Source organism: Salvelinus alpinus, chromosome 13 (assembly GCF_045679555.1).
Source record: "Salvelinus alpinus chromosome 13, SLU_Salpinus.1, whole genome shotgun sequence".
Taxonomy (NCBI): domain Eukaryota; kingdom Metazoa; phylum Chordata; class Actinopteri; order Salmoniformes; family Salmonidae; genus Salvelinus; species Salvelinus alpinus.
Genome location: NC_092098.1, coordinates 13316980 through 13386776, shown reverse-complemented (window position 1 = coordinate 13386776; position 69797 = coordinate 13316980). Strand labels below are relative to the sequence as shown.

Sequence of the window (69797 nt, the reverse complement as noted above, 5' to 3'; positions counted from 1 at the left end):
ATTTCAATGATAAGAACATATATATTTTAAATTTGAATAAATATAACCAACTCATCATAACTAGCCAACATGACTGAATATTTCGTAAAGAAATGTGGCTGACAACAGGGGCCAACCACCAAAGAGTCGCCTAACCGTTATTCGACGCCTATGGAATAGACTATAGGCGAATGTTGGATGCTATTTAGCCTATGTGTATTGTCAGTAAATGTTCATAAATAAACATCCAACAGTATATCAACACAATTATCCTGTAATTATAGGGTTCTTTAACCCTGACGCACGATTAAAATGCAATAGGCCTATATGCCTTGGAGACAATGGTTCATTTAATTTCCTTTCGAAAATCATTTCTGAACAACAAATAGGCTTGCATTCTGCTACCCACCGACCACGGATAAATAAATACACATAGGCCTAGACATAACAACAGGCACACAAAGAAAATAAACGTCACACAGAGGCAACAGTGTGATACTCACATTTCTTATGGTGGTTTATTAATGCAGGCTACGCAAGTCCGACTGGAATGTATTTGCCTAATAAGTGGCTGTTGAGTGGGTTGCCTTCAGCGCTCTTTTTCCCTCTCGCTCCCTCTCAGTCGATTCACTCTTCTGGCGTTTTCAATAGGAGGGAGTGATAATAATTACCACCAAGTTGATTTTATGCCCCCGTTGTAAATGTTCACTTTTTCTCAGTTCGTGCGCTTATTTTATGCCGCACCTCGCCAATGTATTTGTATAATAACTCAGCTACCGCTGGTCTCCTCTGTGTCACTACTGTAATGAACAAGTAATAAACAGACGCTTGGGTAAGGAGAACAAAGATGGCTTGATGACGTCATTCGCCATCCAGGGAGCCGCAGGTTGAAAGGGTTTTGTCTTTTCGGTTTAGGATAATTTACGCAGCAGGCTAGGCGAATTAACGTAACCGGTTAGGAAAATTAGGTTACATTTAGGAAAAGGGTGAGGGTTAGCTAAAATAAAATAAAAATCTACGTTTGACTTAAATTTGACAAAAACTGTGTCCCATCTAGATATGACCTATTGAAAATGGTGGGAAACCCTAACCTTAACCCCTACCCTTACACTACCTACAACCCTAACACTACGTACAACCCTTACCTAACCTTAACCCTTAGGTTAACCATTTTACATTTCAACTTTAATGGCGGGGTATGGACGTCCCAAGGATCCCGCATCGCACGTCTGTGACATGGCAGTGTGTCCATGTACTGTCAAGTGTTAGCAGGGGTTGATCAGTTTTGAAATCCATATAAATTATAACGGGATTAAACTATGTAATTGAAAACCTATGCGATTAGTTGAAAGGGCACAGTAGCCTACTATCATTTTGTTGGTGGAAGACTCGTTTGAGGTGGATGAAACGTCAACAAAATGGCGTTCCTTGAAAGGGGGTGGGGTGAAACTCCAGCCTCACGTTGAAACTTGCAGGTTATTCCCGATCATTTCGATTTTCCATCTACCCATAGGATATGAACATTCCAAATGGCAACATTTGAAGCCTACCAACCCAACATGGTAACACTATTAATTGGTTGTGCAAGAAAAAATCATGGTAAAGAAAACGCAGAGTGAATTCGGAAAGTGGGACATCATATAAACTGGCACATCTTAATCCTGATGCGTTTATTTCTTATTCTGACAAGAGAATCAAAAATATTGTTCTAATGCCGCGTTCACGCAGTAGTCGGAAATAGAAACTCCGGAATTTCAGCTAGAAATGGTTGTAGTTATACACGTGCCACGTTCAACCAATTGGCAAATTGGACATCTCCGAGTTTCCTAGTTCCAACTAGCACGTGAACTCGGCGTAAACCCAACAGGGAGCACATTGTAAAATCATGGGGGACACAGGGCGTTTGAATGGTAGGCCTAATGTCGCATTCACATTCTAGTCGGAACTAGAAACTTTGACATTTCCGACATGCTAAATGGTTGTAGTTATACACGTACCGTCCTGCATTCAACCAGTCGGACATTTTAGAGTTTCCTAGTTCCAACTAACAAATGAACGCGGCTAATACAACCAACTTTAGACCATTCCAGCCATTACAATGAGCACGCCCTCCTATAGCACCTCCCGCCAGCTTCCTCTGGTGTGTACGTTGTACAATCAATTAGTGAGGGAGAGACTTAAATATTAGGTTCATTCCACTGAATGAATCGCTGCAAAATTGGTTCCTGTTTCAGTCATCTCTTTGGTCACGTTGGCGTGGGTCAAACAAAAGCACCCCAATGATTGGTTGACAATAGAGTCACCCACAATGCAGGCGATAGCTGTTGGTGAAGAGTAACTGCAGTCAAAACCTCATGACCTTTGACCACATGATTTTTGTAAAGTTCATGCAGTAGACATGTAGGCGCAAATCGGACAATTTTTATCTCCATACTTGACAAAAGTGATCTGCTCGAACGCACCCACACTCTTTTCACATCATTTCCATACAAAGTGATTTTAGTAGCAGGTTAGGAGAGTATTTTCCTTAACCGTAACTCTTTTGCTAACCTTAACCTCAGTCTTCTAACCTGCTAAGTTAATTATTCTAACATGCTGCTTAAATTCTCCTAACCTGCTACAAAAAGTCCCTTCGGTATTGAAGTGCATATAAAAGAGGATTTCTTAAAATCAGTGACATGGCTTTTTCCTGTTTTGATGTTAAGGCTGGAAATCTGTCAAAAAGAATTAAGATTGCCAAATTCTGATGTGAATGTGTATACTATACTGGTGCATCAAAACACATAAAAAAAAGTTGGCAATATTATGTTTCAATTCAGTAAATCTTTTTTTTTGTCCCGCTTTACCAACCATAGCTAGCTAAATTAGGACAGCATTGAGTAGCTAAAGTGGGACAATCTTATAGGCTTTCCAAATGGAGGAATGAGATCCAGTTTACATTAGAGACCCCATGCAGTTAGGCAAATCAAATCCAATTTTATTGGTCACATGCACGTGTTTAGCAGATGTTATTGCGTGCGTAGCGAAATGCTTGTGTTTCTAGCTCCAACAGTGCAGTAATATCTAACAAGTAATATCTAATAATTTCACAACAATACACACAATACATACAAATCTAAGTAAAGGAATGTAATTAAGAATATATAAATATATGGATGAGCAGTGTCAGAGCGGCGTAGACTAAGATACAGTAGAATAGAATACAGTATATACAGTTGAAGTCTGAAGTTTACATACACTTAGGTTGGAGTCATTAAAACTTGTTTTCAACCACTCCACAAATCTCTTGTTAACAAACTATAGTTTTGGCAAGTCGGTTAAGACATCTACTTTGTGCATGACACAAGTAATTTTTCCAACAATTGTTTACAGACAGATTATTTCACTTATAACTCACTGTATCACAATTCAAGTGGGTCAGAAGTTTACATACACTAAGTTGACTGTGCCTTTAAACAGCTTGGAAAATTCCAGAAAATGATGTCATGGCTTTAGAAGCTTCTGATAGGCTAATTGACACAATTTGAGTCAATTGGAGGTGGACCTGTGGATGTATTTCAAGGCCAACCTTCAAACTCAGTGCCTCTTTGCTTGACATCATGGAAAAATCAAAAGAAATCAGCCAAGACCTCAGTTCATCCTTGGGAGCAATTTCCAAATGCCTGAAGGTACCATGTTCATCTGTACAAATAATAGTACGCAAGTATAAACACCATGGGACCACGCAGGAAGGAAACCTGTTCTGTCTCCTAGAGATGAACGTACATTGGTGCGAAAAGTGCAAATCAATCCCAGAACAACAGCAAAGGACCTTGTGAAGATGCTGAAGGAAACAGGTACAAAAGTATCTATATCCACAGTAAAACGAGTCCTATATCGACATAACCTGAAAGGCCGCTCAGCAAGGAAGAAGCCACTGCTCCAAACCCGCCATAAAAAAGCCAGACCACGGTTTGCAACTGCACATGGGGACAAAGATTGTACTTTTTGGAGAAATGTCCTCTGGTCTGATGAAACAAAAATAGAACTGTTTGGCCATCATGACCATCGTTGTGTTTGGTGGAAAAAGGGGGATGCTTGCAAGCCGAAGAACACCATCCCAACCTTGAAGCACGGGGGTGGCGGCATCATGTTGTGGGGGTGCTTTGATGCAGGAGGGACTGGTGCACTTCACAAAATAGATGGCATCATGATGCAGGAAAATTATGTGGATATATTGAAGCATCATCTCAAGACATCAGTCTGACATGATGCTCTCAATTGTGCATCTGTAAAAGTTTTAGGTGCCAAGTCAAATTTCATCAGCCTCCTGAGGTTGAAGAGGTGCTGTTGCGCCTTCTTCACCACACTGTCTGTGTGGGTGGACCATTTCAGATTGTCAGTGATGTGTATGCCGAGGAAATTGAAGCGTTCTACATTCTTCATTGCTGTCCCGTCGATGTGGATAGGGGGGTGCTCCCTCTGTTGTTCCCTGAAGTCTTTGTGGGTCTTTGAGGATTAGCGAAGCTGAGGGGTTGTTTCCTACCTTTACCACCTGGGTGCAGCCCGTCAGGAAGTCCAGGACCCACTTGCTCAGGGCGGGGTTCAGACCCAGGGCCTCAAGCTTAATGATGAGCTTGGAGGGTACTATGGTGTTGAATGCTGAGCTACAGTCAACGAACAGCATTTTTACATAGGTAATCCTCTTGTCCAGATGGGATAGGGCAGTGTGTTTTTTGTCTGTGTGATTAGGAACCCTCTTGAGGATTCCAGAAATGTATCATGCGTTGGGCTAATATGTTGGATAGATGTCGAAAGAAGTTACAGAAGACGGAAATGCAAAAATCTCTATCCATATTTGTTTAATTGTGTTGTCGTACCTGTAGATGACTCGCCCACTCCAGTTTGCTCCAATTCCACATCGTTTACACATTACATTGGGCACTTTCGAGCGGATCACTTTTGTCAAGTCGGTGACCATCGTTGGTCAACGACTTTCAAAGTGTGTCGCATTAAAGGGGATAACACTTTTCTGACTTTCGCCTACCTATCGACTGCATGAACTTTTGATTGCAGTCGACTGGAAGTTTCTGCAGTTGCTCTTCACCAACTTCGTCTTGAAGCCATCATCCACATAGTACTGCACAGTAAACACGACATAATACCCATAAACCTAGCGGTAAAACCCAGTAATGGTTTCAATCATTTTGCCACTATTCATTTTTGCGTCTGGGATATTACAACTACTTAATTTAAGGTCTGTGTTTGGTGTAGGCTTACCCTGGCCTGACGTTTTGATAACCATGTGATTCTCTCTCGGACAAGGTGAGATTTATCAATATATTCTCCTCAATTTACTCTCAAAAATTCAAAATGCTAATTAGCAACAGAGAAGACTTCACTCAGCAAGACAAAAAATTATATTCTAATTCTATATCTATGGCTGACACTGTCAGCGACTGTACCCTTCACCAGTGCGTTCAGTGATCTTCTGTGTCCAATCCATGAACTTGTTATGTCCCTCTACACTTTAAGTAGCTAGTTAGCAGAGCAGTAGATCAAAAAAATATTTTGTTTTACTTAAACTAGATAATTGTTTGTACATTGTCTGTATCCAATCCATGAACTTCTTATGTCCCTCTTCTTTGTCTTAGCTAACCACTGACTACAATTTAGCTAGCTAGAGCAGAAGATCAAAAATAATTAGCCTAGATATAATTGTTTGCACAGTATGATGACTTTGGTGTCCATTTCAGACCTTATGGCATTTTTCAAGGGTGAGCATAAGAGCATTTAAAGTGGAGAAGACCACTAACGTTATAAGTCTGGCCAAGTGGAGAAGTGAGGAGCAACTTACCAGTTTGGTCAGGGCCAGCATAAGATAAAGATTATGCTGTGTCGTTGAGTTTAGGTATTGAGTTAAGGTTTGAGCATTTTAGTAATACAATGTGTTCTATACATCTGTCAACATTCTACAAGGAAAGAGACACTTAATCAAATATATCATTATTAATCAGATTACCCCGAATACCAGACTTCGATGAGTGATAACTCAGTTCTGGAATGTTGTCATTGATGAGAATGAATCAAAAAATCTATTTACATTCAGAATGGACTTTGTTTAGACATCCAGCCTGTATTGTAGTTTCATGACCAGAGACAAATCTTCAAAGACACCGTATTTATTTATTCGGAGTAGTACATGCATCACGGTCTTGATTTATGAGATCCATTCCACTATATGATTGAAATGTCAAATGATAAAATCCCAGGTTATCAATTAAAATTGCACTTGTCCTCATGTGAAAATGACAGTTTATTAAATATTCTACAGATGTAATGTCATCAATCAAATCAAACTTTATTCATATAGCACATTTCTTTCAACTAATGCATTTCAAGGTGTTCAAAGTCATTAATTGAAAAGCATATGACACATAACATCCTTCGTCTTGGTAGGTCTCTATAGGTGACCTGCAGTCATAATGGCGGCGGAGGGGATGGCTGCCGTTTTATGGGCTCCTAACCAACTGTGCTATTTTTTCCCCCCGCATTGTTTGTAACTTATTTTGTAACTTATGTTGTTGCTACTGTCTCTTATGAACGAAAAGAGCTTCTGGATATCAGAACAGCGAATACTCACCTTGAAATGAACAAAGATAATTGTTTAATGAGTCCGACTCAAAGGATATACTGTTTCTCCGAGACCAGGCCCAAATCCCTGTCATTCGCGTGAAGGAAAGACGGAGGTACAGGGGGCGGAGATCGAGGTACCTTGTGAGAATTTGTCGGTGAGTGGGTAACCCGTCTCTAGCATCTGTTCTATTGGCCAATGTGCAATCACTGGAGAATAAACTGGATGAGCTTCATTCGAGACTATCCTACCAACAGGACATTCAAAACTGTAATATTTTATGTTTCACCGAGTCGTGGCTAAACGACGACGCTGATAATATACAGTTGGCTGGGTTTTCTGTGCATCGGCAGGACAGAACTGCAACATCCAGTAAGACGAGGTGTGGTGCTGTGTGTCTATATGTAAATAACAGCTGGTGCGCGATGTCTAATATTAAGGAAGTCTCAAGGTACTGTTCGCCTGAGGTAATAAGCTGTAGACCACACTATACACCAAGAGAGTTCATCTATATTTTTCTATATTTTTCGTAGCCGTCTATTTACCACCAGAAACTGATGCTGGCACTAAGACAGCACTCAACGAGCTGTATAAGGCCATAAGCAAACAAGAATATGCTCATCCAGAAGCGGGCTCCTAGTGGCCGGGGACTTTAATGCAGGCAAACCTAAATCCGTTTTACCTCATTTCTACCAGCATGTCACATGTGCAACCAGAAGAAAAAAAACTCTAGACCACCTTTACTCTACACACAGAGACACATACAAAGCTCTCCCTCGCCATCCATTTGGAAAATCTGACCATAATTCTATCCTCCTGATTCCTGCTTACAAGCAAAAACTAAACCAGGAAGTACCAGTGACTCGCTCAATACGGAAGTGGTCAGATGACACGGATGCTACACTACAGGACTGTTTTGCTAGCACAGACTGGAATATGTTCCGGGATTCATCCAATGGCATTGAGGAGTATACCACCTCAGTCACCGGCTTCATCCATAAGTGCATCGACGACATCCGCACTGAGCTAAAGGCTAGAGCTGCTACGTTCAAGGAGCGGGACAATAATCCGGACGCTTATAAGAAATACTGCTATGCCCTTAGACGAACAATCAAACAGGCAAAGTGTCAATACAGGACTAAGATTGAATCCTACTACACCGGCTCTGACATGGCAGGGCTTGCAAACTATTACTGACTATAATGGGAAACCCAGCTGCGAGCTGCCGAGTGACGCGAGCCTACTAGACGGGCTAAATGCTCGCTTTGAGGCAAGCAACACTAAAGCATGCATGAGAGCACCAGCTGTTCTAGACGACTGTGTGAACACACTCTCCATAGCCGATGTGAGCAAGACCTTTAAACAGGTCAACATCCACAAGGCCACAGGTCCAGACGGATTACCAGGACATGTACTCAGAGAATGCATGGACCAACTGGCAAGTGTCTTCACTAACATTTTCAACCTCTCTCGGACCGAGTCTGTAATACCTACATGTTTCAAGCAGACCATCATAGTCCCTGTGCCCAAGAAAGCGAAGGTAACCTGCCAAAATGACTACCGCCCCGTAGCACTCACGTCGGTAGCCATGAAGTGCTTTCAAAGGCTGGTCATGGCTCACATCAACACCATCATCCCGGAAACCCTAGATCCACTCCAATTCGCATACCTTCCCAACAGATCCACAGATGATGCAATCTCAATCGCACTCCACACTGCCCTTTCCCACCTGGACAAAAGGAACACCTATGTGAGAATGCTGCTCATTGGCTACAGCTCAGCGTTCAACACCTTAGTGCCCACAAAGCTCATCACTGAGCTAAGGACCTTGGGGCTAGACATCTCCCTCTGCAACTGGATCCTGGATTTCCTGATGGGCTGCCCCCAGGTGGTAAGGGTAGGCAACAACACATCTGCCACGCTGATCCTCAACACGTGGGCCTCTCAGGGGAGCGTGCTTAGTCCCATCCTGTACTCCCTGTTCACCCACGACTGCGTGGCCTAGCTCGACTCCAACACCATCATTAAGTTTGCTGACGACACAATGGTGGTAGGCCTGATCACCGACAACAATGAGACACCTAATAGGGATGAGGTCAGAGACCTGGCAGTGCGGCGCCAGGACAGCAACCTCTCCCTCAATGTGAGCAAGACAAAATAAATGATCGTGGACTTCAGGAAAAGGAGGGCCGAACACGCCCCCATTCACACCGACAGGGCTGTAGTGGAGCGAGTCGAGAGTTCAAGTTCCTTGATGTCCACATCACCAACAAAGTGTCGGGAGACGAAAAAGATTTGGCATGAATCCCCAGATCCTCAAAAAGTTCTACAGCGGCACCATCGAGAGCATCCTGACTGGTTGCATCACCGCCTGGTATGGCAACTGCTCGGCATCCGAACGTAAGTGCATCAGATGACCTGGCCTCCACAATCACCTGACCTCAACCAAATTGAGATGGTTTGGGATGAGTTGGACCGCAGAGTGAAGGAAAAGCAGCCAACAAGTGCTAAGCATATGTGGGAACTCCTTCAAGACTGTTGGAAAAGCATTCCAGGTGAAGCTGGTTGAGAGAATGCCAAGAGTGTGCAAAGCTGTCATCAAGGCAAAGGGTGCCTACGTTGAAGAATCTCAAATATAAAATATATTTTGATTTGTTTAACACTTTTTTGGTTACTACATGATTCCATGTGTTATTTCATAGTTTTGATGTCTTCACTATTATTCTACAATGTAGAAAATAGTAAAAATAAAGAAATATCCTGGAATGAGTAGGTGTGTTCAAACTTGTACACACAAAAACACAATATATTTATATATATAGTGTGTGTGTGGACTATATGTACACACTAAATGTACACTATATATATAAAAGTATGTGGACACCCCTTCAAATAAGTGGATTCAGCTATTTCAGCAACCCCCTTTGCTGATAGATGTATAAAATCTAGCACACATCGATGGAATCTCCATTGACTAACATTGGCAGTAGAACGGCCTTACTGAAGAGCTCAGTGACTTTCAACGTGGCACCGTCATAGGATGCCACCTTTCCAACAAGTCACTTCGTCAAATATCTGCCCTGTTAGAGCTGCCCCAGTCAACTGTAAGTGCTGTTTTTGTGAAGTGGAAACGTCTAGCAGCAACAACGGCTCAGCCGCGAAGTGGTAGGCCACACAAGCTCACAAAATGTGACCGCCGAGTGCTGAAACGCGTAGCTTGTAAAAATCGTCTATCCTCGGTTGTAACACTCACTTCAGAGTTCCAAACTGCATCTGGAAGCAACGTCAGCACAAGAACTGTTCGTCGGGAGCTTTATGAAATTGGTCACCATGGCCAAGCAGCCGCACAACGTAGAACATAGTAAAAATAAAGAAAACCTCTGGAATGAGTAGGTGTGTCCAAACTTTTGACTGGTAATGTATATACTAGGTGGTGTCAGAGGAAGGCCCCAAAAAATGATCAAAGACTCCAGTTACCCAAGTCATAGACTGTTCTCTCAACTACCGCACGGCAAGCAGTACCGGAGCGCCAAGTCTAGGTCCAAGAGTCTCTTTAACAGCTTCTACCCCCAAGCCATAATACTGCTGAATAACTAATCAAATGTCCACCAAGACTATTTACATTGACACCCCCCTTTGTTTTTACACTGCTGCTACTCACTGTTTATTATCTATGCATAGTCACTTTACCCCTACCTACATGTACAAATTACCTCGACTGTATATAGCCTCGTTATTGTTATTTTATTGTGTTACTTTTTATTAAATTTTTTACTTTAGTTGATTTAGTAAGTATTTTCTTAACTATTTATTGATCTGCATTGTTGGTTAAGGGCTTGTAAGTAAGCATATCACGGAAATGTCTACACCTGTTGTATTCGGCGCATGTGAGAAATAACATTTGATTTGATTCTCTTTACCACATGCAAATGCCACCGTAGAGCCCTTAAGTGTCGCCATGCAGCCTTTTTTGGCGGTTCACAATATCGGCCGTACGGATGTGTAATGCGGGTGGAGGAAGCCAGCCGTGCCCAACCAGGTGACGTCAGTGGAGGACCCGGCTGAGGAACCGTCTCCGGGGCAGGTTCAGTGGAATGGCATCTCTCCTTGAAACTGAGCCAGAACAACCGCTACCCTCCCTGTCATCCCTTTCTGTACTAGACATTGTTAAAAAAAACAAGGGCACCTGGGGCATGCAGGCATCCTGGCTGGCATGGCGCTGTCGATGGAGCAGCAGGAGGCTATACGACAGGAAACAGTTGGCCAGCGCACCAACTGACACATTATGAGGAGAGGGAGGTTGACGGACAGCAATTATGGAGCAGTGGTTAGGGCCAAGCGCGTTTCTCCGTTGCTGCTAAAAAGGGTTCTCAGATCACAGTCGCTTGATAGGATGTCATCTGTAAAGTGGGGCACAGATAATGGGGAGGAGGGCACCAGATCATCCGGTGAGGCATCAAGGCAAATGGCTACAGGGATGGTCAGGGCTTTGGGTCTGGGAACCTGGGTCCCTCACCAGACTGTGGGCACCACAGTAGTGGTGGAGGTCAAGTGTCCCTATGGTGCAAGGGACCTTACCATTGAAGAGGCAGTGAAGTCAAAGAATTTCTATATCAAGGAGGGGAGGTCTTACCACCTCCGTGAATACCGACCTTACTGGCACTAGGTCCAAGATCAGCTCCACATCACTGGACCACCAAAGCCTCCACCATCCCCATCAGCGTGACAACCTCTGACAGACTCATATTGCTCCTCCTGTCAGTACCTGTTTTCAGGGAAGCCAATGATCCAACAATATTCCACATAGATCATACACACACACTAGGCTCCCAGAATAGGTTATATTACATACAAGTTTGCTCAAAGCAGCCAACTTTGTCATGGGCACAGTGGGAATTTATATCTGTGAATCTTACCTTGTGTCTTACTTGCTGAAGGCCCCAGTCATCCCTGCCTGTACCTGACATTGTTGAAATTCAAGTGAACTCTGGATAAAGATCATTCACAAACAATATGCTCCTAGAATAGATTTTTTTATATTAAAGTTTTGCTCAAAGCAGCCAACTAAGGCAATGTAGTCAAAATGACCCCAGTCGGTAGTATGAGGGTTAACTCATCAGAGATCAATTCTGTTGAAAATAGTTTTGCAATGACTTAACTCTGGCTAGATAAAAAATGAAACAGTGATGGAGCGTCATATCCTTCAAACTGGCATGGTGTTCCATTACATTGGATAGAAAGTGATAATAGGCTAGGACCAGATGGGAGATGGTAAATTCATATTGAAATCAACTGGGTCAGCATGGGTTAGCCTACGTACTACAGTCCTGCTGTTGAAATGGTTTTCTGAGTGTTTCTTTCTGTCACGGTCTCAATAATAAGCAAGTGCAATGTTCTTTGGAGCAACACAGTCTTGTAAATTGTTTGGTGTGGTGATGTCGTTTTACTTCTGTGCCGCGTGGAGCAGCAACCACTCGCTGCTAAAGCGGAAAACCTTTGCTGTCACGAGTGCGGTGTAAGTAATGGAGTAGCAGTCACGGTATTTTATTTCCGATCGTTCTCTTTTGTATTTATTCAGCGAAATAACACAGAACATTTGGACAAAGTTCACCACAAAACGTTTGCTTGTAGGTTGTTGTCATTAAGATGATAGCACAAACGTGCCACTTTAAAAGTAAATAAACCAACCAGAGTATGCACCAATGGGAAGACTGTTGGTCTGAGGTTATGCTAATATTTGCCGCAAAGCATTCTCAAATAAGTAAAAGACACTGACTTTCCATGACATGTACGTAAATGTAACGATAAGGATACAAAATACACATTTGTGTAGGGCTGACATGGAATTACGGTTTGAAATGTATCCGCATCGGCTAAAATGTAATATTGTAACCATGACCTAAAATTAGTTGCCACGTGTTCTTGACCATTGCTGCCATTTAATTAAAGTATCGTCAGTGAGGTATATCCTTACCTGTTACTTCAGTAATGAAGTATCAGAAAATGATGAATGGAATTTGATGAGAAATGATTATTCTCACCTGATCTTCGGAGAACTACAACACTCCGATGATCCCGTTCTGATTAGCTGACGATGTAATAACTATTGTGAAAGTAAACCTATGATTCTGTGCGCATGCCCACCGTCTTCAAAGGTATGTTGAGCAAGTCTTCAAAATACTGCTAATTTATTTAATGTGATACTGTATAAATCAAATAAAATGTTAATGGTCACAAACACATGGTTAGCAGATGTTAATGCGAGTGTAGCCAGAAGCTTGTGCTTCTAGTTCCGACAGTGCAGTAATATCTAACAAGTAATCTAATAAATTCACAACAACTACCAGGAGATTTGACCTCTAATGGGAATTGGGAAATATAGTTGACAGCTCAAATTTGATGCTCAGCATTATTTCTGTGTATGATGTATTTTCCATAATATAGTATTGGAACAGTGTTTGTATATGTGACGAGGTGGCCGAGTGGTTAAGGCGATGGACTGCTAATCCATTGTGCTCTGCACGCGTGGGTTCGAATCCCATCCTCGTCGTTAGAAGAGATTTTGTCATTGATGGAAGATTTGTAATAGTAGTTTATTTCGCCGCTTAACGCGTTACAACCGTTGTATTGGTTATGTTACATACAGCTAGAATTCTACTCGAGTATTTAAGAAAATGTGTTTGATATGTTTGAAAATAATATTTGGATGCGGAGCTGTATAGTGAAATGTAATTTAATGTAGGCCTAATCACAAACATACAACCAGGCTTACAAATCCTGTATACATGAATTAAATGTTCTATATTTGACTAATTTACAGGCTAAATGAATTAGTCACCATTAAAATAGCATGCTATTAATACCTACAATCGGAATCAGCTTCGCACCTAATTCAACATACAAAAAACCACTCCGCTCTCGAAGTTGCATGCGGTGCCGTGGCTTAGATGGTTAAAGCGCCTGTCTAGTAAACAGGAGATCCTGAGTTCGAATCTCAGCGGTGCCTTTTACCTTTATCCACTTGATTGAGTTATAAAGGGTGTATGAAGTATCAGCCACAAATTCATTTCACAGAAATGCAAATGTCGGGTAGAGTACTAGGCGCTTTGCAGTTCAACAATCTATATTTGCAGTTCAACAATCTATATTTCTTCATTTTTTTGTTGTCAAATACTCTAGCTATATTATTGTCACTGTTAAATATGTTATTTCATCATGTTAATTTACCAAAACATATTGCTTCTTACAAACACTACGCCACGGCGATTGGGGGCTCGTTTGAGTGGTGTACGCATCTGCAAAACCACAAATGATTGGTTGACAATATAACGTCCCACAATGCAGGCGATTGCTGCAGGATGAAGATCAATCAAGTACAGCCCAAAGCTGCAATATGTAACTTTTTGGTCGATCTGGCCAAATTCACATAGAAATGTGGGTTATGGATCTGTCATTTTCAATGAAAGCAAATCTAAGAAGATCTGATCTATGTGGGCTATTTCTAAGCTTTCCGTTCTTAAGTTTGTTTTGGCGTGTTACTTTCGATGTTGTACACCAGCTTTAAAGAGCCGAAAATGCAATATTTTGGGTTGTGGAAAATATACTTCACAGCGGTTTAAATAGTACAATGACTCGTTTCACCACACTTGCTTGTTTTGTCGCACAAACTGAAATTAGGATTTACTGCATAGTGCATGTTTAACTGAATGACAACGGAGACAGAATACAATATGGAATTCTATTGAATAGTTTGGGGTAGGCCTCATCTCCGAGGAATGCTCCTCAGAGCCAGATGCTGATGACAGGTTGCCCAATGCTGGTTACGAGTGGTTAGGTGTGCATTTTCGCTAACCCTAACCCTTTTTTCCTAACCTGCTACGTTATTTCTCCTAACAATTTCAATGATTGCAGTTTTAGATTGGGTGTATGTAGCGAATATAGACCGGCCGACTAATTGGAGTCGTCAGGCGACATATTTACATGATACTACAGCGATTGAATAAGTGAACCTATGACCATAGGATCACCGCCAGAAATGCTACAAAAACTCATATGGCAGCGCCGGAATTCGAAAACACTCCTCCGGAAACGGAAGCCTAAATCCAGCGCCATAGACTGCTCAGAGGTGAAAAGTAAAAATAATAATAATAAATAAAAACTATGCACAGGTAGTGACTTAATAATAACATATAATACATACCAATTTCCCAGTCATAATACTCTAGCATAGTGCATTTTCTGTTTCTCACCACTGGAGAGCGCCCTTTGACCACAATCAATATGACTATATACAGTGAATTCAGAAAGTATTCAGATCCCTTAATTTTTTCCACGTCACATGTTGTTACATTTTAGAATAAGGCTGTAACGTGTTTATTTTTTAAATCATCACACTACACACATACAATACAACCATAATGACAAAGCAAAAACAGTTTTTTAGAAATGTTAGCAAATTTATTCAAAATAAAAAACAAATACCTTATTTACATAAGTATTCAGACCCTTTGCTATGAGACTCGAAATTGAGCTCAGATGCATCCTGTTTCCATTGATCATCCTTTAGATGTTTCTACAACTTGATATGAGTCCACCTGTGGTAAATTCCAATTGATTGAACATGATTTGGAAAGGCACACACCTGCCTATATAAGGTCCCACAGTTGACAGTACATGTCAGAGCAGAGGTTGAAGGAATTGTCCGTAGAGTGCCGAGACACAGATCTGGGGAAGGGTACCGAAACATTTTTGTAGCATTGAAGGTCTCCAAGAACACAGTGAACGAAGAGAATATGTATGCATACTCTCTTCGTTCGCAGAACTTTATCCTGCTAAATGTTCCAAATGTCCAAACTGAATTTGGTAAAAGGGCTTTTATGTACTCTACGCCATCGGCTTGGAACGCCTTACAAAATACTTGTAAACTGGAAGAACTTGTCCCGATTTGTGTTTTTAAATCACTGATGAAGGATTGAGGCTGATTCCCATACATGTCAAGGTTATTCATTTGCTGTTTTATGATTTTGTTATACTCTTATGAATGCTATGGTTTTTACCAGATTACTTGTAGTTTTTCATGTTGTCTGTCTGTAATTGTGTAATGACTTGGTGCTGCCTATCTTGGCCAGGACGCTCTTGAAAAGGAGATTTCAAATCTCAATGAGCCCTTCCTGGTTTAATAAAGGTGAAAAAAATAAAATAAATCTTAAACGGAAGAAGTTTGGAACCACCAAGACTCTTCCTAGAGCTGGCCGCCCAGTCAAACTGAGCAATCGGGGAGAAGGGCCAACAGGACAACGACCCTAAGCACACAGCCAAGACAATGCAGGAGTGCCTCCGGGACAAGTCTCATGTCCTTGAGTGGCCAAACCAGAGCCCGGACTTGAACCTGATCTAACATCTCTGGAGAGACCTGAAAATAGCTGTGCAGCAACGCTCCCCATCCAACCTGACAGAGCTTGAGAGGATCTGCAGAGAATGTGAAAAACTCCTCAAATACAGGTGTAGCGTCATACCCAAGAAGACTCAAGGCTGTAATCGCTGCAAGAGGTGCTTCAACAAAGTACTGAGTAAAGGGTCTGAATACTTATGTAAATGTAAAATTTCAGTTTGATATTTTTTATACATTTGCTGTGAATAAAAACCTGTTTTTTCTTTGTCATTATGGGGTATTGTGTGTGTAGAGTTATGGGGGGAAAAAAACGACAAACCATTTTAACAAAATGTGGAAAAAGTGAAGGGGTCTGAATACTTTCCGAATGCACTGTATACACTGAGTGTACAAAACATCAGGAACACCTGCTCTTTCCATGACAGACTGACCAGGTGAAAGCTATGATCCTTTATTGATGTCACTTGTTAAATCCACTTCAATCAGTGTAGATGAAGGGGAGGAGACAGATTAAAGAAGTATTGTTAAGCCTTGAGACATTTGAGACATGGATTGTGTATGTGTTCCATTCAGAGGGTGAATGGACAAGACCAAAGATTTGAGTGCTTTTGAACAGGATATGGTAGTAGGAGCCAGGAACACCGGTTTGAGTGTTTCAAGAACTGCAACTCTGCTGAGTTTATCACGCTCAACAGTTTCCCGTGTGTATCAAAAATGGTATCAAAAGGACATCCAGCCAACATGACACAACTGTGTCTGTGGAACGCTTTCAACACCTCGTAGAGTCCACACCCAGACAAATGTCCTAATGTTAAGGAAAATAACAGGCACACATACACACATTGAATACAATATTTTATCAGGCTTGTCTCAAACTGAAACCATATTCTCTGATGGAAGTGAAAAAGTGTCATACTTGGGGGGAAATTGTGTAAAAAAAAAACATTTTATGGTTTTGTTCACAGTCCTACCTGTATTTGTTTACTGACCTTCTGTTATAAACTAACACTACTGTTTTATTTGTATGTCCATTTTCTGTTGTTTTAATCGTCTACTGGGGGTCAGGGGCTTGGTCAGAATAGCGGTAAGGGTCAAAGAGGTCACGCCGGAAATCACGTGGGTCAAAAGGTGTTTTGGTCTCCCCAGGAGCAACTTCTTCCTTCACCGCCTTTTCCACAACAATGGGGAGAGTATGGAGTGGTGGTAGTGGCTCAGTCGCCTTGACAGGGCGAGGTGGGTGATCGATCAGGCAGTCGGGGTCCCAGTAAGGGTCACAGTCATACTCCATCCCTTTAATGACGATGGGAGGAGGACGAGGAGGTTGGAGAGACTTCTTAGGAGATCGTGGAGGTGGAGGTGGTGCTTCAACAGCTTGCTCCAGAGGTGCTGCAGGAGCTGGCTCCATAGGTACAGCAGCAATGACCACCTTACCAGTTTGGGGTTTGCAGGCAGGGTTGTAGCGTGGGTCACAGAGGACCGGGATGGCCCCTGCAGGCAGGTAGACGATGTGAGCTTTACAGAGGGGGTCTTTGTGGTTACACAGATACAGGATGTCAATCTTAGTAAAAGAAAGTGGTGCTGGGGTAGTAGGAGTGGGCTGAGTGGTAGTAGTAGGAGGGGGCTGAGTGGTAGCAGGCAGTGTGGTGGTAGTAGGAGCTGCGGTGGTGGGTGGTGGGGTTATCACACCCAGGGCATTCTGGTAGCTTGAGGCGTCTGGCCCATAGACCTGCTCCAGGTGACGCATCTGCTGATACAGCATCCTGATCCTGTCAATCTCATACACCTGGGAGGAATATAAAGATCCACACAGGGTTTGAGAATGAGAGAGGGAGGGAAAGATAAAATAAGTGATCAGGTGGGTTGAGGAATGGGCAGATGACAAGGACCTGTATTAAATTATGTTTAACATTCATTATTACAGTGATGAAAAATCTGCTTTAAGTGTCTCATGATATGCTCCCTTTACTCACTCCTTCAATATGGCCGATGCTGTTGTAGAATTTGTAGTAGGACTGGAAATCAGGCGTGCCGCGGTGCCACTTGGGATCGACGTTCCGTTTGGGCCGTGACTGAGACAGGAAGCCATGAGCTTGGGCAGAGTCGATGCTGACCTCCCTCACAGCTGCATTTAATGACAGGAATCATGGTGGAAGAGAGGGGGATGGAGAAAACACATTCAGGAAAAATTATTAAACCTTTTTTTCTTGCATGTGCCAACATTCGCACACACATACGCAAGTCAAACATAAATCAAAGAGTAGGCTACACAGTAAAACAAGCACGTGCCATTGTTGTATTTTCTTTTACCTCTAGCCTTCAGAGGTGTAGCATCCAGCAAACCTGCAGAGCGGGATAAGGGATAGAGAATACAACAGGATCAGAGGTGTTGAGAGGGGTCTTGCTGCAGAAATATCCGCAGACTCAGAAGTTTAGGAAAACTTTATAACTTTCTATTTCATAAAATCTGTTTGCGTTATCACATTTGCAATAGAAAGCTATGCCCCCGTTCTATACGCTATATTTAGTTGCCATCTCGGCATACATGTTGGTTTAGAGTGGAAACATACCTGGGAGTAGACAACATAATGTCCCCGTCAGGAGAACCTGAGAAATCATCTTTGCCACCTGGAAAACACACAGACACTTGACTGGTGTAAAATACAGTATGAATTCTATTTTCTTCTGCCTTGATCATAGAACACACAGACACTTGACTGGTGTAAAATACAGTATGAATTCTATTTTATTCTGCTTTGATCATAGAACACACAGACACTTGCTGTTCACTTAGTAGCTGTATTGGCACATTGGATGATAAACGGACTAGTTTCTTTCACATTTGAAACTACCTACATCAAAATATCCTTTCATTTTCATCAGACTACACAGAAAGCTTTCAATTTACCACATGAATCAATTAAATCACCAGTCCACCTTATAATAGATTAATTACATTACACATGACCCTAAACTGACAAGTTACGCCTTGACTGAGCAGCAGTGACATTTTATATAGAATATAAAGATCTTCCCACTTCACTCCAGCAAAGGCTCTGGTGCTCCAGCTTATGTCCACAGCATCAATTAACTAATTTAAAGAAATCCTGTTTTAGACCCACAATCAATCATTGATTCATGCAATCAAACTTCCCCTTATACAATAATGATAAATATATTAATTGAATGAACCTAGTCAGGCTTCTTGACCAGCCTAATGATCAAAGCACATATTATATGAAGCAGATCATTTTCAAATAATTTTCTTACTCGCCTGTACTCGTATCTCTTCACAGTCCAGTGTCAGTTTGAGACAACTTTACAGTTCATAAATACTGAACTCAATGCCACTCATAATTTGGGTGCTTTCCATTGGCTATTGACCCCAAGTAACTCCACCCCTTGCACCTCTACCATCCGTTTCTTCTTGAGACGTGGACATGGTTAAAGCGCTCATTAAGCACTATAATAAGTGTGTACCCGAGGGAATTAACGATCAAATGGAAACTTCAAATGAAATAGGCTTACAACTCGTAAAATCGTGACAGCCAGGCACCCGCTGAGGGCAGAGAGTGTGCATGGGGCGGTAGGGTCCCTTGATGTTTGGGCCTCACTACAGCTGCATTTGGTCCTGCTAGAAATACTCTTCAGACGAGATACATTGTAGGCTCTCTCTTCATGTCATATGTATACCAAATGCATGATGATCATCATCAACTGACACACGTATGCCAAATGAGTTCTAAAATGTCCCAGTACAGAATACTTGAAACTTTTCAACCCCTTTTCAAGTTAACTTCTGTTCAGACATATGTTGGACTCCAAGGGGGTAATATTAGCAAAACAGACATTTTCTTGACAAAACCTGCTTGAACAGCAAAATTAACCCCTTCTCTCAAAACAGCTGGGGTTTTCCGTTTAAACTTCTGTTACTTGGCAAGACAATTAGGTTGGGGGTGTAGGGTTGACTTGTTTCAAGTAAATAATGCTGAAAAAGGATATCAAAAGAAGTCTTTACTGCCTTGTTACAGGTTACTAACAAATGACAACACTTTTGTGTTGGAGGCAGGCCTACATCACTAAAAGTACACCGAGCATAACCACAGAACAACCTTATAGGTCATCATTAGCAGTACGCACATTCAAATTCTAGGGCTCTAGGACACTGCCAACTCAAATAGTATGTATGAGATGGATTAGTATAGAATGCTACACACAAGCTTCTGCTAAATTGCTGCTAAATTGCTGTCAGAGCTCATATTGCGTTACTTAACTGTCACACTAAGAGAGACAAATACATTGTACCTCTGCGATCTTTAAAGCAAATACCAGTACCTTGTCATCATGTTCTCTGCCGGGCATTGAGAAAGCACAGATAATCACTACCCTCCATGAACCTGACAGGCTATGTGGCAAGGGGCCACATCCTTCAATTCTTCACTTTGAGAACAGTCACTATCTAAAAACACCTAAGGGGGAACATTAGGCCTATTTGTACACCTACAGACATTATTTGTAAAAAAATGTTTTAACATCAATGGAAAAGGGGAACTGAGGAGTGGCAATCTGGCTGTAGGGGCCTTCATCTGGGCTGTAGTCGTGGCATAGGCAGAATCAGAGGCTCCCTGAATGGGCTCGAGCCACACTTTTAAGGAGGCAGAGGGGCGTTTAAACAGGTGTGAGGGGGACAGGGCAGGAATCTGAGAAATGCGCTAAAACAGTGGGGAGACCCTGAGAGACACACACTCACCATAATAATCAAAGAATATCCTGTAGTGATACAGCAGAAGATTATAAACCACTTTCATGGCCAGCCTGTCCTGACCAGTCTATCCTCACCCCCTTCAAAGACATAGATTCCAAGGAAAATTAGCAGTTGTGTTTTGGGGCACACGTTATGACTACCATTATATGGCAGACAGTGGAAATGTCATATTATATCCTTTAGCACTACGTCATAATCCTGCTAAAGGTATTCTTTCCCAGCCATGCATGACACCTCCAATGCTCCACATTAGGGATAAAACACAATGTTCAAACGTATTTGGGGTTTTAGGCTGGGTATCTATAAATAACTTTGTGACAACTGCTGATGTAAAAAGGGCTTTATAAAAGACATTTGATTGATACAGTATAAAAATCTATATGGCATGATGTTCAAAATATGTTATTCGTCACTGGCCTTTGCCACAAGTTGGGATGTTGTAGCTAAGAAAACCTGCTATCCTCCTCAAGGCCGAGGGGATAGATTGTCATTGTGAATATTTGATTTGTTGTCAACTAAATAACAAGTACTATTTTGATTTACTACTCAACACAAAGCTGTATTATTACTATTGCATGATTACAAAATACCTTCAAGCTACAGTAGAGTTCACTTCATTCTTTGCTATTCTACAACAAAACAGAGTCTCAATGCAAGATAGATAGGGTCCAAACAAACACTTTATTTCTGACTTGTGCATCTAAAACATTCACTTCATGTCACATTTCAAATACCTCTCATGTACTGTTTGCCATGTGATCTTACTATCCTCCACAGAAATATGGTTGACATCCTTGCCCTGCCTGTTTTCTGTATGTCACCTCCCATGTGATCTACTCCAGTGGTAGCGCTCTGCCAGTGCTGTCAGACCGAGACAAGTGCAATGCCTCTTAAGATTGCCGGCAATTGCCCAAGACTCCGCCTCTCAACACAAGCTAGTCTTAGTGGCCCCACTTAGAATGTAAAACCACAAGGAAGCATAGCATGTTCCACGACCAGTTGCACTAAATTCCAATAAATTAGAGAAAATGGTGAAACAAAATTACTCCTGGGCTGTTCAGGGAAAGAGACAAGCTGTGTGACTCAGACAGCTATCCTAGTAGCTAAAGGGCCCTATTTGGGTCAAAGATGAGACAGCAAAGGTGCAAGTCGATATTAGGTTTATTTGTGTTGACAAGGGGTAGTGAGTCAGGAAGGGTGATCAGTTCCAGTTATAGTCAGTTTTGCATGGGTTTGCACAGCGACTCTGAGGTACACAGGCTGATCACCCAGCAAAGCTGACCAGAACCAGCAAAAACGTAGTTGGATGTTTTCAAGGGATCTAAACCTTTGTGAATTCACATCAGACACAGCATCTGGGCTGTGCTTTCATTATAGCACAAACCCACACTAACCCACACTAGAGATCCCTGGCAATGTTATTTGCAGCAACTGCGAACAAGGAATTCCTACCCTCTGGTGGAACTGGATGAGTGGTGCACCCTGTGAGTCAGGAAGTGCTGGTTTTGCAGTAGGTCTGATGAGTTTATCTACCTGCACAAACAGCACTTTTGACACCAATGGGCAAAAATGGCAAGTTCAGTGGATCCCACCAATTATGGGGTGGGAGGCAGCCTAGTGGTTAGAGCGTTGGGCCAGTAACCGTAAAAAATCTGTCATTCTGCCCCTGAACAAAACAGTTAACCCACTAAAACAAGAATTTATTCTTAACTGACTTGCCTAGTTTAAAAAAAATACAGAAACTATGTAATTGGGAAAATACAATTTAGTGGACTTCTTTCACCAAAATGTTGGATGACCACGTCAGATTTGAGCAGATAGGACGTCTGCCTTGTGACAGAAGTGCTCACATTGCGGTAGGTAGGACATAACCATTACCTGCACTGTAAGCACTTTATTACATAGCAGACAAGCTCCCCACAAAGCACATTCTCAGTAAACATTGTAAGGCATCAGGGGTCTCAAAACATGAATTTAATGGTATGTAATTAGGGGGTGAAGTGTTAAAAAGATGCAAGCAAAATGTTTATGCATAGACTCCTCCATGTTCCCACAGTCCACAACACTCACCCGTACGAATGGTCAGTTTGACCCAATCCTAGGGAATTGAAACTAGGCATTGAGTTGGCAGATACAGTTTGTCCCACTGTCTGAATAGACTTCTCCAGGCAAGTTGCAGGTACTGGGAAAATATTATTGCATGTTAATATCTGAATAACAAACCATGAGTCCACAATATCAAAACTCCATAAATAATGTAACATTGTAAAACATTCGCGTAGCAATGGCCATAGCCTCAACTAAACTAATGGAGTAATTGGTGTGTGGGGGTTGTAGAGGTTGATTGTAAACAAACGTTTGACCCACGTGACCTTCCCTCCCCCACATAAAATCCACATGAGGACATCCCTGTAATAGTAATTGTACGCGCTATGCAAAGTTATTAGAGCGCCAATCTATTGCAGAATAGTTAGCTGGCTTCGAGTAAATAGGTTTCAGGCGTAGTCAATTATTCTCCAAAATACCGAATGTGAAAGTGCGCTTCCAAAATTAGCTAATGCACGAGTCATGACACATTTAGCTATTATGACAAATCAAACAATATAGTTAGGTCAATCTAACTAGATAGACAATCTATCTGGTGATGTAGTTCAGAGCTAAACAAACTTTGGGCTCTGAGATTTCCGTCCTTACAAATGCTGCTAATGAAAGGTAACATTTGTGCCACTTTCTTCAGGGGTCTTTACCCTCCTTCCGAAATCTCTTTGTTGCGTAACTAGCTAGCTAGCTAACGTTAGCAAGCTGGCTAGTGGCTACACACAATCCGGCGTTTCCACGCATGAATCATGATACCGCAAAATTACTGACAAGTTCCGTAGCGGTAATAGCCGAAAGATTTAACTCATTTACGCAAACAATTTCTGGTTTGATGGTCAAAGCAACATAGATGCCAAAATAATCCGAAATATACGCGCGCATGTCAAAGGCCAACGACAAAGTAAATCCACGCGTTGTATGTCTCACGCAACAACAAAAAAGGACAACCAATTCATTATATTAGTCTTCAACTAGACTAAAACGCAGACTTCCTTACCGGTTGTGCGGCTCACTTCTTACAAATCCAAATTCTTTACAGAACTATTCACACAATTCCACCACTCCACTAACAGCCTCTGATTTTGTAAACAAAGAAGCACATGGCTTCACAGCCATATCTCTTGAGCGAAAATAATTTTTCCTCCGCTCATCAAATAGTACCAGCACTCCATTTCGCATTTACTGGCTTTTCAGACATGAAAAAAGTAGTTGCTCTAGAGAAACTTCCATCCTATATCAACGACAGGATACATTGTATTTTTTTTTAAACGAATGTCTTCAAAATGCTGCTTCGATGTTGCAAAACAGGGCGAGGCAAGCCGCGAGTCCTCAGCGGTCATCCCTGTCCGTGCAAACCGGATGGATGGAACCTGTGACGCATAGGGTCAATATGTTTAGAAACTCTGTGGTACGAGACTTTGATTTTACTTTACCTAGCTACAGTATTTGATAATCTTGGGTAAACATTTATCCCTCACACAATTAGCCTTTTTAATATCAGCCCTGAGCCTCAAATACATGTTTGTTTCAACATTTCAGAACTCGGACCCAAGCTGCATTATGCCAGTCTACCAGAGGGAGGCAGAAGCAAGCACGAGAACTGGGAGACTTACGCCTCGATCACACAGACAGAGAATTTGCATTCTGGTACACCAGAAGTACATTAATTTCCATACACCTTGATCACACCGACAGTATTATTGTGTTTTGGTACACCAGAAGTACATTCATTTCCAATGGAACGCTGCGTTTGTCTTGCAGCATTGCGTTGCAGAGGCAGTTGCAGTGCATTCTGTGTGGGGCGGTGGCGGTCGGTGCCTTTAAAGATGAGGGAGAACGTGTGGATGAAGCCTCATTTCTATTACAGCATATTGGATGACTGTCATTCATATTCCATTCACCCAGTTTAACATAGATAGGTTTAGGCTACTACCCAGTTTAACATAGATAGGTTTAGGCTACTACATGATACTCAAATTTTCCCTCTCCCCATCATGAGGTTGCTTCAACCTAGCCTATGAATTCAACGTAGGTGCACACAGGTCAAGAGAAAGATTTGAGGTGAAAGACAGTGACACATGGGACAGACGGTGACACATTCAATATTGCCTTGCACACTCTTGCTTGCATCTAGCTGACCTAGGGTGTAATCATTAGTTCAACAGCTGCAAACAAGAGTTTCTATTGGACAAATTCAGGTGTGTTTATCTCCGTTTCGTTCTGTTTGCTTCCGTTTAAGAAACGTTTTTCATCAGAATCGTCAGAATGAATACACCCCTGATCACACGCAAGCAGTTCACTTTCATAGCCACATACAAACAACTCGCTGTATTCCTTCTCACATCAACGCGCTCTCCTCCTCTCACCTCTTCCCTTCGCTTGTGGACTTCAATGCACAACACATCAGCTGTCTGTGACCAGGCGAAAAAACCTTTTCAAGCCAAACCTTCATATCATGGCAGCTAGCTCACCGTATTAGCTAAAGTAACGTCATAGTCAACATAGCTAATAGAACTAATGCATTAGTAAACCCGCTACAATCATGCAGTTTCAGTGTTGAATAGTCATAGTCAGCTAGCTAACATAGCATCCCTCTGTTTGAGCCAGGTTTTTGAGTAGGCTAAACTAGCTAGCTGTATTTGGTAGCTAGCTAAATAAGTGAAAGAGAAAAACATGAAATATAGCTAGCTCTCTTTCTCGTCCTCCTCCATTTTTGAATAAATGAATTTGTTAAAAACTGTTTAATTATTGTCTTTCTCTCTTTGAGTCAACTACTCACCACATTTGATGTACTGCAGTGCTAGCTAGCTGTCACTTATGCTTTCAGTACTAGATTCATTCTCTGATCCTTTGATTGGGTGGACAACATGTCAGTTCATGCTGCAAGAGATCTGATAGGTTGGAGGACATCCTCTGGAATTTGTCATAATTACTTTGTAAGTCTATGGAAGGGGGTGAGAACCATGAAGTTCCTAGGTTTTGTATTGAAGTCAATGTACCCAGAAGAGGACGGAAACTACCTGTCCTCCGGCTACACCATGGTGCTACCACACAGAGTGCTGTTGAGGTTACTGTAGACCTTCATTGCAAAATAGTGTGTTTTAATCAATTATTTGGTGACGTGATTATATTTTGTATAGTTTTATCTAAAAATGATAACTTTTTAAATGTTTAACTATTTTCATTTTTCTGAAATTCAGTGAGGAGGATGGTCCTCCCCTTCCTCCTCTGAAGAGCCTCGACTGGTGTGGTGCATAAGTTGGATTCATCTACTGAACGTTTGCATCAAACTGTATGCGTAGATGGCCTCACAGAAATGATATCAGAAAGTGAATATTGAACTTTTGTTTTACATATATTCAGATGATACTGCGTCCCATTTTGAGCAAATTCACTGTCGATGTGATTGAGGCGTTAGGTCGCGTACCCCTGCTCAGACGTAGCATGCATCAACCAATTGTTGCATGGCACGTCATTGACTGAGTCATCAAGTGACAGTTTGATATAACATATGTGGTTAGTTGATATGTACAATATCCATCCAGGTGTTGTAACGCCTCAATCACACCGACAGTGAAAATTAATTTTGGTTCACCAAAAGTACTTTCATTTCCAATGGAACGCTGTGTTTGCATTGCATTGGCAGTGGGTTCTGTGTGGTGCATACGTTCGATTTATTGAACGTATGCGTAAAGCTGTATGCGCAGATGGCTTAAAAGAAATTGTAGCAGAAGGTGTATGTTGTACATCCAGATGATGCTGCATACCATTTTGCACAAAGACACTGTCGGTGTGATCAAGGTGTAAAATATGGCATGAGACAGCAATGCCTAGGCAGAGGAACGTGACCTCAAACTGTTTTATAGCTGCTATACTAGCAGTTCTCAGCGTCAATGTTAGCAAGGTACGAGGCCAAAGTTTACAATACTGCAACGCTAGCCAGCAAAAACTATAAACTACTAGGAAAAATGGAGCAAACTTGTTTAATAATTAATCTCCGGGATTGTCATTGTAGGTGTTCATCGAAGCGGATGAAGGTCCACGAAATCTGAATTACAGCCAAGTCACTGTGCTGCTATCAACAGTTGACTGGAATCCACACGAGATCTGTTCTGTGAGCATTGCATACTCAGATTATCAAACCATACGAGTTGATTTGTTCTCAATCAAAGCAATTAAGTAATTCAGGGAAATTATAATTTGTGCAGGAGACAGTCTCTGACGCGAATAATCCACATCAACTACTGTATATAATTGTGCACCTGTCCAGTGTTCCATCTAAACCAATTTTACATCAACAGATAATGTTTTTGGCTCGGGTGTTTTTTCGTTTACATGGCTATTTGCAACCCATATCGAAAACACAGGCTCCTTTGGTCTCCCGACTCATACGGACCCAGAATGAAGTGAGGTATTGGCAGTATACTGCTGCTCCACAGTCGACGAGTTGTCACTGGCAACTTCAGGAAGAATGCCTTGGTGAGTGTCTTGACAATTGTTTTTTATCTGCGCTTCCGTTTAACAAAGGCTATGATTATTTGGCATTTAATTCGCTCTAGCTTCCCATGTGTTTGTTATTGAGGGGTCTTTTTGAAGAACGTTTTGTTAATAATGAAAACGAGAATCCATTTTTGAATAAAGTCCTGAAGTGGTATCGATATATTGACGACATTTTTTGTATATGGGAAGGAACTGAAGAAGAACTGTCAGATTTTATGGCACTACTCAATGACATTGACCCTAATCTCAAATTCACTATTGAACGTGACACTCAACGTGTTCATTATCTCGATATGTGGATTGAGAAATCAAATGGAACCCTGTTTACAACTCTGTATAGAAAAGAAACGGACACAAATCCTATTACAGGGTGACAGCTTCCACCCTGAGCCATTAAAAAGAGGACTTCCAAGAAGCCTTTTTTTTTTAGACTGCGCCGTATATGCCACTCCACAGAGGATTATCTAGAAAAAGCAGCGGAGATGCGCATTAGGTTTCTAATAAGAGGCTATTCGTCACAATGTGTGGATGAAGCTCATAATTTGGCATTGGAAAAAACACGAGATGAACTGCTACAAAAAAGACCCGCTAAAGCCAAAGAACACTCCGTAATGTTCACAACTACATATACTTTGAATTCGCGAAAAGTGGGAGCTGTGGTCAAGAAACACTGGCATATTTTATCATCGGACCCAGCTTTGCCGGCTGAATTTTAAATATCTACCACGTATTGTGTAAAGGAGAGGTCGCAATTTACGCGATAAATTGGTTCATGCCAACTGCCAGCCACAAAAGAAAATTAGCCAAACTCTTTTACGCCCTCTACCAAATGGTAACTATAAATGCAGAGGATGCGCACAGTGCAACAATATGATGAAATGTGAATATTTCTGCCACCCACACACAGGAAAACGGTTCCAAATAAATGACATTATTACGTGTTCCACCACCCATGTTATTTACATTATTACATGTCCATGTGGGCTCTCTTATGTCGATAAAACCACCCGCTCTCTCAAACAGAGAATTAGTGAACATAAAAGTTCAATCAGGAGAAACGACAGGGATTATCCAGTCGCTGTACATTTCAATGACCTGAAGCATGACATTTCCACCTTTAGATTTTGTGGCATAGAGAAAGTTAAGATATCAGACAGGGGAGGAGATATTAATAATACTCTGAGTAAAAGAGAATGTTTTTGGATTTTCACCCTCCAGACATTATTTCCTAAAGGACTTAATGATGAAATGCCTATCTATGTTATGTTGTGAATTTGAACATGAAATATGTGTCTCTTGTAGATTATTCTGACGTTTTTCGTACGATGTACCCAGTGACTAATGAAAACTTACTATGTCCTCATTGAGATTTTACAGACGTGTTCAATACGCCTTATATATACACTTTTGTAATATTTATATTAATATTCATATTGTTATATTTGGTAGCACTTATTTGTTTTTCCTTTGCCTCCAACCCCCTTCGATGTGTAGAAAGGATGTGGGTGGGGCCATGTCTACATAAGGGTGCAATTTATTTATTTTTTATCACTAAAGCTCTGATGAAGGCGGTGTGGCCGATACGTAAGCTTATTAAATATCGGTGATACTATCAAGAGCAGTTTCCTTTTTCCTACATCAACAGATAATGTCTTTGGCTCGGGTGTTTTTCCGTTTACATGGCGATTTGCAACCCATTTCGAAAACACAGGCTCCTTTGGTCTCCCGACTCATACGGACCCAGAATGAAGTGAGGTATTGGCAGTATACTGCTGCTCCACAGTCGACGAGTTGTCACTGGCAACTTCAGGAAGAATGCCTTGGTGAGTGTCTTGACAATTGTTTTTTATCTGCGCTTCCCTTTACCAAAGGCTATGATTATTTGGCATTTAATTCGCTCTAGCTTCCCATGTGTTTGTTATTGAAGTTCAATTTGTTCATATCAAATACAATTTTATTCGTCACGTACTTCGTAAACAACAGGTGTGGACTATCAGTGAAAGTGCTTACGGGCCCTTCCTAACACGGAACCCAAACCGGCTGCGCGCGTGCGCTATCGTGCATACATTTATTTTGTCCCCCTACACCAAACGAGATCACGACACGCAGGTTAAAATATCAAAACAAACTCTCAACCAATGACATTAATTTGGGGACAGGTCGAAAAGCATTAAACATGTATGGCAATTTAGCTAGTTAGCTTGCACTTGCTAGCTAATTTGTCCTATTTAGTTAACTTGCTGTTGCTAGCTAATTTGTCCTGGGATAAAAACATTGAGTTGTTATTTTATCTGAAATGCACAAGGTCCTCTACTCGACAATTAATCCACACATAAAACGGCCAACCGAATCGTTTGTAGTCATCTGTCTATGGTGATCGCATCTAAACTTTCATAGTATTACCAAGACGACCGGCAAAACAGTTTGTCTTTCAATCACCCATGTGGGTATAACAAATGAGGAGATGGCACGTGGGTACCTGTTTCTATAAACCAATGAGGAGATGGGAGAGGCAGGACTTGCAGTGGGATCTGCGTCAGAAATATAAATGAGTCATATTTTAGCTCTTGGCATCGCAGACGGTTGTTGGCGCGCGCAAGCAGTGTGGGTGCAATAATTGAATAACATGGATTTCAAAATTTATTTTGTGACGCTCGCTCACGCGACGTGTCTGGTCAGCATGTTACAATGCAGAGAGAAAGAAATAATAAAAAAGTAAAACACGTCGTAATAGATACACAATGAGTAACGATAACTTGGCTATATACCAGGGGTACGACGTAGGGGTAGATAAATACATATATACTGAACAAAAATATAAACGCAATGATTTTATGGAGTTAGTTTATATAAGAAAATCAGTCCATATAAATAAATTAGGCCCTAATCTATGGATTTCACATGATTGGACAGGGATGCAGCAATGGGTGGGCCTAGGAGGGCATAGGCCACCCACTTGGGAGCCAGGCCCATTTACAGGGGAGCCAGGCCCACCCACAGGGGAACCAGGCCCAGCCAATCAGGTTGAGTTTTTTTCCCCACAAAAGGGCTTTATTTCATACAGAAATACTACTCAGTTTCACCAGCTGTCCGGGTGGCTGGTCTCAGACGATCCTGCAGGTGAAGAAGCCAGATGTGGCGGTCCTGGGCTGGCGCGGTTACACATGATCTGCGGCTGTGAGGCCGGTTGGACGTGCTGCAAATTCTCAAAATGACGTTGAAGACGGCTTATGGTAGAGAAATTAACATTAAATTATCTGGCAACAGTTCTGGTGGACATTCCTGCAGTCATCAGGCTGATTGCACGCTCCCTCAAAACTTGAGACATCTGTGCCATTGTTGTGACAAAACTGCACATTTTAGTGGCCTTTTATTGTCCCCAGCACAAGGTGCACCTGTGTAATGATCATTCTGTTTAATCAGCTTCTTAATATGCCACACCTGGCAGGTAGATGGATTATCTTGGCAAAGGAGAAATTCTCACTAACAGGGATGTAAACAAATGTATGCACTACATTTCAGAGAAATACGTTTTTTTTGAGTATGGAACATTTCTGGGATCTTTTATTTCAGCTCATAAAACATGGGACCAACACTTTACATGTTGAGGTATATATTTGTGTTCAGTATAACTAAGAATAAAGTGACAGATAGTAAACAGTAGCAGCAGTATATGTGATGAGTCAAAAAAGGTTGTTCGAAAAGGGGTCAATGTAGTCGTATGGCTTGGGAGTAGATGCTGTTTAGGGTCCTGTTGGTCCAGACTTGGTGCATCTCTACCGCTTGTCGTGCGATTACAAAGAGAACAGCCTATGATGGCCTCTATACCAGTGGGTCTGGATGGCATGGAGCTCAGCTACAGTGATGTATAGTTGGCCCCTTGGTTTGTGCCGTGGCGGAGATCTTTGTGGGCTATACTCGGCCTTGTCTCAGGATGGAAAGTTGGTGGTTGAAGATATCCCTCTAGTGGTGTGGGGGCTGTGCTTTGGCAAAGTGGGTGGGGTTATATCCTTCCTGTTTGGCCCTGTCCGGGGGTATCATCGGATGGGACCACAGTGTCTCCTGACCACTCCTGTCCCAGCCTCCAGTATTTATGCTGCAGTAGTTTGTGTTGGGGGGCTAGGGTCAGTTTGTTATATCTGGAGTATTTCTCCTGTCTTATCCGGTGTCCTGTGTGAATTTAAGTAAGCTCTCTCTAATTCTCTCCTTCTCTCTTTCTTTATCTCTCTCGGAGGACCTGAGCCCTAGGACCATGTGTCAGGACTACCTGGCATGATGACTCCTTGCTGTCCCCAGTCCACCTGGCCGGGCTGCTGCTCCAGTTTCAACTGTTCTGCCTGCGGCTATGGAACCCTGACCTGTTCAACGGACGTGCTACCTGTCCCAGACCTGCTGTTTTCAACTCTCTAGAGACCGCAGGAGCGGTAGAGATACTCTTAATGATCGGCTATGAAAAGCCAACTGACATTTACTCCTGAGGTGCTGACTTGCTGCACCTTCTGTGATTATTATTATTTGACCATGCTGGTCATTTATGAACATTTGAACATCCTGGCCATGTTCTGTTATAATCTCCACCCGGCACAGCCAGAAGAGGACTGCCCCCCCCCCCCCATAGCCTGGTTCCTCTCTAGGTTTCTTCCTAGGTTTTGGCCTTTCTAGGGAGTTTTTCCTAGCCACCGTGCTTCTACACCTGCATTGCTTGCGGTTTGGGGTTTTAGGCTGGGTTTCTGTACAGCACTTTGAGATATCAGCTGATGTACGAAGGGCTATATAAATACATTTGATTTGATGTACTGGGTAGCACCTACCCTCTGTAGCGCCTTGCCAAGTTGTCATACCAAGTGCTGATGCAGCCAGTCAAAATGCTCTCAATGGTGCAGATGCAGAAACTTTTGAGGATCTGAGAGCCCATGCCATGTCTTTTCAGCCTCGTGTTACTTGAGAACCAATGTTGGACTTTCAAATCAAAGTTTATTTGTCACATGCGCCGAATACAACCGGTGTAGACCTTACAGTGAAATGCTTACTTACAGGCTCTAACCAATAGTGCAAAAAAGGTATTAGGTGAACAATAGGTAAGTAAAGAAATAAAAACAACAGTAAAAAGACAGTGAAAAACAGTAGCGAGGCTATATACAGTAGCGAGGCTATAAAAGTAGTGAGGCTACATACAGACACCGGTAAGTCAGGCTGATTTGAGGTAATATGTACATGTAGATATGGTTAAAGTGACGATGCATATATGATGAACAGAGAGTAGCAGTAGCGTAAAGAGGGGTTGGGGGGGTGGCAAACAATGCAAATAGTCCGGGTAGTCATTTGATTACCTGTTTAGAAGTCTTATGGCTTGGGGGTAAAAACTGTTGAGAAGCCTTTTTCTCCTAGACTTGGCACTCTGGTACCGCTTGCCATGCGGTAGTAGAGAGAACAGTCTATGACTGGGGTGGCTGGGGTCTTTGACAATTTTTAGGTCCTTCCTCTGACACCGCCTGATGTAGAGGTCCTGGATGGCAGGCAGCTTAGCCCCAGTGATGTACTGGGCCGTACGCACTACCCTCTGTAGTGCCTTGCGGTCAGAGGCCGAGCAATTGCCGTACCAGGCAGTGATGCAACCAGTCAGGATGCTCTCGATGTTGCAGCTGTAGAACCTTTTGCGGATCTCAGGACCCATGCCAAATCTTTTTAGTTTCCTGAGAGGGAATAGGCTTTGTCGTGCCCTCTTCACGACTGTCTTGGTGTGTTTGGACCATTCTAGTTTGTTGGTGATGTGGACACCAAGGAACTTGAAGCTCTCAACCTGCTCCATTACAGCCCTGTCAATGAGAATGGGGGTGTACTCGTTCCAATGTTGGACTTTAATCTGGTATATTGGTTAGAACAGTGTCTGGACCTGACACTTGACTAGGCCAGTTTCCATATTATACGCTAATATTTACTTAAATCTAACATTTGAATCTTCAGAGCTCAGCTATGGAGGACTTGTGATGCACTTTGACTATGTGTGGCTACGGGATCATTGCCGCTCTGCCTCCTGCTACAACAGCAAGACCAACCAGAGGAACCTAGATACATCACATGTGGAGCTGAACATATGTCCTGCCAACACCAGGGTGGATGATGAGAATCTCTTCCTCACATGTAAGTCTTGGTTTGAAGATTGCTTTTCTCAACTAAGAGAAGCCCACATTGTGAAGTAGCCTGGAACTTGACCACTGCCAAACCTGAGATAGTTACTGCATTGTTCAGGGAGACCTTTGCCTCTTGTAAAAGGCTATAATGACATACTGTAGACACGGCAGACATTGCTACCATATGATTTATTTTACACTGTAACCATTAAATCCTTTACTCTGGTTGCAATCAGTCATTTCATTTGAGGTCGTATATCTAGGTCTGTTTGATGTCGTCAAAAACTCTAAGTTCATTGCCAGTCATGTTTTTTATTTCAGCCCATTTTCTTTTTGGCAGCACTGTGATATATGCACCTATTCCTACTCATCATTCTTTTGAACAGTTATTGGATGTATATTAGAAGGAATTGTCTTTGATTTGTGTACCTCAGGGCCCGATGGTCATGTGACAAAGTACAACCTGAGTTGGCTGGCTCAGAACAGCTATGAGGGACAGAAGCAGAGTGCCATGCAGCCACGCATCATCTGGAACTCTGACATCTATGCCAATGCCAAGGTGCCCTCTGCCAATTGGGACAAGTTTATGACCTGTGATGATGAACTGAAGAAGTTCCTCAGAAACTTTCTGCTGTATGGCATTGCTTTTGTGGAGGGTGTCCCACCAACTGTTGAGGCCACAGAGACGGTTACCCAGAGAGTCAGCCTCATCAGGTACTGGCCTCTTAGGGAATGAGAAGGGGGTGTTCAGGGGTCTTAAACGTAGCTGCATACCACCCACCACAATACATACAAACAGAAATGGTTTTAGAATGGGAGATTATTTAATGTGTTAGCTTGTTACAATGCTTGTTACAAAGCAACAGTGCTTTTTTAAACAAATTTATTTGACCTTTGTTTAACTAGGCAAGTCAGTTAAGAACAAATTATTATTTACAATGATGGCCTAGGAACAGTGGGTTAACTGCATTGTTCAGGGGCAGAATGACAGATTTTTAATTTGTCAGTTCAGGGATTCAATCTAGCCTACGTTTCGGTTACTAGCCCAACGCTGTAACCACTAGGCTACCTGCTACAGGGAAGATGTTGGTTTCCTTAACAACAAGCCCTTGATACTTTTGCCAAGTGAACATGCACAACAAACTTTTCTCAGCACTTAGAATGGAGTGTGGATTTGTCAAAGAGGAGAAGAGTAGTGGTACTGCCTTCTCATTAATCCACCAGGTTCATAAAGGACTCCATAGGTGGTGTGGTTTAAGTTTCCAATGCCTGAACCAAGGTGGAGTCTATCACAGTATATCTTGTTTTATCAAGATTCAAGAAATCTGTGCCATAGCAATGTGCATCTGGCTTGCATCTTATCAGTTAAAAAAGCCATAAACCGGTGATGAAACAGTGTCAAACTGCAGCTTCCAAAAGGAATGGCCTGTTTCACAATGCTGAACCTGTTGTTACAACTGTCCATTTTACTAACAATATATATTCCATTTAGCAGACGCTTTTATCCTAAGCGACTTACAGTCATGCGTGCATACATTTAAAGTATGGGTGGTCCCGGGAATCGAACCCACTAACCTGGCGTAGCAAGCGCCATGCTCTCCCAACTCAGCTACAGAGGACCACATCATTGTAATCACCGAACACAATAACCTACATAGATGTCTAAAGTGTCTGCAACTGAAGAGGAATCTCAACCTAACCAAGATACAGATCAGCATGTGTGCTGCCGTGCTAAATTGACCTGCCATGATAACTCAAACAATTAACACCCATTCGTGTGTGAACATCTTCTGAACACTAATCCCATCTCTGACACCCCAAAGAAACAAAAGATAACTATTTGGAGTAAAGTTTCCATTATAAACCTGTTTGAATTGTTCTTGTATAATGTCAATATTATTTTTGAGACGGCAGACTGTACTTTATGTTTTCATTCCTGTTTCCTATTAGGGAGACTATGTATGGCAAGATGTGGAACTTCACTTCAGATTTCTCCCGAGGAGACACTGCCTACACCAATCTGGCCCTAGACCGTCACACAGACACCTCATACTTCCAGGAGCCTTGTGGGTACGTATTCAGAAGATGTTCACACACGAATGGGTGTTAATTGTTTGAGTTATCATGGCAGGTCAATTTAGCACGGCAGCACACATGCTGATCTGTATCTTGGTTAGGTTGAGATTCCTCTTCAGTTGCAGACACTTTAGACATCTATGTAGGTTATTGTGTTCGGTGATTACAATGATGTGGTCCTCTGTAGCTGAGTTGGGAGAGCATGGCGCTTGCTACGCCAGGTTAGTGGGTTCGATTCCCGGGACCACCCATACTTTAAATGTATGCACGCATGACTGTAAGTCGCTTAGGATAAAAGCGTCTGCTAAATGGAATATATATTGTTAGTAAAATGGACAGTTGTAACAACAGGTTCAGCATTGTGAAACAGGCCATTCCTTTTGGAAGCTGCAGTTTGACACTGTTTCATCACCGGTTTATGGCTTTCTTAACTGATAAGATGCAAGCCAGATGCACATTGCTATGGCACAGATTTCTTGAATCTTGATAAAACAAGATATACTGTGATAGACTCCACCTTGGTGTCCCATGAAATGACAGGGCAATACGCCATCTATTGGGCATTTCATGACATCATGTGACTTACTTTGATGCCATTGACTTTGAATTACAGGATCCAAGTGTTCCATTGCCTTAAACATGAGGGAACGGGAGGAAGAACACTGCTCGTGGATGGATTCTATTCTGCAGACCAAGTGCTCCAGAAGACACCTGACAACTTTGAGCTGCTAGCACGGGTGCCTATCAAGCATGAGTACATTGAAAATGTCAGCGACCACCGCAACCACATGATAGGCATTGGCCCTGTGCTCAACGTGTATCCCTGGAACAATGAGGTGTTCATGATCCGGTATGACCAGTCTGTTTTCATTTGAGATGTGAATGTCTCCCTGAATATCTTGCTTTAAACATATCTTCCATTGTCATCATAGGCCATACAACCTCTAACCAGTATTTGTTAGCTATTAATTCACAATGTTGTACACATTTGAGAAATGCTACACCCATCAATATGAATTAAGTCCCTTCGGTGGGTTTGTGGAAAGCTCAGGATCTGTTGCTCATAATAAAAAGAATAGTGCATACAGCGTAACACTTGTTAATCCAGAGCTAGATCCTTTGAGATCAATGTTATGAATATTTAATCTGATATTGAGGATTAATATGGTATCACCTCCTGCTTGGTCGCCTCTCTCACAGATACAATAACTACGACCGGGCAGTCATAAACACTATCCCCCATGACGTTGTCAAGCGATGGTATGTGGCTCACAGAGAGTTGACCACAGAGATGAGGAAGCCAGAGAATGAGTTGTGGGTCAAACTGAAGCCTGGAAAGGTAAAGAAAAAGAGATGCCTTTTCATTGATCTAGACAGAAAAGATTAATCACTACATGTTGATATAAGAGGGGGGTGGGGACATTCTGAAACCAGGATTGGGTTTCAGGGGATGGGTAAAGTCCTACAAAATCATACACAAACAATACAGTATGTTCCCTCTTTTTCTGGTAGGTTCTCTTCATTGATAACTGGCGTGTCATGCATGGTCGGGAGTCCTTCACAGGCCTGCGGCAACTGTGTGGCTGCTACCTGACCAGAGACGACGCCTTGAACACTGCCCGCTCCCTGGGTCTGCAGGCCTGAGTGAAGAAGAGTCTCCAACACTTCCAGCCAAAAGCTCCAGTATTTTGGAGATAAAAGCTGCAGCCCTGCTTCTTCAGAATACAATATTATCAAATCAACAAACAAAAAAATCACAGGTGCCGAATACAACAAGCCCTTAACCAACAATGCAGTTCAAGAAATAGAGTTTAGAAAATATTTACTAAATAAAATAAAAAAAATGAAATAAAAAAGTAACACAAGATATTTACATAACAACAACGAGGCTATGTACAGGGAGAACCGGTACCGGGTCAACGTGTGGGGGTACAGGTTAGTCGAGGTAATTTGTAAAGTGACTCTGCATAGATAACTAACAGTGAGTAGCAGCAGTGTAAAAACAAAGGGGGGGTGGTGGTCAATGTAAATAGTCTGGGTGGCCATTTGATTAATTGTTCAGCAGTCTTATGGCTTGGGTGTAGAAGCTGTTAAGGAGCCTTTTGATCCTAGACTTGGCGTTCCAGTACCGTTTGCCGTGCGGTAGCATAGAGAACAGTCTATGGGTGACTGGAGTCTTTGACTATTTAAGTGTTTAAGTCAAGAACATGGACTGTGATCTGCATTATGCATGCATATGCTCTTGTTAGAACAACAATCATCTTTTGAACTGGAACTTAACATATTGAGGTGTTTAACATATTGGCTTTGTTTTAGGGGTTAGTTTCTAATCTTAAAATATTTTAGTATGTCTCAATCACTACATAGCACTTTTACCAGATATTTAATTTTTGATTCATGTATTTAGGAACTTTTGCCTTTCTCAATACCTTTTTTCTTGATTTGATTGAATAATCAACCTTTATCCCAGTCTGCTGTTCCCACATGCTTCAAGAGGGCCACCATTGTTCCTGTTCCCAAAAAAGCTAAGGTAACTGAGCTAAATGACTACCGCCCCGTAGCACTCACTTCTGTCATCATGAAGTGCTTTGAGAGACTAGTCAAGGACCATATCACCTCCACCCTACCTGACACCCTAGACCCACTCCAATTTGCTTACCGCCCCAATAGGTCCACAGACGACGCAATCGCAACCACACTGCACACTGCCCTAACCCATCTGGACAAGAGGAATACGTATGTGAGAATGCTGTTCATCGACTACAGCATTTAACACCATAGTACCCTCCAAACTCGTCATCAATCTCGAGACCCTGTGTCTCGACCCCTCCCTGTGCAACTGGGTACTGGACTTCCTGACGGGCCGCCCCCAGGTGGTGAGGGTAGGTAACAACATCTCCACCCCGCTGAACCTCAACACTGGGGCCCCACAAGGGTGCGTTCTCAGCCCTCTCCTGTACTCCCTGTTCACCCACGACTGCGTGACTATGCACGCCTCCAACTCAATCATCAAGTTTGCAGACGACACTACAGTGGTAGGCTTGATTACCAACAACTACGAGACGACCTACAGGGAGGAGGTGAGGGCCCTCGGAGTGTGGTGTCAGGAAAATAACCTCACACTCAACGTCAACAAAACAAAGGAGATGATCGTGGACTTCAGGAAACAGCAGAGGGAGCACCCCCCTATCCACATCGACTGGACAGTAGTGGAGAGGGTAGTAAGATTTAAGTTCCTCGGCGTACACATCATGGACAAACTGAATTGGTCCACCCACACAGACAGAGTGGTGAAGAAGGCGCAGCAGTGCCTCTTCAACCTCAGGAGGCTGAAGAAATTCGGCTTGTCACCAAAAGCACTCACAAACTTTTACAGATGCACAATCCTGTCGGGCTCTATCACCGCCTGGTACGGCAACTGCTCCGCCCACAACCGTAAGGCTCTCCAGAGGGTAGTGAGTTCTGCACAACGCATCACCGGGGCAAACTACCTGCCCTCCAGGACACCTACAACACCCGATGTCGCAGGAAGGCCATAAAGATCATCAAGGACAACAACCACCCGAGCCACTGCCTGGTCACCCCGCTATCATCCAGAAGGCGAGGTCAGTACAGGTGCAACAAAGTAGGGACCGAGAGACTGAAAAACAGCTTCTATCTCAAGGCCATCAGACTGTTAAACAGCCACCACTAACATTGAGTGGCTGCTGCCAACATACTGTATCACTAGCCACTTTAAACAATGCCACTTAATATAATGTTTACATACCCTACATTACTCAACTCATATGTATTTACTGTACTCGAACCCATCTACTGCATCTTGCCTATGCCGTTCTGTACCATCACTCATTCATATATTTGTATGTACATATTCTTCATCCCTTTACACTTGTGTGTATAAGGTAGTTGTTGTGAAATTGTTAGGTTAGATTACTCGTTGGTTATTACTGCATTGTCGGAACTAGAAGCACAAGCATTTCGCTACACTCGCATTAACATCTGCAAACCATGTATATGTGACAAATAAAATTTGATTTGATTTCTATTGGGTGGCTTTTTTTTGTCTTGCACAGACAGACTGACATGCATTAAAATGTGTCCAGCATCAAAGGAAAATACAGATTAGTTATTTTTTTATGAGTGTCATGCATTCTTTTATACACTGCTCAAAAAAATAAAGGGAACACTTAAACAACACAATGTAACTCCAAGTCAATCACACTTCTGTGAAATCAAACTGTCCACTTAGGAAGCAACACTGATTGACAATAAATTTCACATGCTGTTGTGCAAATGGAATAGACAAAAGGTGGAAATTATAGGCAATTAGCAAGACACCCCCAATAAAGGAATGGTTCTGCAGGTGGTGACCACAGACCACTTCTCAGTTCCTATGCTTCCTGGCTGATGTTTTGGTCACTTTTGAATGCTGGCGGTGCTTTCACTCTAGTGGTAGCATGAGACAGTCTACAACCCACACAAGTGGCTCAGGTAGTGCAGTTCATCCAGGATGGCACATCAATGCGAGCTGTGGCAAAAAGGTTTGCTGTGTCTGTCAGCGTAGTGTCCAGAGCATGGAGGCGCTACCAGGAGACAGGCCAGTACATCAGGAGACGTGGAGGAGGCCGTAGGAGGGCAACAACCCAGCAGCAGGACTGCTACCTCCGCAAGGAGGTGCACTGCCAGAGCCCTGCAAAATGACCTCCAGCAGGCCACAAATGTGCATGTGTCTGCTCAAACGGTCAGAAACGGTCAACAGCACTGCATAGCTACTCGCCCAAGCCTTCCCCATTTCTCCTTCTCCCAAATCCAGTCAGCTGATGTTCTGAAAGAGCTGCAAAATCTGGACCCCTACAAATCAGCCGGACTAGATAATCTGGACCCTTTCTTTCTAAAATTTTCTGCTGAAATTGTTGCCACCCCTATTACTAGCCTGTTCAACCTCTCTTTCGTGTCGTCTGAGATTCCCAAAGATTGGAAAGCAGCTGCGGCCATCCCCCTTTTCAAAGGGGGGCACACTCTTGACCCAAACTGCTACAGACCTATATCTATCCTACCCTGCCTTTCTAAGGTCTTCGAAAGCCAAGTCAACAAACAGATTACCGGTCATTTCGAATCCCACCATACCTTCTCCGCTATGCAATCTGGTTTCAGAGCTGGTCATGGGTGCACCTCAGCCACGCTCAAGGTCCTAAACGATATCTTAACCGCCATCGATAAGAAACAATACTGTGCAGCCGTATTCATTGACCTGGCCAAGGCTTTCGACTCTGTCAATCACCACATCCTCATCGGCAGACTCGACAGCCTTGGTTTCTCAAATTATTGCCTTGCCTGGTCAATGAATACGGCCTTGCCTGTAAAACGGACCATCCTACCAATCCTCGACTTTGGTGATGTCATTTACAAAATAGCCTCCAATACCCTACTCAATAAATTGGATGCAGTCTTTCACAGTGCCATCCGTTTTGTCACCAAAGCCCCATATACTACCCACCACTGCGACATGTACGCTCTCGTTGGCTGGCCCTCGCTTCATACTTGTCGCCAAACCCACTGGCTACAGGTTATCTACAAGACCCTGCTAGGTAAAGTCCCCCCTTATCTCAGCTCGCTGGTGACCATAGCAGCACCCACCTGTAGCACGCGCTCCAGCAGGTATATCTCTCTGGTCACCCCCAAAACCAATTCTTCCTTTGGCCGCCTCTCCTTCCAGTTCTCTGCTGCCAATGACTGGAACGAACTACAAAAATCTCTGATACTGGAAACACTTATCTCCCTCACTAGCTTTAAGCACCAGCTGTCAGAGCAGCTCACATATTACTGCACCTGTACATAGCCCATCTATAATTTAGCCCAAACAACTACCTCTTTCCCTACTGTATTTATTTTGCTCCTTTGCACCCCATTATTTCTATCTCTACTTAGCACATTCTTCCACTGCAAATCTACCATCTACCATTTGCAAATCTGCAAATCTACTTGCTATATTGTATTTACTTCGCCACCACGGCCTTTTTTTTTGCCTTCACCTCCCTTATCTCACCTCACTTGCTCACATTGTTTATAGACTTATTTTTCTACTGTATTATTGACTGTTTCTTTGTTTTACTCCATGTGTAACTCTGTGTTGTTGTATGTATGTATGTCGAACTGCTTTGCTTTATCTTGGCCAGGTCGCAATTGCAAATGAGAACTTGTTCTCAACTTGCCTACCTGGTTAAATAAAGGTGAAATAAATATCTATATATATTTTTTTCGTTCTGGTGATTCTAGAATGAACTATCGCGTTGCTTGGTTGGGAGGTAGCGCTTTTTCCTGAAAAGTCATGCGCATTCAACACACGTGTACCCCTCAGTCTCATTGCACACCGAAGATGGCGGACGTTGAAAGTAAGTGGTCTGCAGCCAGTCTTTGCATTGCCTAACGTTACTATTTATATAGCTAGCTACAAGTGCTATGCAATGTGAGGTGTGTGAAGGATGTGTAGCTAGTTACGATGTTTATTTACTTGGAAATGGTTACATGTTTTTAGCAGCACTCTCAACATGGAGGCATGATCAAATAGGCGGCCACGTTCGCAATAGCCTTTGCTGATCTAGTGTAAACCGTGTGATTATCCAACTAGCTAGGTCTATGGCATATGTATTTACCTGCGTATGCTCCCAGATGGTTTTGCAACCTTGCCGAATTTTGTCAGCAAAATGGCCAGCTAACTTTAGTTAGCTTAGCAAGTCGTAATAAGTAGTTAACCGTAGTAAGTTGCAAGTAGATTAATATAAACTATTTCCAGTTAACTAGCTAGTTAATTTGGCATATCAGAGTTATGTGGCTGTTTGTAGATATACAAGTTGCTGTGACCGCTGGCATAATACCTCGTTTGGTAAAATTGGCAGTAAAGGCCGATTTTTTTTTTTTTACCACGTGCAGGCCTTGTCGGCCACGTGGGTGCGCCTTACCAAATCCAATGTGGGCTTCCAATGATGGATGACTTGGAACTACGGATAATTCTTACTCGTTATATAACGATTTCTTTGTTGTCTGAAATAGCTCACAATAATAGTATGCGTATGGAGGTGAGATCTAACCTAGTTATCAACCACCACCTCTGAAAACGGGGGATCCCCCCCCCCTGTAGATAAACGTCATGCCATGGAACGAAAAATGTAGTGGGTAGTAACATGTGTATCCCTTTGTTTTTGCTTTCAAGTGAACTCTGCCAAAAAACAGAAGAAGAAGAAGGAAAAGACAGTTACTGATGATGAAGTTGGGGTAAGTCCTTATTATAAGTGTTATGCTCCAATTGGCTAAAAGCTTCTCACTGTTGTAGATTCAAATGGTATGAAAATGGTGGTGTACATTTTCCTAAATATATATATATTTTTACAGGATATTCAGGAGAGTGGTGATTTCCTCATCAAACCAGAGTCCAAGGTTGCCAGCCTGGACACATCTCAGTGGCCATTGCTGTTGAAAGTGAGTTTTCTTTGTGCTTGTCATCTATCTGTAGAAGCAGGATGCTGTATCTGAAGTGATGAACTTGTTTATCCATTCGCTGAGTGCTGCTGGGCCCTGGCATTGCAGCCTCCTATGTCTGTTCTTGACTCGGGGGGTTCAGCGGCCTGACTCTATGCTTTTGTCCCCAGTGTTCTACTGGGGTAACTGTTGGGGGCAGGTGTGCTGGTGCATGTGTCAAGGGCCCGGCTACAACTAAGACGAGCGTAAACTCCTGATCACATGCACGTCCCTTTACGGTTACATTTAGTTATTTGTAACTACAATTAGTTTGTTTAATTCTAACTCATTGTTTTGCAGAATTTTGACAAACTCAACATCAGGACAGCTCACTACACACCTTTGCCAAATGGCTCGAACCCTTTGAAGAGGAACATTCAGGATTATGTTCGGTAACCCTTGGGCCTTAATTATTTTCTTCGGTGTCAAATTTTTTATGAAGCCAAATGATGAATGTAAATAGATTGCACTAGCACTAAGTGCAAAGATGACTTCTTATCTATCACCCTTGTCTGATGGCTCTACATGGATGCATTTGAAAGTATTGATGTCTTGTCTGTGATTTCATTTTGCTCCTCTTCTCTAACCCCATGTCAATCCATGTGATGTGCAGGACAGGCTTCATCAACTTGGACAAGCCTGCAAATCCCTCCTCTCATGAGGTGGTGGCCTGGATCCGACGTATCCTGCGAGTGGAGAAGACTGGCCACAGTGGCACCCTGGACCCCAAGGTGACAGGCTGCCTCATTGTGTGTGTGGACAGAGCCACACGACTGGTCAAGTCCCAGCAGAGTGCAGGTGAGTCACCTTGTAAACCCAACCCCTTCCTGCTCTGACTGTTTACCTCCTGCTGGTTATGTAAACACATTAAGATTGGCCACTCCTTACTACTCTTCTGCCGTCTGTTTCAGGCAAAGAGTATGTGGGAATTGTTCGGCTGCACAATGCTATTGAGAATGAGCACACACTTGCTAGGGTAAGTTAACTTGTTAATAGAGTTTGTCTTATCTTAGCATGGCTCAGCATTTAAATGTAACTGTAAAATTGTACTTTTTCATATGAAGGTTTTTGACATGGATGTGAGATGATGAACGTGTTTATCCATTCTCTGAGTGCTTGCTAGGGTCCTGCTTTCTCTGTGGTGCTCATGTCTGTTTTAGCCATGAGTGTCTGCTGTGTCCCTGGCTCCACTCTGCCACCTCAGTGTTCTACTGGGGCAGCTCATGCTAGAGACGGGGGCAGGACTGGAGGGCCCTGCGATAACCAAGACGAGTTGACACACCTGATCACACATTAGAAAGGAAATGGGTGATATACCTGTGTTGTGGGAGATCATGGTTAATCCAACGCTTCTTTTTATTTTATTTTTAGGGAATTGAAACCCTCACAGGTGCTTTGTTCCAGCGACCACCTCTCATCGCAGCCGTTAAGCGCCAGTTGAGAGTTAGGACCGTTTATGAAAGCAAACTCATTGAGTACGACCCAGAGAGGAGATTGGGTACGGAATCTAATGCATTATTTTCTCATGCTCGGGGGGGAATGCAGTACTTTTAATACATGAAATTACAATTCAATATCATTAAACTAGAAGCTGCTAGCATAGAGACAATAAACTACCCGTGCTTGTTGCAGGTATTTTCTGGGTGAGCTGTGAGGCTGGGACTTACATCAGGACCCTGTGTGTCCACCTGGGGCTCCTCCTGGGTGTTGGTGGTCAGATGCAGGAGCTGAGGAGAGTTCGCTCTGGTGTTCTGGGAGAGAGGGTGAGTCACCTCTTTCTCAATCCTTTGGCTGTGTTTTGTCAGTGGTTAAATTGAAGTCCAAAGTGTTGAGTTCAGCTCTGGGCCTCTCCCCAGTCCTGGTAATTATTCATTGGCACAGAAATGGCATAGTGGCTCTAGTAGGAAGTAGACATGCCCAGCCACTTGATTCCACTCTAGCCAACATGTTATGGAAATGATATTTAGGCCTGTGTTCTGTTTGTGTCGTGTATTGTAGACTCATTCAATGTTGGAACTTGTTCTCTGCAGGACAACCTGGTGACCATGCACGATGTGCTGGATGCTCAGTGGCAGTATGACCACAACAAGGACGAGACGTACCTGCGCAGAGTCATCTACCCACTGGAGAAGCTTCTGGTGTCGCACAAACGTTTGGTCATGAAAGACAGTGCAGTGAGTTATTGATTTCGGCCTTTTAATTGATAGTCTGGGTGTTATTTTCAAACTGACCTTGTTTAGAGGACTGAACATGTCTTTAAATAAACTGTGTGGTTTATTTGCTCCCCAGGTGAATGCGATCTGCTATGGAGCGAAGATAATGTTGCCTGGTGTCCTACGATATGAGGATGGCATCGAGATGAACCAAGATATTGTGGTGATAACGACCAAAGGAGAGGCCATTTGTATAGGTGAGCAATAGAAATATGCTGTTCTGCAAAGCGATTGGGAGGTTTTTCAAACGGCCACATGATGATCTCATAGGCGGCATTAGCGCTTTGTGCAAAGATGACCTATTATCTATCACCCTTGACTGATGGCTTTGAAAAACCACATTCTCCATATACATGTTTTATGTTCGTGTCTCAAGTTTCCCCCCTTTGATTTTTCAGCTACTGCCCTCATGACTACTGCAGTGATCTCCACGTGTGACCACGGTGTCGTGGCCAAGATCAAGAGGGTCATCATGGAACGCGACACCTACCCCCGCAAGTGGGGCTTGGGGCCCAAGGTATCACCTCTTGTGCAAGCTTTTGGAAGTCTTCCCATTTTACAACTTTGTGCTTTTAGTGCACATTGTTATTCTTCTTACTAGTAAGATTCTGATTTGTAATGAACAGGCCAGCCAGAAGAAGATGATGATCCAGAAGGGTCTGCTGGACAAACGCGGCAAAGCCAACGACAGCACTCCATCAGACTGGAAGGATGGCTACGTAGATTACAGGTGTGAAGCCAGTCTAATAGGCGCTTGATGGAGCAGTGGTGTTGAAACCTACATGTTCTGATTCTAGTCAGCAGACGGTTATCCCTTTCTGGTCTGCCCCGTGGTCTCTGAGGGAGTCAGTCTGCAACATCAACTCTCATAGCTCAGCAGAGGTCTGGTCATCCATTCTGCATGTCTGGCAGCTGAACTGTGTGAACATGCATAGCTATTATTTCCCAACTTGTAAGGAACTTGATGACTAGTTTGTGGGTGTAGGTGCATTTGTAAATTAAATAAGGAATGCGTCTGAAACAGTGAGACATGTTGCCTTCTCATTTTCAGTGCGTCCAAGCCCAAGGCTGAAGAAACCGGCAATGGGGACGCAAAGGTATGCTAACATAAGTTTATACTCTGGTATTGATGGCCACAGGAGGCTGCTGAGGGGAGAACGGCTCATAATAATGGCAGAATGGAATGGCATCAAAAACCTGGAAACCATGTGTTTGACACCTTCCACTAATTCCGCTCCAGTCATTACCACGACCCCGTTGTCGCCAATTAAGGTGCCCCCAACTTCCTGTGGTATTGGCACATGAAAAATAAGCAGTTTATTCCACATAAATTAAGCTCATGAGATGGACTAAATTACAATTTCTCAATCTTTCAGAGGAAGAGGGAAGACAGCGATAGTGATGCTGCGGCAGCCTCTGCACCTTCCACTCCTTCGGCAGAAGTCCCCAAGAAGGAGAAGAAGAAAAAGAAGGGAAAAAAGCAAAAACTAGAGGAGACAGCAGCAGAGGAGGCGGAGCCAGCAGCAGAGACAGAAGGAGAGGTGGGTGTCTGCTGCTGGCCAGACTGGACAGCTGTATAACCTTGTGGCTAGAGAAATTCTGGTTGTGGCAAGGGACATACTGATCTCATGTTTTTCAGCTGTAGTTTCTCAGTAACTATACTGGTAATGTACAGTGAGTTAATAATGTGTCATGCCTACTAGTGCAGACAGTTATCCCTTTCCAACCTGCCTGTGGCTTCAGAGGGAGTCAGTCTGCTACATTATTGGGGGTGTGAGTCTTTCGAGCATGTGAGCATCCGGTCATGTTGGTTCCTTACATTCTCCACATCTACTTTGTTAGCAAGTCGCTACAGCCAACATGCACTTAAACTGCAGAGAGAATTTTCACTTAGAACTTTGAATTGCTTTCAACATTTACCCCAAGAATAACAAATCTCCTTATGCGCAGGTGGGCGGGAGTGCCAAGAAGAAAAAGAAGAAGAAGAAGAAGGATGCAGAAGCGGAGTGAAGAGCTTATGGACAATGAAAGGACCATAGATTGTGAGGGTCAGGATGAGTGCCTGCAGATATTTATCCTACAGATGCAGCAGGTGCTGAAGAGGCAGCAGGCTGGGCAAGAACCGAGTATAATATTTTTTGTTTTGTTAATCTGTCCAGAATGGCCACAAATGGATAATCATAAGGGGCTAGTCTTATGATCATACGGTTGTGACATCTCAACTAGAGCCCTGCACGGGTATGAATTTTAAGCTAGGTCCTTTCAGGCCTTTACCCTACCCAGGCCCGATTGCTGCTTCCAAATTTAAAGCCCGGCCCTACCCGAAATCAGAAGTAACTTCCTCTGTTACTATATCCATTAGCTATTTCTATCTGTCACTCAGTCTCAGCTGGCTCTACATGCACTCTGTGAATATCCACAGCAGCAGCTCCACTTAACATGTCTTGATCATTGAGCAGAGAAGCTTAAGTACTTTTGTCACTCTATACTCAAACTCAAGGAACATTTTATTTTCTGTGAAATAAATCTCTTCGGTCTTTATTTGCGGTTGAAGCATGTCTGACACAATGTTATGACTTTAGTCTGATATGACTAATGCTCAGCAGAGCACGAGCAAGTGACCCAGCTTAAAAAATGTTAGTGATCAATTTAGTGATACCCATACCCTAGTTATTTTATGGGGGAAAACACAGGCCCAAACCTGCCGTATAATGTCGTGGTTGGGTAGCAGAGCCCTAATGTCAACGATCCCTGTATGACCTTGTTTTTGTACTAAATTTTTGTTTTTACATGTTTTAACTACTGTCCCTATGTGGGCATTGGTTTTCTCTGGGCGTACCCTCGACTGTGTGAAATGCCATTGGTGTTTTTCTTTTATATTGTACTGTAAATATAAATGAGCTGTAATCATAAATTGTAATTTGAAATGAAATGGTTTTTGTTATGCTGCCTTTGTCCTTTCTACAGTTTCTAGGATCTGAGGCCATTTTGAGGCCATTTTCTGCAGTATAATGACTTGAAAGGGGAGAGGTAGAATAATTGAGTTTCGTATTCAGAAGTACTTTTCACACCAACTGACGGTGAAACATGCCCAGTAATATGGTGTCGGGGGGAGATTGAATTCAGTTTGAACGTACCTTTCTGAGCGGAGACCATTTAATGAGGTCAACAAAATAATTCACGTAGAACACACGTTTTCCCTGTATTTTAATACATGACCATATTGACAATATAGTTATGTAACATTTCATGACACCCTGTTTACAATTCCACCCGAGATAAGGATACTGATGATGAAACCCTGTCAGGTAAAGTGGTGTTAAGTTCACAGTAGTGGTCCTCTATGCATTAACATGCTAATAATCAGCTGCAGTCATATGGCACCCATCATTCGGCACCTGAAAAGCCAGAAGCACTAAGATCTTACAAACATGTAAAATATCCCTTTGTGGTGAGCTTCATTCTACTTTCTGAAATAAAATGGTATCTTCTGTATTGCTTTTTTTTTAATGCACTTGTGCAAAACTTATTGACAGTAACCATGGCGATTAGCTGCTACCCAAACCTTGTGGTGTATCAGTAATGCGTGGCCAGGTCTTGTGTTATTAAAACAGTTTTGTTAGACTGTTCTTCAGGGGGACACGGGTCAGTAGACCCAGGAAACCGGCACCCATTGTGGGGTGGAAGTGGCTTGTTCTATGGCCGCCTCCACTCCTTTCACACTCTCATCAACATCGTTGTTAACCAGCAGCACGTCAAAGAAGTGTCTGTAGGTGGAGTGGATGGCATCCGACTCCTTCTGGATCGACAGCACAGCTTCCGACTACAAGACAAGGGATAGATGTTTCAGACTCCTGAGAGTTTCATTACTTATTAGAAAGGTTGATATGGTATAAATGGTTGGAGAGGTGCATTTTGAAAGGTGATCAACAAATAGCCAAAATTCCTGGATGTAACGAATGCGCAGTAGTGTACCTGGGTAGCTGAGTTGGTAGGTGCAATGAACACCACTAGAGGTGCAAAGTCTGCCGTCCGCAAGAGTTTCAATGTCTTGATAACAAGAAAAAATAAGCACCATGTTATTCATCTGACAAATTAATTGCAATGCTAACCAACAGTTTTTTAGTGTTTTTTTAAATACACATAAAAAGTATGTGGACACCCCTTCAAATTAGTGGATTCAACTATTTCAGCCACACCCTTTGCTGACAGGTGTATAAAATTGAGCACACAGCCATGCAATCTCCATAGACAAACATTTGCAGTAGAATGGACTTACTGAAGAGCTCAGTGACTATCAACACGGCACTGTCAGATAGGATGCCAACAAGTCAGTTTATCAAATTTCTGCCCTGCTAGAGCTTCCCCAGTCAACTGTAAGTGCTGTTATTGTGAAATGGAAATGTCTAGGAGCAACAACAGCTCAGCTGCGAAGTGGTAGGCCACACAAGCTCACAGAACGGGACCACCGAGTGCTGAAGAGCGTAAAAGTTGTCTGTCGGTAGAAACACTCAATACCCGAGTTCCACATTTCCTCTGGAAGCAACGTCAGCACAATAACTGTTCATCGGGAGCTTCATGAAATGGGTTTCTATGGCCGATCAGCCGCACCCAAGCCTAAGATCATCATGCGCAATGCCAAGCGTCGGCTGGAGTGGTGTAAAACTCGCCGCCATTGGACTCTGGAGTGATGAATCACACTTCACCATCTGGCAGTCCGACGGACTAATCTGGGTTTGGTGGATGCCAGGAGAAAGCTATCTACCCCAATGCATAGTGTCAACTGTAAAGTTTAGTGAAGGAGGAATAATGGTCTGGGGCTGTTTTTCATGGTTTGGGCTAGGCCCCTTAGTTCCAGTGAAGGGAAATCAACACTACAGCATGCAATGACATTCTAGACGATTCTGTGCTTCCAACTTTGTGGCAACAGTTCAGGGAAGGCCCGTTCCTGTTTCAGCATGACAATACCCCCGAGCACAAAGCGAGGTCCATACAGAAATGGTTTGTTGAGATCGGTGTGGAAGAACTTGACTGGCCTGCACAGAGCCCTGACCTCAACTCCATCGAACACCTTTGGGATGAATTGGAATGCCGACTGCGAGCCAGGCCTAATCGCCCAACATCAGTGCCCGACCTCACTAATGCTTTTGTGGCTGAATGGAAGCAAGTCCCCACAGCAATGTTCCCACTTCTAGTGGAAACCCTTCCCAGAAGAGTGGAGGCTGTTATAGCAGCAAAGAGGGGACCAACTCCATATTAATGCCCATGATTTTGGAATGACATATTCAATGAGTGGTGTCCACATACTTTTGGTCATGTGTAGTGTATATTAAGTTCTATGCTTACCTGTGGCTCCACATCGAGCAGGGCAATTTTTCCTTGCTCATGGATCTTCTGGATAGTCTCCATTTTGGTTCCAAACATGAACCCCTGGAAGCTGCCATACTCCAGCAGCTCATTCCCAGTGATGCACTTGGTCATGGCGTCGTTGGAGATGAAGTAGTACTCCTGCCCGTTCTCCTCGTCCTTACGTGGGGGTCTGGTGGTGTCTGTTGTTTGGATCGAGCCCCAGTTAATGCAGGTTGGTGGATTTGGCAAAACCAGACAGAAGATCATTAGAAGTAAACGTCATACTCACGTGGTGCGGGGTAGGCAAACTTCTCTGGGTATTTGGTCAGCAACGAGCTTTTGATATGGCTCCTTCCTACACCTGGTGCACCTGCAAAGAGAGATTACAGAAGGCCAAGGGAGGTTAATATACTCACTTTTATTGTGATTTCAATTCGTTTTATGGCAGGCAGGTCACATAGGGAGCTTACCAATAAGCACCAAGGTTTTTCTGCTGAAGGCAGGGAGCCGGACAACCTCTTCATAAGAAATCACGTCCAACTGGTCAAAGACTAACAAAAGGGAGAAAATAATGCATGGGTGGTTTAGGGATCTAAAAGCACAAAGCATTGTAGAATACATTATACATGTAGTTAGTATAGGTAGTTCTCAAGACTGTATTGGGTATAAACAAATAACAAGTGTTACTAGAGCTGTGCTTGGCCAGATACTTGTCTTTGCACTTCTTCTTCTTTCCAAAGGGGCTGCAGGATTGGGTGCCCTCTGTGGCCTTGCTTTTACTTGCCACCCGCCTGGAGCAGAGGAGAGACTTGGGGTTACTCACACACTGAAAACCTACTCTCACCTACAATCCATACAACGTTTTTAACTATAACACATTACCGCTATATTATTTTGAGCAAAGTGATCTTTCTTTTTTGGTTTAGAGCAAAGTGTGTTTTTCAGCGTCTGATGTTTTTGTTCAGGTTAGGATCAGCTGATCCTAATGATTGCAGTACTTCAGATCCCAGGACTTTAGAGCAACTTTGAGGCAAAAGATTTTTTACGAGTAATCAGAAGTGGATGGACTACTCTACTTTGCGGATCATACCATTCTTGAAGTTCTGGGGAGGGGATGATTCCAGCAAAGTCGGCGGTAGAGATGTCCACCTTGCCTTGCCACCAGTTTGGATCATGCTTGTTGATGATCTGAATGATGTCGCCCGTTTTGAACTTCAGCCCTGCTTCTTTGCATGGGATGAGGTCATCCTTGGCAGGGTCGTAGTCAAACTGAGCCCTCATGTACGTCTGTTGAGTAACACAGAACAGCTGCACACACAGAGATGGCTGAGAGGACATGATCTCCTTTCTGGGAATTGGGCAAAACATTTAGGAATATGTGTATTGCGGTTAATATGGTCTTTGCAATGATTTATAGCACTGCAGTTTCCAGCATATGGTAGAATCGTATATTACTCTAAAATAAGGAGATAGTGCTGTGGCTTAAATGAAACTTACCTGTCTCAACAGCATCCTAGATGTTAGAGTTAGTTAGTAATCTATCAGTTAATGAGTCACAAATGCTTCCCATGGTATTATGCTCTCTGACGCAACACACAGAGGACATAGTACCATCCACAGGAGTGATTTGGGCTCCAAATTTGGATTAGTATCTATCAATGGGCAAAAAGCTTTACATTAGACTGCCATCGCTGACCATACTACTCGAGCAGTTATCATAATGCCTGGACATGCTTCTTTTATTCAGAAATTGACAAACATGACTTTGGTTGAAGGGTTTGTCATTATGTTGTATAACACGGTTTTTCAATTAGTTCACATTTAAAATGAAACTCATATCTCGAAATGTTTCATCATTTTAGGTTGTAAGGCAGAACAATCATTATCCACTGCCATAAATTGGGGGAGATGTGATGGCATAATGTGACCAGCAGATGGCAGAGTGAATGAAAAGTTGAACACTACCAATGTGTTTCAGTTCAGTTCGCCAGTCTAACATGAGTGATGATCTGTATATCGGGCCACTAGTGGAATCTAATGATTGTATAGTCACCTGTGTCTTTCATTGGCTTAAGGGGAGGATTCGCCTGACAAAGAACAAACTCTATTTAATAAAGAGGATTTGGGAGAAGATATCATTGGAGGTACAGAAGGTACCGTATCAAAGATATGGTCACGTTTCAAGCATGGTATCGTAGAAAAATAACATTAACACTGTGTAACCCAGTTTATTTGTCTTATTACAATGGTGGTAGTGAATAATAATTCACCAATTTGCTGATAAGGTCAAAAGATAATAGGAACAGTATTTAGATTACGTTATAACACGTGAGCAGAGTAGGTTATGAGTCAATGGCACCAATAGGTGACTGAGGCCCTCTGTAATGACTGTCAACCTCTTGCAAACTAAAGGATGTACTATATATATATAAATATACAGTTGAAGTCGGAAGTTTACATACACCTTAGCCAAATACATTTAAACTCAGGTTTTCACAATTCCTGACATTTAATCCAAGTAAAAATTCCCTGTCAGTTAGGATCACCACTTTATTTTAAGAATGTAAAATGTCAGAATAATAGTAGAGAGAATTATTTATTTCAGCTTTTATTTCTTTCATCACATTCCCAGTGGGTCAGAAGTTTACATACACTCAATCAGCATTTGGCAGCATTGCCTTTAAATGGTTTAACTTGGGTCAAACATTTCGGGTAGCCTTCCACAAGCTTCCCACAATAAGTTGGGTGCATTTTGGCCCATTCCTCCTGACAGAGCTGGTGTAACTGAGTCAGGTTTGTAGGCCTCCTTGCTCGCACACGCTTTTTCAGTTCTGCTCACATATTTTCTATGGGATTGAGGTCAGGGCTTTGTGATGGCCACTCCAATACCTTGACTTTGTTGTCCTTAAGCCATTTTGCCACAACTTTAGAAGTATGCTTGGGGTTATTGTCCATTTGGAAGACCCATTTGCGACCAAGCTTTAACTTCCTGACTGATGTCCTGAAATGTTGCTTCAATATATCAAATCCACATAATTTTCCTGCCTCATGATGCCATCTACTTTGTGATGTGCACCAGTCCCTCCTGCATCAAAGCACCCCCACAACATGATGCTGCCACCGCCATGCTTCACGGTTGGGATGGTGTTCTTTGGCTTGCAAGACTCCCCCTTTTTCCTCCAAACACAACGATGGTCATTATGGCCAAACAGTTCTATTTTTGTTTCATCAGACCAGAGGATATTTCTTCAAAAAGTAAGATCTTTGTCCCCATGTGCAGTTGCAAACCGTAGTCTGGCTTTTTTATGGCAGGTTTGGAGCAGTGGCTTCTTCCTTGCTGAGCGGCCTTTCAGCTTATGTCGATATAGGACTCGTTTTAGTGTGGATATAGATACTTTTGTAACTGTTTCCTCCAGTATCTTCACAAGGTCCTTTGCTGTTGTTCTGAGATTGATTTGCACTTTTCGCACCAATGTACATTCATCTCTAGGAGACAGAACGTGTCTCCTTCCTGAGCGGTATGACGGCTGCGTGGTCCCATGGTGTTTATACTTGCATACTATTGTTTGTACAGATGAACGTGGTACCTTCAGGCGTTTGGAAATTGCTCCCAAGGATGAACCAGACTTGTGGAGGTCTACAATTTTATTTCTGAGGTCTTGGCTGATTTCTTTTGATTTTACTATGATGTCAAGCAAGGAGGCACTGAGTTTGAAGGTAGGCCTTGAAATACATCCACAGACACACATCCAATTGACTCAAATGATGTCAATTAGCCTATCAGAAGCTTCTAAAGCCATGACATAATTTTCTGGAATTTTCCAAGCTATTTAAAGGCACAGTCAACTTAGTGTATGTAAACTTGTGACCCATTGGAATTGTGATACAGTGAATTATAAGTGAAATAATCTGTCTGTAAACAGTTGTTGGAAAAATGACTTGTGTCATGCACAAAGTAGATGTCCTAACCGACTTGCCAAAACTATAGTTTGTTAACAAGAAATGTGTGGAGTGGTTGAAAAACAAGTTTTAATGACTCCAACCTAAGTGTATGTAAACTTCCGACTTCAACTGTACCTGCAGTATTTCTCTGATGAAATAATTTGGGATATCATGGCAGAACTAGTCTAACAATGAGCATAACGCTGCTTGAATAGTAACCATTTCTTTGATTATGCATGCATTTGAAATTTGACTTAAGGGTGAAAATTTAAAAAAAAAAATCAGTCCAGATAGTGATTATAGCCAAGTCCATTCAGAAACGGGAAGTGTGCACATTCATCGGGTCATTTATTGGCTTACCTCACACACAAGAGAGCACCTTGGCTGGTTGGGGATGATTTTCATTGTGACTACTCCGCTGGTATCTTTCTGTAATGGAGGATGGCAACCATTTTACTTACACTCCACACTATCAAAACTAGGATTGTGAGATTGCAACATGTCACCCATTCTCTCAGGGGCAGAATGCGCTTCAGCATATTTTTCTTTGTTAAAATAGAGACAGTAGGGACTCACCAAGATCTTTTGTAGCTGGTCGACAGATTGGTTGGCCACACTCGTTCCATTGATCTCTGCTATTTCATCCCCTTCATGTAGGGAACCTGGAGAAGGACAGGAAATAATCAGCACTGGTACAGAATAACCAGTATGGCCACAGAGAGTTATCAGGCAAATAACCAATGTCTATTTTCCATACAAGTATGGGGATAATGTTGCTGTTCTAATACAAATTCATTCCAATCACTTCAGTATGTTCGTCGATGTGGTTGAGTTCTGTACCTTGTCTATGTATCATTCCCCCATGTAATATTCTGGCCACAGTGCACTTCTGTTTTCCATTACATTTCAGAGTCACCCCCTAAAGGCAAAAAAAACATGAAAACAGCGAAAGGGGAGAGAAAGACAGAAAGGGAGTAAGCGAGACATAAAAAGAGAGGAATTGGCATCTGAATGATTTACCATGGGCTCTGAGGGATTTTTTTCAAACGCCACCTCACGCATCCTAGTTGGCTCAGTTCCGTTCATGTGACCAGCACTGCCGTTGGTGTATACTTCTGCTCCTTTTGTCTCATAGGCTGGCATAACCCCCTATGGGAAAACATATCAAGACTCCACATCAACAGGCACAGGAGATGGATTCATTGACAATAGGATACTGGGGTGAAAAACTCACTGTGAACACAACTGCAGTGTGCTCCTATACAACATGCAATTTTGGATTATCATCTTGACAAAATGTCATAATCCGTCCAAAACATCCACGTTTGCAGGGTTACTAGGTGTCAATGGTTGGCCCTATTTGTTTTAGAAATTGTGGAACAATGCAATCATGGAAAAGCCTTTTGACAATCTCATGCAAAGCACCCAAACAACTCAAAAGCATTGCCAGTTGCAGCAATACAGCTACAATGTTACATTTTTGTTTACTAGGAATACATAAATACATTGTAAATACAACGAGTTTAGCATTCTGATCATCTGACGTCAGATTATTTGAACATTGGCATTTCTAGTGGCATTATTAAAAGCTTTTTTCGGCTGTGTCCCAAGAGCCATGTTTAATTCGCAGTTTCAGCATCTGTTCAGGGTTGAAAATTAACTCCACATTTTCACCAGCTCATTAGGCAGGGACAACCCATATCCGCTGCTCTGGTTCACCTGCTAAAAGATTGCCATGGCTACGCCTGAGTGAGATCGTGTTTCGAAGAAAAGTATTGATATGAACAAACAAATCCCTCGTAAAGATTATGACATCCATTACAGCGACACATAGCAACCCTGGCCACTTGACTACTGTCTGGCTGCGAGAACACCGAGCTGTGTGTAATGTAACTCAAAGGAATGTGGCCTTTGCTGATGATCCCTCACCTCCACTCCACCCGTTCCATTTCAGCAATGTGCAAACCAGGTTTGATTGAATACAAGTACAAATGCCAAACGCTTAAGTACACCAAAGTGCTCTATGTGAATGACCTTTCTATGACCTTGAAATACCGCAGCAGCTAATTCAAAACAGGGATCCAAAAGTAGACCATGAAATTATTTAAAGCAGATGGGAGCCTTTCCTTTCCTTAACTCCACACATGGAGAGGATAATAGAAGAAGACCGGTCCAGATGGGACCTCCCGTGGGATTTAGCCTGCTCTGTTGTGCGGATGTCCCTCCATTACACATAGTGCGGCACAAGCTTTTATCACACTACCTAATTCACTTTTACTGCTCTCACCCCCAAACCCATGGGCATTATCACATTGCTAGCCCTGCCAGGGATGAGTAAAACCACTCAGGTGGACAGCCATCAGACTAATCTAGCCCCTGACTGTTCTCTACATGGACCCCTGGGTGACAAAGGTTACTTACCACCTGTAAGGTGCAGTAATGGAATTAAGCCTCCTACACTCCCTGATGGAACATGCTGCCAGCTCCAGCGGTGTGAGTTTGTGTAATGCGAGCTCTGTGGCTTGAGAGACGCTATCTAACGTTGATAAGTTTGAGTATCTTGCAACAGATAACTGCAAGTGTTATTGTCCCTTCAATGTTAACGATCTTAAGCTCTATGGGGGACATGGAACGTAATAATATTAGTTCAGAGAAATCCCATGGTGCCTTTGTCAACCACGTAAACAACTTCTCTTTTTAGATGAGCTAATCATTTGTTCAATGTGCTTGACCACATCACACTGACACAAGTTCATTCGCAATGACTCTGATAGCTTTGTTTTGTTTCCACAATTATCCGCTCACCCAAAAATAATTAGGCCTATAAGAAGGGGGTAATCTGTCATAGTTCTGTATAAGAATAGGAATCAATACACCAGTAGTCTTGTCTAGTGTAGTCAGATCCACTGGCTAAAGAACGGATGATGGCAGTGATGTCTTTGAGGGAAAACAACAAGGCCATAAAAAATGACTAACAACTCCAATGGCATCATATTTTCACAAAGCAATTTTCCTTTATCTTATCGGTTTTAGTCTCTCCTTGTCCCTTGTAACCGAGTGGGTTATCATTAGAGTGTGTGTTCTATGTGCAACAATGGCATATTATATTATTGAAAATCGTGTGGAGGTTTTAGGACAAGGTCTATTATGTCTATTTCTTTGCTCACCAACCCCTAAAAAAAACTCCTAAAGTTGTCTGCCTCGGAGGAACCACGAGGACAGATGGATTTTCAACAAAGATGGAAAGCAAACTGTCAAACTTGTTACCGCTGTTACTTACAACCTGACCCTTCACTCAACCACTTTGACTGGGTCTAAAAATGCATTGTAGTCAGGCCATTAGCCGAAGAACAACCAGTTTGATGTTTGTCTGTTTTCCCCATTTAAGGAGGACCCGTGTACACTCTGTACACTATCTCACTATGCACACGCCCAGGCTCAAACAAACTGGTTGTGGGGAGCCTTGAGAAAAATGCTGAGGTAGGGAAAATTAACCCTGATCCTGACCATACCTTCCCTGACTGAGAATGACAAAAGGATACTGTCAAAGCTTGAACAAAGGCCCAGGGGGGGCTAATCATGCAGAGTTTCCTCTTGTATGGGAGATTCCTCTTCTCTACGGGGGATACATTCCCGGAAACGCAGCAAGGTCAACCACACACATACACTAGGCTTCAACACCATGTGGACTAGTCTGCAGTGTTCCAGTAAAAGCCTAGAAGGGTCTTGTGGTCAATGTGAGTAAACAAGTTGTTTACTCTGCAACATAATACTGATATTACAGGAGACCAGTACCAGGAGTGTAGAAATAGTGTCTGTCATAACACATCAACACATCATTGTAGTGGAACACTCTTCAAACTGGATCCAAGGTAAACACTGATGAAATGACATCCCCATAGGGCCATAGAGTGCAGTATGCTGCATGTTTACCAAGACGGGCATGTCCTGGCCTGTTTTGAAAGAAACTGGTAAGGGACACATCACATAGTTTCATCATCATACAGGCAAAAAGGTTGAAGTTCATTAATCATATTGTTCAGCACACAGGACTAAGTCATAAAAAGACAGGCTCACCCAGTCTTCAATAAATCCCCCTACAAAGTGCTGACCGTGGTTGGACTGCGAAGGAAGTCACATGTCCAAAGGAAACTGCCAGACTTTGGTCTAAAGGGTAACTGGTGTCATCTGGATAATGAATATCTTTAATAGCAGAAAACAGCCGAGGTCAGCTGAAGAACACACAGCACATGCATTTCTTGAACAAGCTTACTAGAAAGTTGAAAAACGTTCCATTTTTGTTTTAATGATGACTCGGGCATACTTGGTTCCCACTATTACAAGCCGACCTTGATGAACTGTCTGCCTACTGGGCCGTGAATTCAAGGTCAGCTTTGTATAATTGATGAGCACTAGTTTTCCTGAAACCTTTTTTGGAACTTCTCCAAAAGGGGAACCAAGGGTTTTTAACAAGATCCCTTTTCTGTAGTCACAGCCAAGAATGAAAAAGGTGTGGGTCTAAAGTTTGGCTGTCAAACATACAACCCGCAGGTGGTTGGAGTAAAAAAAGTATATATATGTTATATATAACTCAGTATACTTTAAAATGACTATCTTGCTGATTTTCAGTGCGGCCCCCCGGACCTCGTTGAAGACCGAATGCGGCTCCCGGGGGAAAATGAGTTTGACACCCCTGGTCTAAAGTGAGACAGAAAAGGTTGAGCTGACAGCCTTTTAATACCCAATACAGTTTGAAAGTTACTTTACCAAGTGAGTTATCAACAGTCCAGTTAGAGCTAATTGGCCCAGCGTCGTCCGGGTTAGAGGAGGGTTCGGCCGTCATTGTAAAATAAGAATTTGTTGTTAACTGACTTGCCTAGTTAAATAAAGGTTAAATAAATACAATTCCAAAAGAGTCCTGTTACTATGTCATGTGAAATACAAAACTCGTTATGCTGTTAGAGTCAAATTAGGCAAGCACCCACTGTAGATATTATCAGTTTGACAGTAAACAAAGAGGGTAATCCTCCTCAACAGGTAACACAGTTTAACTATAGCATTATTAAAAGTTTACAGCCGCTCATGGTATAATCCCTCCCAATGTCGTTTTAGCAGAGTAAACATTCTCAATAATCTTCTTTATCTCATAATGATGAACTAGTGAACAGGACTCAGAAATACCGAATTATACCCTATCTAAAAAAGGCTCCAAAGTGCCAGGGTGGATTCAACTGCGGAGGTCCTTGGCACTCCCAGTCTCCCAGAAGAAAAACACTATGTTCTTCTGTGGCTTCCTACTTCCACTGCACTGAGCAGTGTCAGATTACGAGGTGGGCTGGGGGAGGGTCGCAGAGTCAAAGAAAAACAATCTGGTCTTGAAGCCTTTGGGTGTTTTGTACATGTGATTTCCTAGTTGTCATTGGTGTTGACCCCTGACCTCAGTGTGTGAACAGCAGACCTCTGGGAGTTGTAGTCATCCACCAGTGATGGAAGCTTGGTTATTGATGACTATTTATGACTCCCCGATAAAATAAATGTTAAATACATTTTAAAAATTGAAGTGGGGAGGGGAGTGGTGTCAAAAACAACAGAGACTAAGGGCCATGTTTTGAATCAACATTACAACACAGCTATAGGGCTAAGTGTTGTGTGCTCTTTCATCCATCTGTGGTTCCCATCACCTAATCCAGTGATGATAACATTCATTTGTTATGTTGGAATGTAGGATATTTTTGTATTCATTTAGATAAGAAATGAACAGGAGGAATTACACCGGGTGCTGTGAATATGGCTGTGAATACACAATTTGAAAGACATCGTGTTCCAGTGAAACAGCAACAACACAAGATTGCTAGACAAATAGTTCAAGGTACAAACTGGATCTAATGTCTCTATAATCAAACCCTCCCAAACATACCAGGGCTAGGTTAGGGTAGATTTCTAACCAATAGACTAAGAACTATTGATCCACAAGACCTTGCAGGGCCACAGCGGAAAGGCTGCGTTTACACAGGCGGCACAATTCGGATCTTTTGCCACTACTTGGTCTTTTGACCAATCAGATCAGCTCTTTGGCCAATAATTGGGCAAAGGATCAGAATTGGGCTGCCTGTGTAAACACAGCCTAAGGCAGCACATATCTGTGAGCCCCTCCCTATATCTTAACATAAATGCTACAATAAATGGCATTCAAAATATAGAAGAAAATATGAGACAAGTTTCTGCCTACACTCACATATTGCTGTAGGCATTTTGTTTAGTCAAGCTCATGTTGGATGAGTCCCACTTCACAATAAGTGTTGCTAAAACATACAGTATGTATTTATATTGTAATTACAACTACAGGTACAGTGTAAAGTAGTGTGGTTGGCAGTCATTGTTACATAGTACTTATTATGTAGAATACACAGTTAACAAATGTAATGCATAATCATTTTGTAATCACACAACCCGCAAGCAGGTACCATCATTTGAAGAAAGCTTGATATAAAAAGCAGAGCAACATTATTCATGAGGACATGTTTTTTGGTTCAATGAGAGGATGAGAGCATGGAAAATAACACAAGCACATCCGCAATGTTCTAGTGTCTATCTGTCCCTGTTTTAACTGCACCGATGAGACAAGGGTTTAGGATGGGAGACATCGTGCATTAGGCAGACATTGCTGTGTGTCTATTTATAGAAAGCTGCAGTTCTTTAGCCTGGAAGATTAGGCTAGTGTCCAGTGAAACATGACTCAGCTTATGTAGTCTGCACACTCCAGGCAGCTAGCACATACAGGAAGCCTTATTCAGACACAAGCAACACACACACACAAAGAATGAGACACCAGCACTCATCTCTATGATATTCTTAAGATATTAGTTTGCCTCCTCAAAGCAGATGTGATCCTGACTTGGCGACAGTCCAGATCTCACAATAGATGATGATTTCACATTTCAGCTTCTCCCTGAGGTACTGCTGCACCAGGTTATTGCACCCGTTGCTGATGTCAGGGAAAAGTCTCCATGCAAGGCTTCCCCTTACCATGTCAAAGTTGCTACTTCCAAGTCCTTGTTGGAAGTGTCATGGCTTCTTTCGAACTTAATTGCCTGGCTTACTCTATCACTCATTAGCTCCTTCCCTGATCAAGCAGAGTATTTTAACCCGTCATTCCACTTCAATAGAGGGGTGACACCATAGAGATCCTATTAAATTACTAGAGGCATGTGATATAACAGAAATTGTGTAATAGAAAATATTGTCACCACAAAATATTGTTGTATAATTATAAATACATTTCATACGGGTTTTATACAAATTATCTGTATAAATAGCCTCTAAAATATATATGCAAACAGACCATAAACATCAAAATGTTTGTTTTCTTGGAATGCTGTGAGTGTTACAATGTCAGTACAATGTCAGTACAATGTCAGTATGACCCATTCCTCAAGTAAATCCCCTCAAACTCCAGGCAGTAAAGGCGCTGCTGTGCACCTTAGCCTTAATCCTCTGAAACTGGCGAGGCCTATTGTACAATCATCACATACCAAGAAATCCCCACTTGAGACAGACAAAGGACAACCTCCTGCTTGCATCTAATAGGTACACCTGGCTCGGCATTTTTCCCAAGCAAGCAAACAAAGACAAGGACATGGGACCAATGGGACTGAGGGGATTAACGGTCTACTATAGTTATGCCTCATCAAGACGCTGATAGCATTAAGCCCTCCTCACCTGTGGGGTCAAAGGTCCATGGTGAAATGTGTGGTTGGAATGGGAGCATACTACTACTGTAAGACCCTTACATGACATACGGAATTCTTTCACGAATAATTAAGAAGACAGACGAAAATCCATATTAAAACACCCAGAGCAGCTGCCTGCATCCTTTGATGTTATTGACGCTCAGAGACGTTTCTAGCATTTTGGGGGCCCTAAGAAAGATTTGGTTGGGGGGCCCCCCCACCTCACCGTCCAAACATTTTAGTCGCCCCCCTCTTGGCGGAGGTGAGAAAATTTTGCAGTTTTAAAATACATTTCATGAGATTCTATTCATTTTCCCATGGGGTTGAGAGAAACATTTTGCAGTTTTAAAATACATTTCATGAGATTCTATTCATTTTCCCATGGGGTTGAGAGAAACATTTTGCAGTTTGAAAGGAAATGTTCTGCAGTTCTATGCATTTTGCCATGCGATGGAGAGAACATTTTGCAGTTTTGAAACTAATTGCCTGCAATTCTACACATTTTTCCATGACTCATGCCATGTTCATATGATATCTGCGTGTGAAAAACCAATGGGGGCCCCCTGGAGGTCAGAGCCCTTAGGCACACAAGGTGCCTGGTCAGTAATTTGGCCGTAATTACTACAAGGTTTAGATAGCTAGCTAGACTAACTTACCTAGCAATCTATAAAATGTTAGCTGACATGGGCTAATTGAGTGACTGTCGGTGACTGACAAAACAAGAGGAAAACATACACATTTGGTGCTTTTCCATTGAGATTTACCCCCAGACCAGTGGGACGCCAATGTTTTAAGTTAATGTGTATAAGCTCTAGAGTTGTTGCGTTTCCATCAGTAGTGTGACACTTGAAGTGGAACTGACAGCATGTTATCAACATGGAATCGTACTCAAATCTGTTCATATACACCCCCAGGAAGAATATGACACCTTTTATGTTCATTTTCAGACAAGCAAGCACTTAGATATGGTCATTTTCACGTTTTCGTAAATTCATAGAATGTTTGGGAATGACGTAGAGTAAGACATTTGTGGAAATTCTATAGCAATAAAATGTGGCAAAGCGGCCGTGCATTCGGACAATTAATAGGCACTGCAGTAAATAAAACCTAATAAAAACATCTGTCTTGTCCAGCACCAGAGTCTACGCAGACCGGTGCGCCATAGCCAATCAGAGCTACAGCAGGACTATATGTAAATAAGCCACTTGCCACACGGGCCTGGCATCATTCACTTTGAACTGGACTGTGTGTTTACAGGCAGTAGCAACAATGCGACTTTAGATCATTAGAACGCATTTGAATGGATTTCTGCAAATATGTACAGTAAATACCACGAGAGTCCTCTTACATTTGGGGACTTCACAGTCCTAGTGATCAAACAACCATGAAAAGGTAGGCTATCTCTCCCTAAGTTGCCAATGCATATCAACAACAACAAGATCAACAACTAATGCTAGCCAGAGCAAGATGAGCAAAAATCTAATTAGGGAACATTAGATAAAGTCTCTCAAACTTTTTCAGCCGGTTGACCATCAAAATTGCACTGATAAACGATGGGGAATTGTAGCCTGCTCGTCCATCTGCAGCTTGTAGTATTGGGCATTCTGGCTCTCACCAAAAAGAGCCGGCTCTTTTGGCTCCCAAATGGCTCTTTAAAAAAATATGTTTTGTATTTTTTCAAGTCAAACAGTTTGCGATAGTTTGACTACGATTGGTGTTAAAACAATTATAATTAAATTATTAAATGAAATCATACTCTACCTTAACCACAATGTATTTAAAAATGCATTGGTTTGTTATGAAAAAGAATGCTATTAAACATATGCATTTAAAGTATAACTGTTTAATGTATATAAACAAAGTGCATATAAATGCAACCATTCAAAACGAATACAATCTGAACAGCATAATAGAATATTGCACCATATCAAATAAAAAATAAATAACAATTTGCAAAACTGCAAAGTCTACTACAGCTAGCTTCACAGTTGGGTGCACAGTTCGCATATGCCGGTGTAGGTTGTGCGTAGAACCGGCTTTATATGAGATTTTGTTTTGGCAAATTCTACACTGTGCTCTAACATTGTCTACATTATTAAAATGCACCCAAATGCAACTGTGCTTCCGACTCATTTTCCAGCTGTTGTTTTCACAGCTGTCCTTCCTCCCTCTCCTCGGCTGCTAAGTGTGTGACTGTGAGTGAGTTGGCTCGGCCCTCCCTCACGCATATTTGGTTCATTGGTTGACACCGCATGTCTGATTGACAGGAACAACAGGTGAGGCTGTTAGTCTGAGCAGACCGTCAGAACGAATGTGTGAGCATTTAGGCCTATATTTTTTATTTATTTTTCCGTTCTTTGAATTAGTTCTTTCTATTAATTTAAATATTTTGATTATTCATATTCATATATTTTTTTAGAAATAGATTAGACTCTTCTGATATGCAAGCCGGCTCCCAACATTCACCTACAAGAGCTAGAGCCGACTCGTTCGCGAACAACCCATCACCAGCAGCTTGCCTGCCAATGCATGCTGGTCCCAACCCACGTTTTGACAACTCAATGGGAATTTGCCTGCCTGCCCACACATGCCAAATACATTTGATTGATAACTAAGAGATATGCTAACTGTGGATAACAGTTCTTCAAGTTCAGCATAGCTAGCTGGCAAAGTGATTCACATTTCTTTCTAGCTAACCAAATGACACTAGCATCTCTAGCTGTAGCCACTGAAAAAAACAATATGTTAGCTAGCTACACATAGACTACTTGTTTTAACAAAGAAACGTGCAACTGCGACCCAAACTGCCCATTGTTTTATTAAAATATGGCCTTTATAATGTCCACTCATGTACATAGGATGCTGTATATAGCATTTTAACATATTTAAACAATAGAAGAGATAAATTATATTGGTCCAGCCATTACTGCTATGCATGCAGATGTGCATAATATACTGTGGCCCTAATCAGAAAAGAATTTAATAACTCCAAATAACAAAAATGTAGCTATAGGTTGTCATAACATTTCAACTTAAAACATGTTTTTTTTATTCACTGACGCGAGCGCATCAGGCTGTAACTTCATAAAGTAGATGACTCTGTTGATTAATTTATACTCGCTTGTGACTTGTTGTGCAGCGCATCGCGGGCGGTATGATAGCGGGCCGAAATGAATTGACAACCCAAATCCTAGCACGGGCCAGATAGAAATGTGTCACGCCTTGTGTATGACAGGTGTGCTAGCCTATTAGCCACATTATGACTGACTTGTGATCATTGTCCTTGCTAGTTTGATTGTATTGACATTCCCAGCCTTAGTTACATTCGTCTGTTTTTGTACAAAATATTGAGTTATTGAAACTGAAACGGTGCATCCCGAATGGGTGGAGGCAGAAAACAATGTACCAGGCCAGCTGAGATTTACAGCCTTACAGCAATATTTTTGGGACTACCAAGAAATGTATAGGTGAATTATATGAATCATGCATTGAACTGCATCCATCTATTCTGCCAACAATGCCTTACTGTATGTCATAGATTTTTTTGTCAAACACAACCTATTTTTAAAACCACTTATAAAGTTGGTTTTGTAGCATGAACTGGGAATTGAATATTTTTGACTGATATTATGATTGTCTGTTTGTTTCATTTTTTAAAAAGTAGTTAAAACACTGTCAGTTCCACTTTAAGGCTTGTGGTGAGCAGAATCAACAACCTGTCCATCATTCAAGACTGTCGCTTTGTGAAAAGGTGTTACAGTAACTGTTCAGTGAAAACGTTCATATTCTGTTAACTCATACCCAAATAATGTTGTTCACTCATCCTATATTCGTATTTGTGGCAAAAGCATAAATTGGAGAAAAAAACACTGAAAAACCCCCACCTCAAACAGACATTTAAAAAATACTTGCTATTTCCTCATAGACGAAGATGTCATCCTTCTAAGGAAGATGAGCTGGCCAATCAGCGGTCTACTCACATTAATATTTTTAATGACCGGTATGTGCCCCCACCATTCTGTTGTTGGGGTACACCCACATCATTCCAACATAGAAAAGCTGCTTTTTAAAACTCCTTCGGGATCGGTGTCCCTTTCACGGGACGGTTGAGCTAACATAGGCTAATGCGATTAGCATGAGGTTGTAAGTAACAATAATATTTCCCAGGACATAGACATATCTGATATTGGCAGAAAGCTTCAATTCTGGTTAATCTAACTGCACTGTCCAATTTACAGTAGCTATTACAGTGAAAGAATACCATGCTATTGTTTGAAGAGAGTGCACAATTTTGAACATGAAAAGTTATTAATAAACAAATTAGGCACATTTGGGCAGTGTTGATACAAAATGTTAAACAGAAATGCAATGGTTCATTGGATCAGTCTAAAACTTTGCACATACACTGCTGCCAACGAGTGGCCAAAATCTAAATGGCACCTGGGCTGGAATAATACATTATGGCCTTTCTCCTGCATTTCAAAGATGATGGTACAAAGAAAATACAAACGTTTTTTCATCGTATGATCTTTTACCAGATCTATTGTGTTATATTCTCCTACATTCCTTTCACATTTCCACAAACTTCAAAGTGTTTCCTTTCAAATGGTACCTTTCTTCAGGGCCTGAGCTACAGGCAGTTAGATTTGGGTATGTTATTTTAGGCGAAAATTTAAAAAAGGGGGCAGATCCTACATACTTAATTACTATTTTTTGGAAGGAAAACTATTTCACTCTTACTGTAATTAATTATAGGTCATATTTCAAAGAATTCTGGAAATACTGGACAGTTACTTTAAAGTTGACAGTTATCCATTGTTATGTAAATGCCAGCTGAAAAGTACCCACGGCATTGCCTTGGCTCTAAGTTAGAGAAGGTCTGCCAGAGCCCTGGCCAAGTGAGACACGGGTAAAACACGGGTAAATCCTCAATGGAAATGTGCCAGTTGTGTATTCTACTATCCCAACAGTCAGTTGAGACTTCCTGGAGCCCGCTAGTGTCTGTGGGGCTCTAAGCGGCCGCTTATGTCGCTTATGCCTAGAAACGACAGTTGAAGATTATAACTGGAGCATAACACATTGTAGAATTCAGATGCTGTACATGATCACCATATGGACATGTCTAAACAAACATAATGAGGTAAAAGTAGTGTTAAAAACTACAGTAGGCATAGTAGGCCTATGCTGGCAATTAGTACCATCGTCAGTCCCCTCTTCTGAAAAATACATTCATCCATTATGTAGACATCACATGTTGGCCTACTTCCCCCTATTGCTGTGAAATGGTTAACCTGATTCTGCTAAGCTGTGTTTAAACTAACCAAATCAAATGTTGTTGGTCACATACACATATTTAGCAGGTATCCCAATTCTGATATTTTTTCCCACTCATTGATATTTTGACCATTCACAGCACATCTTTTTCAGAGCTTATCTAATTGGTCAAAAGACCAATTAGTGAAAAAAATATCAGAATTGGGCTGCCTGTCTAAACGCAGCCCTTGTGCCTGGTGTGTGGTTTCTGTTCCTTGTGGGAGAAATTGCAGAACTGAATCTTGCTTATTACCTGTCTGGAACAAACTACGATAGGATTTGACAATATATATATATATATATATATATATTAATAATATGTTTAATAATGTAGGCTATATATGAAAAACACAAAAAGCACATGAACACCAAGATGATCGTCTTAAACCGGATTTTACCAGCGCTGACCAGCGCATTAATATCCCCTGCGTCTTGAACTCCTGCAATGAATTAACAGACACATCTGTATAGCTTTTACGACATCACCAAGGAATGTACGTAGGCTATAGCCTACCAGACAGACATATAGGCCTACTGATGATCTGATTAAGACATATTTTCTATCATTTTAATGTTATGGCAATCGTATGAATGTATTGTAAACCGCTTACCTTTTCTGGCTTTGGTTTGTTTTGAAGCAGCTGCTCCAGGTACAGGTCGGAGAGGGCTGTTCGAGCACTGTTGACCCGCTCAAGTATGACAGCGGGTTCGTTTTTATTGGATTTTAATGTCATCTTTACTGGTTAGCAAAAAACAAAAGTGAACGTAATGCGCCCTTGTTCAAGGTCCTATTGTAGCAGAGAAGAGGAAATGAGTGACAGGGAACCTTGGCGGTCTGATATATTGCTATCCTGGGTTCAAGTCCGAGGTTCTGATCAATTCGGAGGTTGACTATAGTAGGCTAGGCTGCGAGGACACAGCTGACAAAGCAAGTAAACATCCGATTGCTAAAGGGGGCAGGCCCACTGCAGCTTCCTCAGTGGTAGAGCTGTTACGTGTTGCTGGCACAGTCAGGGGGTCATACCAAAAGTGGGGAACGCGCGCCGGAGAACTACGTGACGCGAGGCTTGAATAAAGGTGGTATTACAGCACCACTGGTTTTCAGCTGACCGCCATATAAAAACATGGGAAATGCCACACACCACTACAGCCTAGACCTAGAATATACTCAGAAATGGTGTTGTCCTCTAATCTATATGCAGTGCCATACAGCTGTCAAATAGGCTAGCCATATAATACATAGCTCTACAATATGAAAAATAGTAGCATAAACCAACCTGGACTCAGGGGTAGACTTAACATAGTAAATGTAAATCCGGGATACTCCAATTAGTATGATATGTTAGGTTTGTATGATATGTATTAATTTGTGATTTCCGTCATCCATTTCATATGATATGTTATGAATTACAATTCATATGATATGTTCCGAATTGCAATTCTTATGCTATGTTACGAATCGCAATTTGTACAATATGTTATGAAAATGTATGATATGTTATGATTTCCAATTTGTGGAAATGTTAGCTAGGTGGCTAAGTGGCTAACGTTATCTAGGTTAGGGGTTAAGGTTAGGGTTAGTGTTAGGAGTTAGGTTAAAGGGTTAAGGTAAGAGTTAGGGGAAAGATTAGCTAACATGCTAAGTAGTTGAAAGTAGCTAAAAAGTAGTAAATAGTTGCAAATGAGTGAACATGCTAAAGTTGTCTGTGATGAGATTCGTTTTTTTGACTAAAGTAACCTTCTGTCTTATATAACCATGCCAAATGTAACATATCATACTAATTTGAGTGTCCCGGATTTACATGTACTATGTTACATCTCGTCTATGAGACCAGGCTGCCTAAACATATGTGCCCCACACTAATATTTTTATTATTTAACCAGGCAAGTCAGTTAAGACAAATTCTTATTTTACAGTGACGGCCTACCCTGGCCAAACCCTCCCCTAACCCGGACGACGCTGGCCAATTGTGTGCCGCCCTGTGGGACTCCCGATCACAGCCGGTTGTGATACAGCCCGGGATCGAACCAGGGTCTGTAGTGACGCCTCTAGCACTGAGATGCAGTGCCTTAGACCGTGGCACCGATCGGGAGCTAAATAGTGTGATAAATAGATAAATAGACCGTATGATAAATAACTAAAGTGCCTTATGAAACCAAGATGCAGAATTTCATGTCTACCA

At 42.2% G+C, this 69797-nt stretch overlaps 5 protein-coding genes and 7 non-coding genes across 21 annotated transcripts in view; 9 read left to right on the top strand and 3 right to left on the bottom strand.

Annotated features, from left to right (window-relative positions):
• The window catches only part of LOC139537144 (vesicle-associated membrane protein 2), an 8707-nt gene extending 7921 nt beyond the window's left edge, over positions 1-786 (bottom strand). Inside the window, exon 1 of the mRNA XM_071338099.1 lies at positions 483-786. Coding sequence (XP_071194200.1) covers positions 483-484 — 2 coding nt within the window. The 5' untranslated portion in view covers positions 485-786. The remainder of the gene's footprint in view (positions 1-482) is intronic.
• An 11757-nt stretch (positions 787-12543) lies between these two features.
• Positions 12544-12677, top strand: LOC139538090 (U8 small nucleolar RNA). Its single transcript, XR_011667663.1, has one exon. It is a non-coding gene; the product is annotated as a U8 small nucleolar RNA (small nucleolar RNA).
• A 383-nt stretch (positions 12678-13060) lies between these two features.
• trnas-gcu (transfer RNA serine (anticodon GCU)) lies at positions 13061-13142 on the top strand. The gene has a single exon. It is a non-coding gene; the product is annotated as a tRNA-Ser (tRNA).
• A 382-nt stretch (positions 13143-13524) lies between these two features.
• Positions 13525-13598, top strand: trnat-agu (transfer RNA threonine (anticodon AGU)). The gene has a single exon. It is a non-coding gene; the product is annotated as a tRNA-Thr (tRNA).
• A 2820-nt stretch (positions 13599-16418) lies between these two features.
• Positions 16419-24180, bottom strand: LOC139537142 (uncharacterized). Of its 3 annotated transcripts, XM_071338096.1 has the most exons (6): positions 23840-24180; positions 22816-22927; positions 18551-18608; positions 18291-18323; positions 17954-18105; positions 16419-17766 (listed from the first exon to the last, which is right to left on the bottom strand). In XM_071338096.1, exons 3-6 carry the CDS (start codon positions 18597-18599, stop codon positions 17035-17037), a joined length of 966 nt encoding a protein of 321 aa, XP_071194197.1. In that variant the 5' UTR covers positions 18600-18608; positions 22816-22927; positions 23840-24180; the 3' UTR covers positions 16419-17034. The 3 variants fall into 3 exon arrangements, with proteins under 3 accessions (XP_071194197.1, XP_071194198.1, XP_071194199.1); XM_071338097.1 differs by lacking the exons at positions 22816-22927; positions 23840-24180 and adding an exon at positions 19251-21660; XM_071338098.1 differs by lacking the exons at positions 22816-22927; positions 23840-24180 and adding an exon at positions 19255-21660.
• Positions 24181-26944: 2764 nt separating this feature from the next.
• Positions 26945-39597, top strand: LOC139537141 (trimethyllysine dioxygenase, mitochondrial-like). Of its 5 annotated transcripts, XR_011667471.1 has the most exons (8): positions 28880-29165; positions 33307-33483; positions 33908-34187; positions 35424-35543; positions 36163-36399; positions 36750-36888; positions 37062-38079; positions 38220-39597. XR_011667471.1 is itself a non-coding variant. In XM_071338095.1 (7 exons), exons 1-7 carry the CDS (start codon positions 27147-27149, stop codon positions 37191-37193), a joined length of 1260 nt encoding a protein of 419 aa, XP_071194196.1. In that variant the 5' UTR covers positions 26945-27146; the 3' UTR covers positions 37194-39597. The 5 variants fall into 5 exon arrangements, 4 of the variants coding, with proteins under 4 accessions (XP_071194196.1, XP_071194194.1, XP_071194193.1 ...); XM_071338095.1 differs by lacking the exon at positions 28880-29165 and adding an exon at positions 26945-27321 and having other exon boundaries at positions 37062-39597; XM_071338092.1 differs by having other exon boundaries at positions 37062-39597.
• Positions 39598-41862: 2265 nt separating this feature from the next.
• LOC139537138 (H/ACA ribonucleoprotein complex subunit DKC1-like) lies at positions 41863-48212 on the top strand. The gene is made up of 15 exons (XM_071338087.1): positions 41863-41944; positions 42763-42824; positions 42942-43028; positions 43368-43459; positions 43681-43865; positions 43979-44043; positions 44439-44565; positions 44700-44830; positions 45098-45241; positions 45357-45477; positions 45679-45797; positions 45907-46010; positions 46332-46377; positions 46657-46821; positions 47231-48212. The coding sequence occupies exons 1-15, from the start codon at positions 41881-41883 to the stop codon at positions 47288-47290; spliced, it is 1572 nt and encodes a 523-aa protein (XP_071194188.1). The 5' UTR covers positions 41863-41880; the 3' UTR covers positions 47291-48212.
• On the top strand, positions 43079-43289 carry LOC139538102 (small nucleolar RNA SNORD17). The gene has a single exon (XR_011667673.1). It is a non-coding gene; the product is annotated as a small nucleolar RNA SNORD17 (small nucleolar RNA).
• LOC139538092 (small nucleolar RNA SNORD83) lies at positions 43509-43588 on the top strand. The gene has a single exon (XR_011667665.1). It is a non-coding gene; the product is annotated as a small nucleolar RNA SNORD83 (small nucleolar RNA).
• Positions 44147-44357, top strand: LOC139538103 (small nucleolar RNA SNORD17). Its single transcript, XR_011667674.1, has one exon. It is a non-coding gene; the product is annotated as a small nucleolar RNA SNORD17 (small nucleolar RNA).
• LOC139538091 (small nucleolar RNA SNORD83) lies at positions 45531-45608 on the top strand. Its single transcript, XR_011667664.1, has one exon. It is a non-coding gene; the product is annotated as a small nucleolar RNA SNORD83 (small nucleolar RNA).
• Positions 48213-48470: 258 nt separating the features above from the next.
• On the bottom strand, positions 48471-68600 carry LOC139537139 (55 kDa erythrocyte membrane protein-like). 4 transcript variants are annotated; one of them, XM_071338090.1, is made up of 13 exons: positions 59763-59854; positions 59339-59367; positions 55592-55720; positions 55412-55490; positions 55148-55233; positions 54932-55000; positions 51720-51937; positions 51317-51420; positions 51100-51180; positions 50919-50999; positions 50627-50829; positions 49256-49330; positions 48471-49103 (listed from the first exon to the last, which is right to left on the bottom strand). In XM_071338090.1, the coding sequence occupies exons 3-13, from the start codon at positions 55712-55714 to the stop codon at positions 48927-48929; spliced, it is 1296 nt and encodes a 431-aa protein (XP_071194191.1). In that variant the 5' UTR covers positions 55715-55720; positions 59339-59367; positions 59763-59854; the 3' UTR covers positions 48471-48926. The 4 variants fall into 4 exon arrangements, with proteins under 4 accessions (XP_071194191.1, XP_071194189.1, XP_071194190.1 ...); XM_071338088.1 differs by lacking the exons at positions 59339-59367; positions 59763-59854 and adding an exon at positions 68226-68600; XM_071338089.1 differs by lacking the exons at positions 59339-59367; positions 59763-59854 and adding an exon at positions 68226-68598 and having other exon boundaries at positions 51720-51916.
• Between the last annotated feature and the right edge of the window lie 1197 nt (positions 68601-69797).

Coding starts and splice junctions, on each gene's coding strand:
- LOC139537142 (XM_071338096.1), bottom strand. CDS start 18,599: ATGATTTCTCAGGTTCTCCTGACGGGGACATTATGTTGTCTACTCCCA. Junction 18,324..18,550: donor ATTATGTTGTCTACTCCCAG/GTATGTTTCCAC, acceptor CCCGCTCTGCAG/GTTTGCTGGATGCTACACCT. Junction 18,106..18,290: donor TACACCTCTGAAGGCTAGAG/GTAAAAGAAAAT, acceptor CATTAAATGCAG/CTGTGAGGGAGGTCAGCATC.
- LOC139537141 (XM_071338095.1), top strand. CDS start 27,147: ATGTTTTTGGCTCGGGTGTTTTTTCGTTTACATGGCTATTTGCAACCC. Junction 27,322..33,306: donor ACTTCAGGAAGAATGCCTTG/GTGAGTGTCTTG, acceptor TTGAATCTTCAG/AGCTCAGCTATGGAGGACTT. Junction 36,889..37,061: donor TCAAACTGAAGCCTGGAAAG/GTAAAGAAAAAG, acceptor TTTTTCTGGTAG/GTTCTCTTCATTGATAACTG.
- LOC139537138 (XM_071338087.1), top strand. CDS start 41,881: ATGCGCATTCAACACACGTGTACCCCTCAGTCTCATTGCACACCGAAG. Junction 42,825..42,941: donor TTACTGATGATGAAGTTGGG/GTAAGTCCTTAT, acceptor ATATTTTTACAG/GATATTCAGGAGAGTGGTGA. Junction 45,242..45,356: donor TGGTCATGAAAGACAGTGCA/GTGAGTTATTGA, acceptor TTTGCTCCCCAG/GTGAATGCGATCTGCTATGG.
- LOC139537139 (XM_071338088.1), bottom strand. CDS start 68,348: ATGACATTAAAATCCAATAAAAACGAACCCGCTGTCATACTTGAGCGG. Junction 55,491..55,591: donor AAAATCCCTCAGAGCCCATG/GTAAATCATTCA, acceptor TTTTGCCTTTAG/GGGGTGACTCTGAAATGTAA. Junction 51,421..51,719: donor TCCCCAGAACTTCAAGAATG/GTATGATCCGCA, acceptor CCTCTGCTCCAG/GCGGGTGGCAAGTAAAAGCA.